Raw genomic sequence first — 63160 nt, forward strand, 5'->3', positions numbered from 1 at the left:
TCCTTCACATCAAATTTTGCTTAAAGAAACTGTGAAATATCGGTGCAGAATAGCACTGAAAATAAAACAGAAACATAAGCTTTCAATTATTATTTAAGAATAGGTATGACTGTCGTCATAGGTATGACCACAATCATACCTATTCTTAGACTGGAAAACTCAGAAACATCAGGAATTGGCCTCGTTTAGGGAGTCCTAAAAAAAAAAAAAATTTGGAATAACTTCTGCACATCAACCTTGAGATTTTTTAAAATGAGTTAAATTACTCTTGTCTCGTCCTGTGAACATTTTCAGAGCAATTCTGCTTGGATATAATTTGGTGACTCCCTCTACGGCAGTGGCGTGGAATAACAAACAGCAGGTGGGCAAGGGCACGGAGGGAGAGCAAGAAGTGCAGAGTGAAATTATAATGGGTAAAACTTTTTCAGAAAAAAGTAGAGGTGAAGAATTTGAAACCATAAGAGCAAAGAATCCAATTGTGTGTGTGTATGTGCATACATATAAAATAATTTTGTATCTTAAAAAATAAAACTGGAATGTTATTTCACTTAAAATGTACAGAATGCAAAATGATCTGTAATGGTAAAAAAATGTACCACCATGTAAATTTTCACAGTTTTCCAGTAAATGACATTTCTGGATCAAAAAACCCTTGAATCAAATATTTTTTGTTTCCAGCATTACAATTTGCTGTAATTCATAAACTTTAAGCAAGCTTTAGACACTCACCTCATACACAGTTAGGTCCTTATATCAAGCACTCACTTATCCAGCAAAGAGGTCACTCAGCCACCACTCTTGCGTGGACAGTGCTCAGTGCTACCTAAACAATTTAAAGTGCATATGATTGTTTTGATGAATGGAGACGGAGTGGTAGTTTTGCACTAAATTTTCAATTACTGAATTGTGTTTTTTTTTTTACCTTGATACATTATGATCATTAGAAATCTACTTACATAATATTATAGCCCTATATTATGCTAAATGCCCGTTTGTAATTGCAAAAAACTCACGTTACAGACATACTACTATGATGTTACACAAAATCACGACCACAAGTTTCTGCATAAGAGATTTACTTTTTTCTTTTTCTCTTAAAGCAAGAAATATCCCACAGTTCAGATTTACAGAAGTAGTGCCTCTTTTTAAATAAATTAAAAATAAAATGCTGTCCTCTCTACAAAATTATAAATATTTCTAGTCCATTTTACAGAATGTCAAAATACTTATAAATGCATTATGTCCTATTAAATACACACAATGGCACTGAAGCCTGTTAAAAAAACAAAAACAAAAAAACCAGTCATTACACTGGCCCACAGAAAACCTAGGGTTATTTTACACTTTTTACCATTGGAAAAATTAAACCAAATAAGACAAAAAAGCAAGTGAAAGAGAAGAAATGGTACAAAATGGCAACCACTATGACCTCAAAGAGTATATTGAAATGCTTTCATTTGATTCCGCAACCAAGCCAATTCTGGAATGAACATTTATGGATAACCAGGTCAGGAGATTGTTCCTCTTAGTGCTCAGGGCAAAATTACAACATATGTAGAAATAATTTCCACATTCTATAAAGAAAGACAGACTGAAACGGAGTGACTATTTAAAAACCACAAACCAAGATTCAGCCAGCATGTTCAAGATTTGCAGGTTTTGATGGAGTGAAATCTTCAGTGGAAACAAAATTTAAAAATCATAATTCTCTGAATGCTGCTTATTTTTACCAATGTGAAGAAAGGAAGCATGATTACAAGGTACAATATACCTGATGGGCCAAAATGAGAAATTATAATCAATTTAAGTTAATGAAAATGTTTTCTACTGAACCATAAAAACATGTCCAAACTGATTCAATGTGTAATGTGTCTCTTCGAAGTAAGAAGTAGTTTTAGTTCTGTGTATTGTTGAGTTGACCTTTACATAAACTATTTCCTTCATCTTAAAAAAAAAAAAAAAAGGCTTCTGAATGGCGCTGACTCCTTCAGTGTGGGAGAGTAGGCTCAACAAACTTGTTTCCAAGGCTTCTTCCGAAGTGATTCATTCCATCAAATCTATAATATCTCCAAATCAACATGTCGAACTTCAGGATTTCGTTTCTGGAAGGCAAAATCACGACATTATTCAGGGCAAAACACAATCTTCTGTTTCCTTTTGATCACTATGGCCACTGAAACCACCTGGTCAAACTGTGAGGAAAAGGTAAAATCAATAGATGAATAAATCAAACACCATAAATGATATAGTGAGGAGTCTCACCAACCTCAGTTTGCTCATATGTTTCTTAATACAGCGATGGATTAAGAATCTATTATGTGCCAAGCATTGCAAAGCACTGAAAATATGTTCATTTGTGGTGAAAGGAAAATCACTGCAACAATAACCAAAAAAATACATTGATATTCATTTATTTTAGTACCAATCTATATAATCTTAGGCCAGGCATTTGCCAGAAAGTGGAGCAATGATTATTAAGAAAGACTCTGTTCCTGACCCTGAGGAACTCCATTTAGCCAGGGAGATAACTGTAGCAATAACCATATGAGCTTACGCACTATAGTTAATAATATGTAATAACAGTTAACATTTAATGAGCACTTACTCTTGTGTCAAGTACTGTGTTAAGGGCCTCACGTGCATGTACTTTAAAAATCTTTCATAATAACCCAATTATTTCCATTTTACTCATGGGAAAACTTAAGTGTGAAGAAATAATCTAATCTGTCCAGAGTCATACAGCTAGTAAATGATGGAACCAGGGTAGATTCCAGCCCTGATCCAGACCTCAAGCTCCTATTGCAACATACTAAATAACTCTAGGAACAAAAGTGTGAGATATATTACTTATGCTCACGAGATCCAGAAAGACTTCAGTGAGGATATAATATCTAAGTAAGGTTTGAATGTGGTATTTTCCAGAAAGATGATAAAGAGGGTCTAGATAGAAGAAACAGCACGAGTAAAGTCAGAGAACCTGGAAAGGCAGGCAGAAGCCGGGCTGTGAAAAATCTTCAGTGCTGGCGTAGAAACACCAATTCAGTAACAACAAAAATATCTGTATTAGATGCTGACCCTGTGCCAGGCACTGAAGTATACAACAATTAACAGGAAACAAATAACACTTGTCTTTGATGAATTTACATCTAGCGAGGAAATACAGGTAAGCAAGCATGCAATTACGACAGTCTGCTATTACAGAGCAAAGTACAGCTTTTGGCTTTTTCCCCATGGGTACATAAAGAAAGGAACCTAACTCAATTTTGTGGGAATTAGAGGTGCAATAAAATGGAATGGAATGATATTGTAAGAATGGAGGACAGAAGAGAGTGTATAAATAACTAAATCTACATCTATCAAAGACAAAACAATGTTTAACCCTGCGGAGGTTGCAGTCAAAAGAATTACAGCAAAGGTTGCCTGTGTCCGAGGGATACATTCATTACTAGTATGTGTTGAAATGCAAAAAAAAAAAAAAAAAAAAATTTTAAGCACTGCAAATTTGCATTTATATTTATATAATAAAATACATGATTTTATTATCTTATTTTCAGTTATAATCTAGAAGTTATTAAACAAAGAAATATAAAAACATAAAAAACAATAATTTTTCTTTTCACACAATGAAAACATGGATATTGCTAAAAAAATACAACCAAAAAAATGTCTTTAACATTGAGTTTAAAAGTCCATTATTTTCCTTAATAGGCAAATAGAAACAGATAGAATGTAAAAGCAAAGTTTATTTATTCTCATGTCATCCTGCACAAAAATAATCATCTCACATTTTCTTTAGGACAGTGATTCTCAGAGTGTGCTCCAAGGATCACTGGAGTTCTGAGACCTTTTCAGGGGAACTCCAAGATTAAAACCATGTTCATAATAACACTAAGATGTTATCTGCCTTTTTTTTCACTATGCTGGGATTTCCTCTGATGATGTAACAGCAATGGTAGATAAAACTGCTGACACTTTTGCAAAATTCAAGGCAAATGGCACCAAACTACATTGGTAGTCAATTAGTTTCTTTAGTGCCTGACACTCACAGTTAAAAAAAAAAAAGGTAATTTCACTTTAAAATGTCCTCCATGAAGTATTAAAAAGTACTGATTTTATTAAACCTGAATTCCTGAGTACACTTTTAAAAATATTATGTGACAAAATGGGATGTACAGTATAAAGCCCTTGTGGCTCATACTAAAGTCTGATGTCACAAAGAAAAGCAGTTCTGTGATGCTTGAGTTATGAGCTGAATCAGATGTTTTTTTTTAAATCTAAACACCATTTTTACTTAAAAGAATAACTAACAAATTATGGTTATTCAAATTTGGGTATCTGGCAGGCAGCTGCTAAAAAAATAAAATGAGTCTGTTACTTCAAAAAGAACTAAAAGTACTTGTTGCTAATGAAAAAATGCAAGCTTCCAATGTTGGAAAACCCATATCCACTGTCAGCCTGACAGCTTCTACTTTAAAATTTAACATTTGGAAGGTGTGCATAGATTCAGTCAACCAATTATTTGCCTAATGACCAATTCATAATACTACAGAATCATGCATGGGTGAGACATCCATTCAGAGACAAAGACAGGCCAACAGATCGTAATATAGTAGTATATAGTAGAGCATTAATCATACCCAAAGAGAGGTCTGGCCTTTGCCCTTGGCTTCTGGGAGGTGATCGCTAAGCCCTTGGACTGTCCTGCCTAATAATTATATCATTGTTTATCTTCAGCCACAGAGGATCTGCTCTACCTCCAGAAGGAGCTGAAGATGTAAGGTCAGCTGCTTAGACAGGTAACCATGAAGCCCCAATAAAATCTCTTGACACCAAGGCTTTGTTGAGCTTTCCTGGTCGGTAATATTCCCTTCAAACTGTCAAGCATTGTTGCCAGAAAGAAATACTGTCCATGACTCTATGAGGAGAAGAAAACTGAAGATCCGTGCTGGAACTTGGACCTACGTACCTCTTCCCTTGGCTAGTTTTAATCTCTCTCTTTTTATTGTAATAAACCGTAACTGTGAGCTTAATAGCATTTAGTGAGTTATGAAATTCCTAATTAATTATCTAATCTGAGAGTGCTCTTAGGCACCCCCCGAACTTCGTGACTGTGTTAGAAACAAGGGTGGTCTTGTGGACTGTGCCCCCTAACTTCAGAAACATATAGAAGTTCATTGATATGGTTTCAGATTCCACATTGCAACTGAGCTTTAGTGTCATATCAAAAGAGACTATCACAATCATCTGAAAAGGCAGGCATTAAGAATACTTACAAAGGCTCTTCCCTTTCTGAATATTCTTCAACCAAAATAATATATGGCAACAGATTGCAGAAAAAGATATGGGAATCTAGCTGTCTTATATTTTTGCAAAAATATAAAATAATACCAATGTTCTTACTATTTTTCCATTTTGGAAAAGTTTTTTTGTTAAAATGTTATATTAACATGTAATAGATTTATTATGTTTTTAAATAAATATTTTTAATTTCTCAGCTTTAATTTATGATTTGATAAATATCAATTACTCCAAATCAAATAAAAGCTCTTCGGATCCTTAGCAATTTTTAAGAATGTCAAGTGTCCTAACACCAAAATATTTGAGAACTGCTTATGTACAAACTTTGAAATTAATGCCTGACATAGCTTATGAGCTATAATAATAATAACATTAACAAAATGATCTTATTTGAAGTACTTCTATTAATCTGATCAGCTATCTATTTTCTAAAAGAAAAGATAAAGATGTTTCACCTCAATTTTTTGTTTTTGTTTCCCTTCAATTTTTTACAGAACTAAAGAATAGTCAAGATCAACTAAAGCAAATGCATTGCCTTCAACAAACTATGTATGTTAAAGATCACTTACAAGTTCTATTAACTGCAAAAACATAGAACCCCACTGTCAATAAATGATCATTTGAGGGCACTGATAGCTTTTTAAAAAGCCTGATCAAGTGATAGTTCAGTAAAATAACCAATAGGTTGTAATGATCAACTAAACAAAACAAAAAGAAAATATAAAATAACATCAGATGGACTAAAAAGCAATATGTATGTGTATGTTTACGGTCACATGCTATTTTTTGTCCTCACTTTTCAAAAGTTTAAAATTTCCCTTTTACCTTTCTCTAGAAACTTTCTAATTCTTATTTAAAAACAAACAAAAACATCTGACTGTTTTAGATAGTAAGCAAACAGCATAGCACAGTGATAAAAGTACAGAAGTTGGAACTGAGCTATGTAGTTCAAATCTCAATTCCCCCATTATCTAACTTTCCTAACCCATCATTTTCTCACCCAGAGCAACCAATACATCATGGGGTACTGAGAGAATATGAAAGTGATGTAATTAGCATAATGTTTGACATAAAGTACTTAAAAATAGATATTATATTATAATGAATATGTCTTACTTTTAGTTCTTTCTCAAGTCTATCTACTTCAGCTCCTAAAGTATCAATAATATTTTCTCCATGTTTAAGCATAAACGTCTCTAGTTCTTCAGGAGTTTTCACTTCTTGAATTTCCTATAAAGAAAGTGATAGTAGAAAAACAAATAAAATTTTTTAAGAAATCACAGTAGTACATTTGATGATTTCCTTTAAAAATCATAACACGATTAAGTTTAATGAAAAATAGAAAAACTTTCAAGCTATAGGTAATACACTAGCTATTTCTGAAAAACTTCAATTTAAAAGAAAAGTGAGTAAAATGCTACATTAAGGTAGCATAGAAATTAGTGGTAAAAAAATAGACTATTCAATAATAGTGTCAGGGCAATTATTTTTCTATAAGAGAACAATATTAAACCCCCTACCTGAGACTATTAAACAAAACAAACAATTCTAAGTGAATTAATAACTTAAGGGTAAAAATTACACCATAAAATTTTTAGAAAAAAAAATGTACACTTACAATAATGGGATAAGGAAGGATTACTCAGGCACAATTATAAAACATATAGAGAAAAACATTACAAATTTGACAATAATATTAAAAACCATATTAAATCTTCTGTACAACAAACTAAAATAATAAATCACCAACTAGAAAAAGACATTTGCATATACACAACTGAGGAAGGATTAGTATCATCAAGCATATTAAAAAATAAAATATTTACAAATTTGTTAGAATATTAGAAATTAAAAGAAACAAGTAGAGGAAATCCCAATGGTCAATGAATTTCAATGTATATTAACTCACTACTACCAGAGAAATATAAATTCAAACAAGATAACATTTCATGCCTACTTATAATGACAAGCATTTCAAAACTCTGTCAATATAATCTAGTAAGAATGTGAAGCACTAGAAATTTGATACACTAATGGTGGGCATTAAATGGACCCACTTTGGAGAAAAATTTGCCAGTATCTAGAGAAACTGAAGATATGTTCACCCAAAGACCAACCTATTTTAAATCCAGCTATATATTACCCGGAAGAAATTCTTGCACATGTGAACAAGGAAACATGTATGAAAATGTCACTGTGGCATTGTTTCTAATAGCTTAACATTGGAAACATGATAAATGTCCACTAACTAGAGACTGCATAAACTGCAGATATTCATAAAATAAAATATTATTTAGCAATTAAAGTAAATTAAGATATATATAATTAATTAATTAATTAATTTTTTAACATGGAAGAATCTCAGAAACATGCCATTAGGGAAATTATAGAGGCAATCATATAGAATGATACCATTTATATCAATTTTTAAATATTCAAAATGTTATATATTATGCTAAGGAAAATAATACTGAGAAGTATAAAAACCTAAAAAGAAATGATTAAGTACTAAATCCTGGATAATTGTTAGTTCTAGGGATACAGGAGGGAGGATGGGACCTACAATGTGAGAATAAGCACTACAACTGTTTTTGCAGCTATTTCTTTCTTTCTTTTTTTTAAAGATCTTAAGCAAATGCAGTGTGGTAACATGTTAAGATTTGACAAAGGCAAGTGGCAACCTCTGCACTGTTCATTATATTATCCTCTGTAAATTCTTTTAAAAACTATTCTTAATAAAAAGGCATGGGTTCTGGAGACAGAGATCTAAATTCACTGTGACTCCACATTATGGTTCTGCAATTTTAGGCAAGTTACTTAATCTGTCTGTCTCTACTCACCAATATATAAACATGAAAATATTATTTTCTTACCTCACAGGGTTGTTGAAAGTAAATCAGACAACATATATAAAATGTTTGGCAAGCACGTTAATAATAAGTTTGCACTTCTATCTCCTCTAACCCACTATACAGTAAATAAAAGGGTCTCTGTCAAATTTTGAAACCCTAAGAAGTTGAAAGCTGAAGTGACTTTATGAGTTGTAAAAGAAAAGTTTTATTTTATTTACTTAAAAAGTAAATTTTCTAACCATTGGCTTTATAAGAAAACAACAAATACATAAACTTACCTGTAGCATTTGGTCAAAATCTTGTTTTTCCAAATATGATCTTGTAACAACTCGTCCATCAAAATCTACTTCTGCCTTAAATCTTACTTTACCTAGTCCCAAATCTGTGGCTTTAACATCATGAATTGCCCTGCAATCAATAACAATGGTTACAAATTTATATACATATACATACATTTTAATGGCACAAAGTCTAGATTTATTTTTTCCACCAGTGATGAACATGGACTAGGATGACTTTCAGAGTGTTCACCATTAAGTGCTACCTACCATTTGCCAAAAAAATGTCCATTTAGCTATTCTTACATAATGCCAAAGCTATAAACTTAATACATATTATTTTATGGTAATCTGTATACATATGAATTATAAAGTTGATAGATTTAGAAAAACTAACTCTAGCCCTTGCCAGTGTGGCTCAGTTGGTTGGAGCATCATCCCATACACCAGAATGTTGTGAACTCAATTCCCGGTCAGGGCACATACCTAGGTTGTGGGATCAATCCCTGGTTGGGGTGCATATAGAAAGCAACCAATTGATGTTTCTCTCACATTAATGGTTTTTTCCCTTGCTCTCTAAAATCAATAAACATTTTTTAAAAATCAAGTCTAAGTTACTTTTCTACAATCCAGGGTCATTTTATTTCATAATCCCTTTTTCCTTTTTTTATAAATAGCTTCTTTAAAATTTTCAAAAAACTTTGTAAAGAAGTCTATTAGAATAACTTAGTAATAACTACATAATGAGATTGATGTGGGAAATAATGAGCCAACACATACATAAAATGCCTAATATATTACCAATTACATGGCAGGCATTTATTGAATGGCTTTTACAAAGAATTGTAGGTAAGACAGCATCTTTACAGATGATAAAATAGTCCCACAAGGGCATCAGTGACTTGCCCAAGGTAATTCAACGGGTCAACAGCAGAACGAGGACTCACCTCTAGACCTGCAGATAGTCAAACCCAGTGGTCTTTCCACTATACCATTTTGCCACCCAGAAAGGGAAGCTCAAGCATAAATACTTTTCATCCTTCCTGCCCTAATCCTCTGGAATCAATCTTCCCTAAAAGACCATTATGAAATTATTTTCTTTCTATGATAATCACTATATATCTTTTCTTTTTGGGATATGTAAGAGAATAAAAAAACACTGTGAATCCTAGGGACACAGGGAGCTACTGGGAAAATAAGCCTAAATGAGACTCGAGTACTCTTAAAACATTTGACTCTAATTTCTGAGTGATCTTGAGCAAGCTACTAAATACTGAGTCTGAAATTCCTTATCCATATAAATAAAGAAGCATATTTATTAACTATCTAGGGTGAAAATAAGAATAATTTAATATTTATACTGTATGCAAGTTGAAATAAAACTTGTCCAGATTGGCAGGAGGCTATATAACTTATTCATTAAATAAAAAAGCATATCTACCTTAGTCCTCACAAAATATTAATAAATTTGATTATTTGGCTAATATCTAAATAGCAGCTAATGAAAATATTCTTACATATAACTAAATGCAAATAGAAAACTGTGATAGACAACTTCTGTCACAGCTCCGTATGATCCCTGCCTCCTGTTTTTAAGCCCTTGCACAATCCTCTTTCCCTGAATGTGAGCTAGGCCTCGAAACTTGATCCTAACAGAACATGGCCAACCAATGAGATGTTGTTTCCAAGATGACTAATCTATGACTTTTATCTTGTTTATCCTCAAGCCCTATTGCCTCCTCAGCTTGTATATTCTGATTAAACAAGTTGTCCCTGTCAGAGAGAAACATGTGGCAAAAAAAAAAAGACAAAAGACAAAAAACAAAAACTGCCCTGACTGGTGTGGCTCAGTGGGTTGGGCACAGTCCCACAAACTACAAGGTTGCCAGTTTGATTCCCAGTCAGGGCACATGCCTAGGTTGCGGGGCAGATCCCTGGTGGGGGGCATGAAAGAGGCAACCAATCGATGTTTCTCTCCTTCTCTCCCCTTTCCCTCTTTCTCAAAATAAACAAATATATTTTTTTTAAATGTTTTAAATCATGTCAATAATAGAGCAAGCTTAGAAGCAGATCATCCCCAGAATATGGCTCTAGTCCCAGCTAACACCTTGATGACAGTCTGAGAAATGTGGAAGTAAAGGGCCCATGTACACCATGGCTGATTCCCGACCCACAGAAACTGGGGTACTAAACGTTGTTTTAAGTCACTGAGTTTTGGGGTAATTTGTCACACAGCAAAGATAATTAATATACTATCTAGAAAATTGTATAAACTTCCTGGATTACAACATTTATTTTTTCCAACAACTTAATCTATAGATCTTCTTCACTCTTACAGAAAATGCCAATTTTCCAGAGTCAGTCTTTCCACTTACAGCTCATTTTTGAGACGTTAATTATAAACAATATATGCAGAATTATAAAAATACATGTACCTAACAACATGGTACCAAAATACACGAAGCAAAAACTGAGAGAAATAAAAGGAGAAATAGGTAATTCAAAAATAATAGCTGGAGACTTCCAATATACTACTTTCAATAACAGACAGAAAACTAGGCAAGACTATCAAGAGGAAAACAGAAGACTTAAATACTGTAAACTAACTAAACCTAACAGACATCTATGTAAAATCAGCAGACTATACATTCTTCTCAGGTGCACAAGGAACATTATCCAAGATAGATCATATACTAAGTCATAAAACAAACCAGTACATTTTAAAGGACAGAAGTAATACAAAGTATGTTCTCTGACCACAATGGAATAAAGTAAGAAATCAATAACAAAAAGACATATGGGAAACTCATAAATACATGGGAATTAACACACTCTTAAAGAAGAAATAAAAAGTGAGATTACAGTTATTTGACATGAATAAGAATGACACAATATACCAAAACTTATAGGATGCAGAAAAGTATAGCTTAGAGGAAATTTCTAACTGTGAAAGTCCGTATTAAGAAGAAAAATATCAAGACACCATCAGGGACTTCTGACCAAGATGGAGGCCTAGACTGACACGCTCTGTCTTCCTCCACAACGAAAAAGAAATACAACTACCACAAAACCAGAAAAAACCAGAAGTTCCAGAAAACAAAGCTACATGGAAGTCCAACATATGAAGTTATAAACAAGTGGTGCTCGTCCGGATGGGCAGGAGGGGTGAAGCTGGGGCGGAGAGATCAAGCTGTGCTGGCGGTGGCAGCTACAGCGAAGGCAGTAGGACAGCGATAAGCACAGACACCCGTATTTAAGGGGAGGCAAGAAGCACCTGGGGAGCACCACTGGCTGCAGACCAAACCCCTCAGCTCGTGATTCCAACACCGGGGAAGGCAGACCCCCATTGCCTCGGACTGTGACGGCCAGAGGGTGTGGGGACAGAGGAGGAGGCTCCCGGTCTCTCAGTGGAGAGTGAACGACAGGAATCCATCTTGGACCCCCCACCCCTGCAGAAAACTCCACAGCGTGGTGAGAGGGGTTGCCGGGTAGTGACTAGTGCACGGGGCTCCACCCCCTATAGCGTAGGAGGTGTGACAGCCCTGCCCAGGAAGCAAAGGTAAACACAAAACTGTCAGGATGGCAGGGATCATGATAGAGATCCCAATCACGTAGCTGAACAGACAGCAAATATATGATCTATCGGAGCAGCAGATAGGAAATTTTTCTGAGGCCCAGTTCAGAGCTCTGATTGTAAGAAAGCTTACAGATCTAAAAGTAGATCTTAAGATGGGGAAGGAATGAAGGCTAGTCCTGCTGAAATTAACAAAAATACATAAGAAACAAGTGGTAAGGGAAGGAAAACCAAGAATCAAATCCACAAATTGGAACACAGGAAAGGAACAAACAGTCAACCAGTGCAGAGAGAGGAAACGAGAAGTGAGGAAAATGAGGAGAGGCTCAGAAACCTATGGGACAGCCATAAGCGGGCCAACATCTGAATCATAGGGTTTCTAGAAGGTGAAGAAGAACTAGAAATTGAAAAATTATGTGAAAAATAATGAAGCAGAACTTCCTGAACTTAGGAAAAGAAACAGAATTACAGGTCCAGGAAGCACAGAGAGTTCCAAAAAAAACCAGACCCAGGGAGAACCACACCAAGACACATTACAATCAAAATGTCAAAAATTGAGGATAGAGAGAATCTTAAAAGCAGCAAGAGAGAAGAGAACTATGTACAAAGGGGTCCCAATAAGACTATCAGCTGATTTCTCAAAAGAAACTCTGCAGGCAAGAAGGGACTGGCAAGAAATATTCAAAGTAATGAAAAGCAAAAACCTAGAACCACGATTACTCTATCCAGCGAAGCTGTCTTTCAGAATAGAAGGGCAGAGAAAGTGCTTCCAGGTCAAAGTAAAACTGAAGGAGTTCATCAGATCCAAACCACTGTTATATGAAATGTTAAAGGGACTGGTTTAGGAGAAAGAGGATCAAAACTATGAACATTAAATGAAAACTGTATCACAACAACCAACAAGAGAAGCCAGGGAACCAAAACAAAGGCAACTAAGTAGGCAACGAGAGTGGAAAAAGAATTATAGGTATGGTGAACATATTGGGGGGCGGGGGTCAATGGGGAGGGGGAAGGGGGAAAGGGAGAGAGATGGTACAGGAATTAAGAAGCATAGTAGGAGGGAGTGGAGTAGACAGGAAGATGTTGAGAAGAAGTGTAGGCACAACCAATGAGCACAGACTAAGTGCGGGGGGGGGGGGGGACAACTGGAGGGGGGGGGTCACTGGATGGAGGGGAACAAGGGAAAAGAAACTGGGAAAACTGTAACAGCATAATCAATAAAGCATTTAAAAAAAAAGAAGGAAAATATCAACTAAACACTTAACCCGCCATCTTAAGACACTGGAAAAAAAGCAAACTAAACCTGAAGCAAGCAGAAAAGATAAAATAATATGGATTAGAGCAGAAATTCACAAAACAAAGACTAGAAAAACAACAGAAAATAAATTCAACCAAAAAACGGGTCTCTGAAAAGACCAACAAAATTAACAAATGTTTAGTTAGACTGACCAAGAAAAACAAGAAAATACTCAAATTACTAGCATCAAAGTTGAAAGAAGAGACATTACAACGAAACCTAAAGAAGTAAAAAAGACTACAAATACTATGAACTGTTACATGCCAACCAATTAGATAATTTAGAAGTAACAGACAAGTTGTTAGGCAGACACAAAGTACCAAACTGACTCAAGAAGAAAAAGACAACCTGACCAGATCAATAAGCAGAGATAAAATTAGTAATAAAAAACTAATCATACAGAAAAGCCCATGCCCAGATGGCATCACTGATGAATGCTACCAAACATTTAAAGGAGAACTACGTCCAATTCTTTTCAAACTTTTCCAAAAAATACAAGAGAAGGAACATTTCCCAACTTATTTTATAAGGTATTACCATGATACCAAAATAAGACAAAGATATCACAAGGAAGATATTAATATGGATAACTTTACATTAAGTTACTAAGCCTAATACTTATTTTAAAAATGCTGAACTTGTAATCTTGATTTAGCTAGGTGTTTTCAAGGTTAAACATACAGGGCTTAATCCCTTAATCATCTGTTTTACTGATTCAGACATACAGGCCATCCTTAAAAGATTTAACTTAAAGATTTTAATTATAACACAGAAAAATAATTCTTATTTTAAAGTTTAAAATATATTCATATACGTGGCTAGTGGGAAATAGGGATTTTAAAGAACTGTTCTTTCCACTTCACTCTGAAACCACACTGCTGCTGAATCTCACTGAAAAATATTATTAGAATTCTATATCTCTTCTGAGTCTCTCCTAAGTCTTCAGTTCTTCATTCTTATATAATTTAAAACATAAAGATTATAAGGAAAAACTTAAAATAAGAAAACCAGAGATGATAAATTAATTTTAATTTGGTAATCACTTCCCCATGAATAAAAATCTTAAATTTAATATATTCGATTTGTAATTGTAATACAAATATAAGGCAAACATAAATATGAAAATTCCACATAAATGGTTCCCCATTAAAGAAGCAACTAGTTTGCAAACTTCTCCCATTATATAATCTAATTGTTCCTTATTCTAAAAATTAAAGATACACAATATTTAAAAGGAAATTTAAGTAGTTTCCTAAATGCTTTCACTTGTTTTCTTGCCAGATTGCAATTCTGAAAAGTAATAGATTAAAAGGTTCTGAAGGCTAGGGATTCAAAACCTCTTCTGGAAGTATTTACAAACCAAGCATACCTATTTCTTAATGATTATGTAAACCTGAACAGCATCACTGGAATAAGCTGACCTTACTGACGGGTCATTCTCCAGGAGTTCAGTAAGCCGCTGTACTTGGTCTGGCTGGATGGATCGGCCTAACAGTGCTTCTGTGTTGGTGTAGATGAGGAATGCTGAGACCACACCTAATAAGGTGCCCACACCCAGAGAACCGAGGCTGTCATACAGTGGATTGCCTAAATAAAACACAGAAGAAGTCAGTAAATTAACATTTTTTATGATTTCAATGAGCTTTATTGAGCAAAGAACCAGAATCACTAAATCAAGGGATTTAAAAATTCATTCTGATTTCTTAACTTTCTCCTAATAGTTTTACCACATACTACAAATGGGAATGATACACTTGCTTCATAGTACATAGCAGTATTATGGCATTTATTTAAGATGTGTTTCTTGCATCTGGTCATTATATGGGTGAGGGTTCAGAGCATTCTGAGATTAAAGAATTCATATACATATTAATAATAAAGTAATGAGCCCATTTCTGTTAGTGATATATCAGTAGCACTTTTCCTATCCTGACTGACAAAATAACTGCGAGATCAAAAGCTGAAAGATATAACGATTTTTGTGTCTTATTCTTACCAAGGTTCTATGAGAATATTAAGCCATACAAAATATTATATAGGTCACTCCTTTATTATTCATCCAAGGGTGATACGTACGAGGATAGACCCCCCCCAAAATCTGAATTTATTTATAAAAAGTTGTGTATTTATTCTTACAGGCTTAAACTTCAGTCACCTTTAAAGTACTCTCCATGTGATGTAATACCCCTATTGAAATATTTTTTCCACTGCTCAAAATAGTTTTTGAACTTGTCAATTTTGATGTCTTTTAGTGCTTCTGACATTGTTTCACCTCTTCCAAGTCAGCAAAATGTTTCCCTTTGAGGACTTTTTCATCCAGGAAATAAAAAAAGTTGCTGGGGTGAGACTGGGTAAATAGGGAGTGTGGGGCATGAGGGTCATATCAATTTTGGTCAAAAGTTGTGGGCAGGTGAGCTTGTAAATCACCCATCATGAAATGAGCAAACCATCAAAAGTCTTGAGAAAAATTTACTAAAGCTGAACGCAGCCTCTCACAACAATGCCAGCTGGCACACTGATAGAGATGGGTTCATAGAACACTCACCTAAAAGGGGAAGCTTATACTACAATGGCCCTGCCATCCAGAAGATAATTCTGGTTTTTTGGGGGGGATTCCCCTCATAGCTAATACTTTTCTAGATAAAAAAGGAAGTTCATTCATTGCATGTTATGGGTCCTTTAGAGCAGTGGTTCTCTCAGTGTGGTCCCCTGACCAGCAGCATCAGCATCCCCTGAGAACTCAGCAGAAATGCAAATACCAGGCCTCACCCTAGGTCTTCTGAATCAAAAACTTTGGAGGTGGGGTCTAGAATTCTGTGCCTTCTCAACCTCCAGGTGATTCTGATTCTAAAATTGTCTTCAATTTTTAGGGCTTAATTCTATAAATATTTATATAACTAACATCAATAAGTATTACATTTTAAATCTTTATAGTAAATTTTGCTTATAGATCTAAATTTTTATAATAAATTTTATTTATAGATTTATTATCTAAATATTTACATAACTACATCAATAAATATATTTTAAATCTTTTAATAAATTTTACACACAAGGTTTTTATGATTAAAGTCTTTTTACTATAGATAAAATCTCAATATTAAATTTAAGTCTCTTAATACTTGATAAAACATTTTGCTAAAAAAAAATCTCAATTTACATACTACTTTTACTAACATTTAATAAAAAATATAACACTAAAAATTAAACTGACTTATCTGTGCTAAAGTCTTAAAAGTGATCCACTTCTAAGTAAAATATAATTTACTAGGTAATACAGAGTTCAAAATCAAATATATTTCTCTTTAGAAATCCAAATTTAATTATTTTTAGTTAAAGAAATATATGTATAAATAATTCTACAGAAATCACAGGAATATTCGCTGGAAAATATGTTATTTATTTCTTGGCATGTTATTTAACTTAAATGAATTCATTTAATTAAATAAGATTTATTTATGAAATGCTCTTAAAAATTTTATGACTTTGATTTGACTGATTAACACTATTATATAAAATAATCTATTAAAAGTTTACTTATTCATCAAGACACACTTTTCTTAAGCCTAAAATTTTGCTAAGTAATAATTTATGTCCCAATAGTCTAAAATGATAAAGTCAACCAGAAAAACAATAAAAACTTTTAGAAATATTCTGGATTGCAGTGAGCATCAGAGAATGCTGGTTTAGTCTTGAAATGTATACTCAAAATAAGAAAAACCTATTCATATTTTAGAGTATTTTAAGAAACCCTACAGAACTATGAGAGCTCATCACCTCAAATTATTTGAAATATACAAGAACAAATGGGTAAAAATGGAAGAAGTTCTATTCCAAGAGAATTCCAACTTCAGGAATTTGAGTCTTTACATACTAAATGTTCCTTTGTTTTAGAAAAGAAAAATGAAGTGATTTTTCTGTCTTCTGATTCATCTGTATTGTACTGGCCTTCAAAACACTAGCTACCAAAATGAGGATAAAACCAGCTTGAAAGTCAAGGAAACAGGAAAGCAATAGCACTTATTATTGGTATTAACAGTGAAAAAGACAAATTAACAAAAGCCACTATATAGAGAGAGCGAGCTCTACAGTTTACTGAAGTTCTCTCTCATATTTATCTTAATAAACCTGTGAGGTCACTAAGACAAATACCAATACTTCTAGAGGTAAAGAATAATTGTGTAATTTATTTAGTCACAGTTTAGAAAGGTTTATAGCATTACAGGAATGGACATGCTCTATTAACAGTTTTCTTTCTTTCTTAGAGAAATTCCTAACTCAGAGAAATTTTACATTTTTACTGACCAAATGTTTTACACAAATTATGTTAAATAGGTTATTATGAAATTAGCATCTAATAAACTATTAGTTTAAAATTATTAATTGACATAAAACTTCCACATATTAGAGAATTATTTAAGTAGTACAAACAAATCACTGGTAATATAAGAACTACTTGCCTGTTATAGAAGTAAGGCCCATACAAGTGGCTGCTATCATCACTCCCAAGACCGCTGCAGTGTCCTCCAATAATATAACATTTGTACTAGGATCACGGCTTTCCATGACTTCATCATCGGTGGAGACAAGAAAGAAACTTTCTGAAATCTTAACTTGATCCTCTAAGGTAATACTTAAATAATTACCCATTTAAAATTAACATATAAAGTAAGATAAAAATATGAGATCTTGGTTTTAAAAACACTGCTCAATGCAGAAATAATTCTTGGTTTACATGTTCAAATTGCTTTCTCAAGTTTTATAAGCATATACAGAAGTACTGTAGTTTTAAGTTAAATCCAAACATAAAGTGTTCATGTTCAAATTACATTTCTCTTTTTAAAACATGAGTCACACATAGGAAAGGCACTGAGATATATATTTTGTACGTATCTATGAAAAAACAAACGAATAGTACTAGGCAATTTTAAGCAAATAAAGAAGATGAAATAATACATCTGGTTTCTAAAATACATACCATACTTGTAAAATGACATTCCTTTGGCCTGAGCGCTCCTACGAAGTTCATTTACAGCAACAAGAAGTGTTGCTGAAAGAAAAGCATTCATATCAATCAACAAGGAAGAAACTTCTGGCCTCTAAACTTTAAAGATGGCATCTCAAAAGATAAATAAATATGCATAACACTTTAATACCAGGGTTGAAAATAAGAAAAAGTTCTGTATTAACTAGTTCAGAAACTTTGAAATATTTGTATTGTAAAAAAAGACAGCCTTTTCTGATTAACATACTAAAACCTAAAGTTTTAGAATTCAGTATATAGTTATATTTTTTTACTCCATTTCAAATGTTCTAAGCTTTATGATACTCAAGAAAAAAATAGCTTTTCCCTTGCCCTCTTCAATTACAGGAATAACCACAGCACACTATACAAGGAATTTACTACCTAAAAGTAGACAAAGCTTAGATTCCTACTCCCACATTTTTTTTTAAATGAACTGCTGGATATATATTACTAAATTAAGAATAAAGCGATACTATGACAGGACATACCTCCTTCAGATACCAATGATCCTGCTAAAATACAATATGCCTAGAAAATAAATATTAAAATAAAGCATAAATTAATATTTCACTAAAAAATCACAATTGTTCATGCATAAAATTTGTAGTGTTTAAAACAGAAACATGAATGTGAATCTAAGCCAGATAAGGATCTTGATGGGAAATAGTTCAAATGTGAAAAAGGAGATAGATGGTATCTTTATATGGGGAAACAGCTAAAAGCTTAAAAACCTGAAGGTCATCTCATTTTTAATACTCGAAAGAGCAATATATACTTTTTATATGTATACAGGGGTGGGCAAAATTAGGCTTACAGTTGTGAGTACATGAAACGGAATTGATTCTTGTATTGTTAATTATTGTATTATTTTCTGTCCAAACTAATATGAACCTACTTTGCCCACTCCTGTATAAAATATATTATAGTAATAGCTTACAAAGTACCCCACATTCCAAACTGAGGCATATATCACTCTATAATATACCATTATATTACAGAATGTCATACTATGACCTAAGTTAAATTCATGATATAAAAGACGAAAGAATTATTTAATTAGTATAAACAAGTTCCAACTTCAAAATTAACATAAATATTTGAAATCTGGGGTTGTGAATGCCAGATGTAGTAAGATCCACTCCCAGAGTCAGGTAACTTCTGAATTTGTCCTGATACCCAGTACAAAGAGAATCCTTTCTGAATCCTGACTCAAAAACATAACTATAAAGAGTAATCAATATTTTTTTCATGACACTATTTTCCTTGTAGTCCCAAGACACTCTTGAATTACAATAAAGATACTGAGTAACTTTAATCCAGGGTATATAAAAAGACTTAACCTAGCAACACACACTTTCAAAAATTTTAAATGAAATTGAAACCAATCATATAGAATTTTTAACATTACCTTTTTGGACCCATAAGTTTCCCTAAAGTGGGTTTGAAAATTTCAAACCCTGCCCAAACGTCCATAATTCTGATAAGGAAGCAGACTTCCAAAGGTCATATGGTATGCGTGAGAACACAGATGACACACGATGAGAACTAGCAGACAGGCTCTCCAGCTGTAGTGCTAGGCTCCTTCCACGCAATCCTGCTGTTAATCTGACACACAGTAACTGAACTTCCTAGTCTTTCTTTTTAATCCTTCTATCTCCTTACAGAAAGGACTTAAGACACACTCATCAACCAATAAAGGGAGACGGCCTATATCCACCAAGACTCCAAGATAATACCTAATAAATAGAAATTGGGGACTTCCGGCCAAGATGGAGGCTTAGATGGACTCGCTCGGTCTCCCTCTACAACTAGAGAGGAATACAACTACTTCAAAACAAAAGATAACTAGAAATTCCAGAAAATAAAACTACACGGAAGCCCAACGTACGAAGTTATAAACCAGCGGCGCTCTTTGGGCAGGTAAGAGCGAAAGGGGGCGGAGCTGTTTGCGGTAGCACCAGGGACAGTGGCAGGGAGAGCAATCCCGGCTGCAGTCAAACCCCGGCAGCTCACGACCCCAACGCTGGGTAAAGCAACCACCACATCGCCAAACCGTGAGGCCCAGAGGGCGGGAGGGCGGATACCAGTCTCCTAGTGGAATAACTGTGTGAATCCATCTTGGACCTCTGCCCCCACACAAAGGGCTACAGTGCGGCGAAAAAGGTTGCGGATTGCCTCCGGTCGCTGGGTTGTGACTAGTACACAGGCACTGCCCCCTACAGCCGGCCCCAAAAAACAAAACGCATCTGTCAAAGTGAGGCAGACAACTATAGAAATCCCGGTGGCACAGCTCACCAGGCAACAGATGAAAAACCTGACAGATGAACAAATAAGAAACCTGTCAGAGGCTCAGTTCAGGGCCATTGTTATCAGGTGGCTTACAGAATTAACAAAAGATCTGGAAAAAGATGAGAAAGAATCGAAAAACACTCATACTGAAAGGAACAAAACCACATACGAGACAGATGGTGAGGAAATAAAATCCAGAGTTCAAATCAACAAACCAGAACATAGAGAAGGAACAAACAGTCAACCAGTGCAGAGAGAAAAAACGGGAAGCAAGGAAAATGATGAGAGGATCAGAAACCTCTGGGACAGCTATAAAAGGCCCAACATAAGAATAACTGGTTTGCCAGAGGGCGAAGAAGATGAACTAGACATTGAAAAATTAAGTGAAAATATAATAAAGCAGAACTTCCCAAACTTGGGGAAGGAAATAAACTTACAGGTCCAGGAAGTACAGAGAGTTCCAAAAAGACTGGACCCAGGGAGAACCACTCCAAGACACATTATAATCAAAATGTCAAGAGTTAAAGAGAGAATCTTAAAAGCAGCAAGAGAGAAGAGAAGAAAAGAATCACGTACAAAGGGGTCCCAATTAGACTATCAGCTGATTTCTCAAGGGAGACCCTGCAGGCAAGAAGGGACTGGCAAGAAATATTCAAAGTAATGAAAATCCAAAACCTACAACCACGAATACTTTATCCAGCGAAGCTGTCATTCAGAATAGAAGGGCAGAGAAAGTGTTTCCAGGACAAAATAAAACTGAAAGAGTTCATTAGATCCAAACCACTGTTATATGAGATGTTAAAAGGACTGGTTTAGAAAAAAGAGGATCAAAGCTATGAACACTAAAATGAAAACTGCATCACAAAAAACAACAACAGAAGCTAGGGAATTGAAACAAAGGCAAACTAAATAGGCAATGAGAGTGGAAAAGAACTATAGGTATGGGGAGCATATTGGGGGGAGGTCAGCAGGGAAGGGGAAGGGGGAGAGGGAGGGAGATGGTATAGGAATTAAGAAACATCATAGGAAGGAATGGAATAGACAGAGAGAGGTTGAGAAGAACTATATGCACAACCAATGGACATGGACTAAAAGGGGGGGACAAGGGGAGGGAGGGGTGCCACCGGGTGGAGGGGAGCAGAGGGAAGGGAAATTGGAAAAAATGTAACACTGTAATCAATAAAACACATTTAAAAAAATAAAGCCAACTGATTAAAAACTTCAAAAAAATAAATAAATAAAAGAAATTGGCCTATGGTATGCTGAATCTATTATTTATTAACAAAGAGTCACAGTCTCATGAAACCTCATTTAGTTACTAAAAGAAAAGCTTCTAGAAGTTTTAAAACTTATACAACATTTAAAATTTAATCAGTCCCTTATTTCAGGGACATCAACTTCTCTGTCTCTATAAAGTAATATTGTACAAATTAGATGAATACTAAGACAATGAGATACTATAATGTGGCAAACCTTTGCAGAATGGAGAAAATACCCTTCTTTGTTTCAACTATATGAAATGTGTTATGGTAAAACTAGTCCATAAAAACCGTAGAAAAAGCCTAGTTTAATAGGCTTGTTATTATTACGTAGGTGTGCAGGTATAATACGATGTTAAAAGGAGATTCACTCCAGTTGAGAACAAAGTATGTTACAAGTACCCCACGTACCCAGAAGAGGCGCTATACCATCTATTCAGGCCTTCCGCAGAAGGTGGCCAAGCCTGGTTTTACAACTCCTAGCTCCACACCCACGAGCCCACATAAGCTGAATTGAGGTTAAGGAGGCCAAAGTGAAGATTTCTTTGGAGAAAGCTGTTGAGCCATTGAGAATGCTCAGAAAGCCAGATGTGTGTCCCTAAAGGTTAGAGATCACAGTGAACTGTGTCTATAGCACACTTGAAAAATAAATTTATAGGCAAATCTACTGACCAATATTGGCTGAGTCAGCAGAGTAATGTCTGGGTTTGGGGAAAAAACTGCGCTCTCACAAAGAAGGTGTTAAAGATGTATGTTTTAACACATTGAATTGAGTAGGGGTCTTGACACCAACTGTCCAAAGGCTTCATGCCAAATGCAAAGCAACCTCAGCAGAAATAGTCTGGAAATACACCAGGAGATACAGAAGCTGAGAGGGTGTGCTACATGACCTTGTGTCTGTCAAGGGAGCTGTAGTATAGTCAGAGTGGCCAAACAGGGCAACCTCCGTGAAGTGCCCATAACAGAAAAAACACAGCATCTCTACAAAGGCCAGAGGAAACCAGTGCTAAATGACATCGATGCCAGTAAAGTAGTCATTTCTTGTCCCCTATCCTTACCTTCAATGCTGCCAGAGGCAACCTAGGAAGTAGGAGAGAAGGGTAGGAGCCTGAGTGGTACATAAGGTAACTACGCTCCTGTCCTCCCATCCCTCCAGTGTAGGCTTCTTACCAGAATGAGGGAAATGAGAAGCTTTAACTTTACACATAACTTCAACATGTGACTATTACATAGGACTGGATATTTTAATTACTGATAGTAGATTATTCTTGGTATTAAGAGTGAATAGGAGCCTTCCTGTTCTTTAACAGAAACTAAAAGTATTAAGGGAACTGCCCAATATTTTAGCCAAGGAGACAGTGCTTAATAATTTTACCTAATTGCATGAATTTAGAGATCATGTTCATTCATGTTCTAAAAACACAACTACAGGTATATAACCCTATATAATATAGTCAATATATGTTGACTATATGTTCTTTAACATCAATATGACAAAGGCATTCTACTATAAACATTACTTCATATTACTTCAAAAGTGAGTAGGGGGAACTTCCAATCAAGATGGAAATGTAGGTATACATACTTCACCTCCTCATGCAACCACAAAAAGAATTACAACTAGACCTCAAAAGAAATAACACCCAAAACCATCAGAAAATCAAGCTGTATGGAAGTCTGACAACAAAGGATTTAAAGAAGCCGGATAGGTGCCTTTCTACAACAGGTCCACACTACTAAGACAAAGAGTCAAAAAAGCTCCACCTAATACACAGAAACACAGGGAGGCTGCCAAATTGAGGAGACAAAGAAATATAGCTGAAGTGAAAGAAAAGAACAAAACTCCAGAAAAACAACTGAACGAAATGGAGATAACCAACTTATCAGATGAAGAGTTCAAAACACTGGTGATAAGGAAGTTCAGAGAACTTACCGAGTATGGCAACAACATAAAAAAGACCCAGTAAGAAATGAAGGTTACACTAAGTGAAATAAAAAAAAAATCTACAGGGAACCAACAGCAGAGGGGAGGAAGCTGGGATTCAAAAAATGATTTGAAACATTAGGAAGAAATAAGCATTCAACCAGAACAGAAAGAAGAAAAAAGAATTTTAAAGAAACGAGGATCATATAAGAAGACTCTGGGACATCTCCAAACGTGCCAGTATCCAAATTACAGGGATGCCAGAAGGAGAAGAGGAAGAGCAAGAAATTGAAAACTTACTTAAAAAAATAATGAAAGAAAACTTTCCTACTCTGTCGAAGGAAACAGACATACAAGTCCAGGAAGCACAGAGAGTCCCAAATAAGTTGGACCCAAAGAGTACCACACCAAGACACATCATAATTAAAATGGCAAAGGTTAAGATAAAGAGAAAATCTTAAAAGCAGCAAGAGAAAAGCAGAGGGTTATCTACAAAGAATTCCCATAAGACTATCAGTTGATTTCTCAAAAAAAAACAAAACAAAAAAAACAAAACAAAAAACTTTACAGGGGAGAAGGCATTGACAAGAGTATTCAAAGTGATGAAAAGCAAGGACCTACAACAAAGATTACTCTATCCAGAAAAGCTATCATTTAGAATGGGCAGGGGAGAACAATGGGGGAAAATGGGACAACTGTAATAGAACAACAATAAAAAATAAAATACATTTTTAAAAATTGGAGGGGCAGATAAAGTGCTTCCCAGACAAGGTAAAGCTAGAGTTCATCATCACTGAGCCCTTATTATATGAAATGTTAAAGTGACTTATTTAAGAAAAAGAAGATCAAAACTATGAACATTAAAATGGCAACAAATGCACAACTATCAACAACTGAATCTAAAAAATTAAACTAAGCAAACAAGCAGAACAGGAAAATAATCACAGATATGGAGATCATATGGAGGGCTATCAGCTGGGAGGTGGAAGGAGGAGAATGGGTAAAAGGTACAGAGATTAAGAAGCATAATTGGTAGGTACAAAATAGACAGAGGGATGTTAAGAATAGTATAGGAATGGAGAAGCCAAAGAACTTACATGCATGACCCATGGAGAATTGCTGGAGGGAATGGGAGAACTTGGCAGAGGTGGGCAAAGGGGGAAAAAATTGGGACAACTGTAACAGTATAATCAATAAAATATATATTTTTTAAAAACTGAGCAGTGGAAGATTACCCAGAGAAGGGATTCCATTGGTTGAGGATTAAGCAATCCCATAATTCCATGGTACCAAGACAGTCCTGCACCCATCATGAAAATACCAACGCCACTAATTAGTGAAGCAATATAGCGCATATTTGAAAATCCATACCTGAAAAACAAAAATGGTAATAGTTTACAAGATATACAAATGGTTTCCTTTCAAGATATGTTTACTAAGTCAATGAAAAGGAAAACAGAGACTTCTCACAATATTAAGATGTTATTGTTTTATATTTAAGTAAAGTTTAAATGCCAAACACAAATCTAATCAGAAAATCAACAGAGTGGAAAAACCTGCAAGATCTTTGAAAACGAATAAATACAATGAATATGACTTAATACAGGTATTTTTTAATTCCTTTTCCATATAGTCCGTTTTGATTTAGTAGAACTACTTTACTTTTGTGTACCACACATGTTGGTAAAATTAATCTTTTTTAAAAATGCATTCAGATGTTTAATGAACAGAATAACACTTAATTTTCCTTGTAATGAAGTTTCTAATTGAATTATTTTGATGATTTATACTACCTATAATTTGATGCTGGATATTTGTTGCTGGTTCTATATATAATAGTTTGGCACACAGCAACTACTATTATTAGGACTAAGAGCTTCGGTTTTCTGGGTGTTTTTATGGCAATTTTAAAAATCTCAATTATTTTTCAAGCATCTTTGTTCTTTATGTGCATTCATTTGTATTTCTGTATGTACCAATCAAATACTGAGCATTAAGGTAAAAAAATATAACATACTATAAAAAGAATCATTCATTGATAAAAATATTTCCTACGAAATTTATTCCCAAACCTTTCTGGCAGATAAAAATTGAACAAGAATTCTTATTAAAACCAGATTTTTAAATTCTTTTTGTAAATATATAATTTTGACATAGGGAATTCTACCGATGTGATGTTCTACAAATGTGATTTAGAAAAATTAATTTTCTTATAAAAGTGTCCCCCACCAATGTAATATAGGAGATGGAGATATATATATATATGCCTATACAAGGTCTGTCCAGAAAACGTCCAGTCATTGTTAATATATCAAGAATAGTTTGTGCAACATCAATGTAACCTGGCAGCCAAGGAGAGTGGACAGGAATGCACATGTGTGAACAATGATGATTTTACTGTACTAGTCAGTGCAGGTGGTAGAAGCCCTTGAGGGAGCATGTGTACTGTGTGGCCTTCACATTCAAAATGACTGAGTGAGTAGAGCAACAAATCTGCATCAAATTTTGCGTTAAGCTTGAACCTTCCTCTGCAGAAACTATTCAGATGATTCAGAAGGCTGCAGCTCTGGGCAACTGGCGATTGGCAGCTTCATCATGACAACACACCCGCTCATGCATCACGTCTTGTGCTGAGTTTTTCGGCAAAACATCAAATCATCCAGGCGACTCAGCCCTGTACAGCCCAGATTTGGTGCCCTGTGACTCCTGGCTTTCCCCAAACTAAAATCACCTTTGAAAGGGAAGAGATTTCAGACCACCAGTGAGATTCAGGAAAATAAAACAGGGCAGCTGATGGCAATTGGGAGAACTGTGTGAGGTCCTAAGGTGCCTCCTTTGAAGAGGACTGAGGCATCATTGTCCTAAGTACAAGGTTTCTTTTATCTTGCATCTTCTTCAATAAATGTCTCTGTTTTTCAAATTACATGGCTGGATAACTACTGGACAGACCTCGTATACTCATATACTTATATATATTAAAGTAAATGAAGATATAAGTTAAACAGCATAACTTTCATTATGTATTTCCAATAAATTTGTAGATTCTTATTTAAATTTTTAATTCAGTAGATCTGTACTGTCCAAAATACATCACTAGCCACCTAAGGCTACTTAAATTTAAATTAAGTAAAACTAAGTACAATTTTCAATGTAATTCTTCAGTTGCACTAGCCATATTTCAAGTGCTCAACAGCCACTTGTAGCTAGTGGCTATTATATTGAACAGATTTTTGTAAAAAATTCTACTGAGCAGCAGTAAAGTAGGTTATTGAAAATACCTTGAGAAGAAATCTTTACAACCTAAAAGTTTAAATTTTTACTATTTTTTAAATTTTGGTGTATAAAACTGCTCAGGAAATATAATATTAAAAACGTTATTATTTATAAGTAAACAGCAGTGTCTTGCCTTCAAGTAAAGAAAGGCATTTATATAAAGCATAGAGGCAGATTCTTTTACAGAAATAAAAGTATACTTTTTGGTTTAAGACTGATCAAATTCTACTACTGAAGCAAGGTTTTAAAAATAAGATATGGAATTCAAAAGTTTTAACTGGTTATGTAAGAAGGAACAAAAACAAAAACAATTTCTTTATCAAATAACTGGTAGGATTCAAAACAATATATTTAAAAAATACACTCTTTACAAATAAATAATCTGAAATATTAACAGAATGCTATTTCCAAACCAGAGCAGGAGAATTAAACAGATTAAGTATAGATTTACTAGAACTTACCGCCAAGATTTTAGATTGAGTGGCCTATTAGTCTAAGTATCAAATGTACATTTCCTTTGACCTAATAAAACAGCACTTTAAGATCAAAATATGTGCTTTGTTTTTAATTAACGAATATGAAAAGAACAAGATCTCTAAGCCATGATACAAAGCATACAAATAATTTAAACTCCTTTTCAAATTATATCTTAAATTTACTCAGAACAGTGAGTCCTGCATTTTAAATGCTTTAGTGGAAGAAATAACAAAATCTTTAATATGAACTGTAGGTACATAAACAGCAGGTTTCCAAAATTCAGTTGCTTTTATTTCAATGACTTGCCACCCAAACAAACAAACAAAAAAATAAAGGGAATTTCCTTACGGATGAGTAGGATCTGGTGTTTGAACAGACTTACTGATGCCCAATGCTAGTAAACCCTATGGGGAAGAAGGACAAAGGTAAATAATCATTAGCAAGATGGGGAGTATAATGTGGTAAAGCCAATCTGGAGGATGCAATCTGAAAACAACAGAGAAACACAGCATACACACGTCCAACAGCAGTCATTCTGATTTCTACGACTTAATGCTCCCCCTTCTGTGGTCATCTTTCCCTTTTATGGTTTTCTTCACACTATCATGCAACTGCTAAACGTCTCAGAATATCTTTCTAGTTTTGTGTGTGCATGACCTGCTTACGGAAGACAGGGCAAGGACTGTGTCTTCTTCTAAACACTTAATACATGTCAAAATCAAGTGTGCAATAAATTCATATAAATTATTACTTAATAAATTTATTTAACTATATTGCTGTTCAATCTGTTACAAAATTTTTTTTCTAGTCATAAAGCTAACATATGCTTATTGTAAAGAAATTCAAACAGAAGAGGAGAAGGAACCATTTAAGAGTTTGGCATATGTTTCACAATGTCTTTATATACAACTGTATATGACTTTTAATGTTGTTTTCTATATAAAGAGTATCAGATTTCAGAGAGGGGTGTGTCTATGTATTTTTTAAAAATATGATCACAATCTATATAATTTTTTTTCACTTTATTTTATGGACATTTTCTAATGTACAGATGGATGGCTAAAACAAAAACCAATAGAACATTTCAATAAACCCAATCCATCTATCACTCAGCTCTGACAATTACAAACATATGAGCACATCTATTTTATCTAATCGGTACCTACTTCCCTGTGAATACTATAAAGTAAATTCCAAGCATCATACCATTTAATTTTTAGTTTGAATGAATGTCTAAAAACAAGTAAGTCTTTTAGAAAATATAGTCACAAGACCATTATCATACTTTCAAGAATCAGTACTAATTCCTCAATATTTACAAATAACTATATATTGTAGTAATCACATTTCCAGGTATGAAAATTTCAAATGTTGAGCTAAAATTCACATACAATGAGATGCACAAATCCTGAATGTACAGTTGAGTTTGAAAAACTCACACTTGAAATATGTATTCCTATAAAGGCAAAGAACCTTTTCATCACCTCAAAAATGTTCTCTTGTGCCTCTCTTCAGCGAGTCCACCCCCATACCAGATGTAACCATTTTCTGTAACATGGTATTGTTTGCCTTCTTTTACTCAGCATATTGTTGGAGATACATATATGCTTCTTACTGGATAAGTATTTTATTTTTTATTGCTACATAATAATCCACTGCTTCGGTATACTGTACCACAATTTGTTTGTCTCTTCCACTTTGATGGACATTTGGGTTAATTTGTATTTTTGTTCATTATAAGTAAAGGTGCTATAAACATTCTTATACAAGTCTTTGTACACATTCATTCCCATGTTTCTTGGGAAAATACTTAGAAGTGGAATTGCTGAATTATATAATAGGCATATGCTTACAGGAAACTGACAAACGTTTTCAAGGGTGGTTTTGAAACTTTATACCCCACCAGCAATGTCTGGTTGCTCCACGTCTTCACCAACATTTCCTTATCCGGATTTTTAAATTTAGCCACTATACTAGATATGTAGAGATGTCTTCTTGGGGGTTTAATACACATTTCCTTATGACTAATGGTGCTAAGCACTTTTTCACATGTCCATTGGCCACCATGCATGCATCTTCATTTGTGAAGGACCTGTTCAAATACAGAGCCTCTTAAAGAAATTGAGTTGTCTTTTTAATACTGAGTTGTAGAAGTTCTTCCTGGATACCAGAGTCTTTTGTCAGATTACTATATGCTTTGTAAATATTTCCTCTCAATGTGTGGTTTGCCTATTTATTTTCTTAAGAATGTCTTTTAATAAGTAAAAGTTTTTAATTTTCATGGTTTAATTTGTAACATCCTTTTTTTTCTTTCTTTTACTGTTTTATTTCTGTGTCCTGTTTTAGAAATCTGTTTACCCAAAGATCTAGGAGATATTCTCCAAAGGTTTTCTCTAGAATCCTTATAGTTTTTACTGTTATGTCTGAGCCTATGAACTACCTCAAATTTGTATATGGTCTAAGGAGGGGGTCAAGGTACTCTGATTTTTCCATAAAGCTATCTAACTTTTCCAGCACCATTTGTTGAAGAGAATTTCCTTTCTTCATTGAATTCCTTTGATGCCTTTCTCAAAAGTCAATTGACCGTGTAACTGTGATTCTGTTGCTGGATCCTCTATTCAGTTACATTGGCCTCTCAATATCTCAGTGTCTCAATTACTATAGTTTGACAGTTGGTTTTGAAGTCCTCTAATTTTTTTTTCAAGATTGCTTTGAATATTCTGAGTTCTTTGCATTTCCATTTAAATTTTAGAATTTACTCAGTTTTTCAATTTCTATCACAAAAAGTCTCCTGGGAAAACTGGAGTTGTATTAAATCTATAGGTCAGTTTATGGAAATTTGCCATATTAACATCATGTCATCCAATTCATGAACATGGTACATCTCTCCATTTCTTTAGGTCTTCTTTAACTTCTCCCAGACACATTTTAAGTTTTCAGTATAAAAGTCTTACACATCTTTTGTTAAATTTACTCCTAAGTATTTAATATTATTTGATGTTATAGTAAACAGAATTTAAAATTTCATTCTCCATTTGTCTGCTGACAGTAGAAATGCAAATGATTTTTGCACATTAGCCTTCTATACCTAGAGATTCTGAGTGTTAAACTCACCTTACATTCCTAGAATACTCACTCAATTTGAAAATTAAAATTTTTATATAATGCAAGATTAAATTTGATTATATTTTAAGAATTATTTTACATCTATGTCCTTGAGGAATATGGGTCTGTATTCTTCTTTCTTGTAATGTCTTTGTAAGGTTTTGGTATCAGGGTATTGCTGGCCTTATTAGAGGAACTAGAAAGCATTTCCTTCCTCTCTCTGTTTCAAAGTCTGTATAACTGGTATTATTCCTTGCTTAAATGTTGACAGTTATTCTCTTGATATTGTCTCACAGGTCACTGAGGTCCCTTCATTTTTTTCAGTCTTTTTCCCTTAGTATGCATATTTTCTACTGCTATATATTTAAGTGCACTGATCATTTTTTCCACAGTGTCTAATCTGCTATTAACTCTATATAGTGAATTTTTCATATATATTTTCAGCTCTAAAAACTCCATTTAGTTTTTATATCTTCAATTTCTCTTATGAATATAGTCATGTTTTCCCCTCAATACATAATCATAATTGTAATAGCCATTTAACATCTTTGTCCACTAATTCTCTCATATATTAACTGAGTCTGTTTCTATTGACTAAATTTTTTTCCTGGTTATAAATAAAATTTTCTGCTTCTTGCCTAATTATTATTATTATTTTTTAATTAAACGCAGAACACTGTGAATGCGATATGGAGTGTCTGGATTTTGTTGTCTTCCTCCCAGAATGTGGGGCTTTGTTCTGGCAGATAATTTCAGTTACAGCTGATCCTTTAGGGCTGTGATCCTTGATCCTCTGTGGAACTCTGCCTTGTAATTTTCAGCCTCCTCACACTCCAAACTCTTTCTGCCTTCTCATCTTAATGAGACTCTTATCTCCCACTTTGCTCTACTATTCCACATGTGCCTCCAAGCAAAAAGCCAGAGAGATCATACAGTTCAATTCATTTGTTTCCCTTCTCTCAGGGATCATGGTCTTGTTTTGCTACAGTCCGAAGTTTGAAAACACTGTTTCATATATCTTTTCCAGTTTCTTATTTATAGCAAAAGACTAAGTTCAGTCCCCATTAGTCCACCATGGCTAAAAGCATAAGTTCTTTACATAATGTTTTACAATTTGATTTATTTTTACTCAAATTATCATGTTATTATTTCAGGTCAGTATATAGCTATTTCTACTACATTCTTTTAAACCCCTGAACAGTATTTCAGAGTATGGATACTGAAAAACCATCTTCAATGTTTTAAAAACAACTAATAATGAAACTAGTAATCTAGACATAGCTCTTTATCCGTGTGTACAAATATTTTTGCATTTCAATTTTCTTAAGTTCAAATAAGCTTTCAACAAAATAGATATTGTATGTCATGTCTCTTTTCCCATCCCCTCTCCCCTCCCTCCACTCCACAACCAACTGGGAAAATAGTATATTGATAGTAGTTATTCTGTATTTACTGTACAAAAATTTAATTCAAAGAAATGTGTTAGTACTAACAGCAAATGTTTGACCTCTTTCCTTACTTTTACAAACCATCTGAGAGTTTATTAGGTGAGTTCTTGGGTTTAATTTTTAGTTAAGATTGTTCTCCCTACTCTTTATAATTTTATTATTTTTAACTTTGTCTTAAATATTCTTACTGAACCTGTCCGTTGTCTTTTACATAAGTTCTCCCAAATTCATTCTTACATTAACAGAAGTATAAATAAATACTGAAAATTCTATTAATACACCACATTCTTTAAAATGTGAAATAATAACACAAGCAGAAATTCTTATTGTGTTCTTTATAAAGGCTTAGGTTTGTAGTATTCAAAATCTGAATCAAAGAAGGTATTTTAATTTTATAAAAATCTTTCTTCATTTGCAAATTCAGGAGAGGAATTCAAAATACTAATGTGAAATTTTAACTCATCAGTCACATAGGACTAATTTATATCATTATTCAAAAAACTGAATTTCATTGGCACTTACAGTAAACTCACATTCAGAAATCAAATTTCCACCTATTATAAGAACCTCCTCTACAAAAACTTCTGCCCAAATACTTAGTGACTGATAATCTCATACCTCATATTCTACTATTGGAAGTTCTTAAAGCCTTCTTTAAAATACCAAGATCATATTTCTATGTACTTCATCATTCAAACAATATTCTTTTTCTTCTATATTCTAAAAATAGGAATGATTCAGTTTTAAACAGGCCAACTTTTATATTAAAGCAGTAAAAACTTACTTTAAAATTAATAAGAAAAAAGCTTTTACCCCTCACCTGATTACAAGTATCAGATAAAGAGTGTATAGCTTCAGAGAACATACTTGCTGAACCCGTATAAATCCATGCAAGAAATTTAAAGAAGCAATTTAATCCATTGCTAGGAGAGAAAGAGAAAACAATTTATCATTGGTTTAGACAAAAATTTTCACCAAAAGCTTATTTAATTGACCCTATACACCTCTATACTAGATTGTGTTCAAAGTAAATTAAAAAGAATCTATAGCCTTTAAGAACTTATCGTTTAGGTAACATGAGTACAAATTTGAAAATTATAGATTATGGTATCGTTAAGTACTCAAATGAAGAAGCCTGATATGTTTAAGCAAATTAAGTGCATTTTGAGAACTGATGAGAAAAGAGGATGTTCTACTTTTGAACAAAATAGAATTAGCAAGAAAATTATGTCTTAGGTAGGTAAAAGACAATCTACACTCAATATTGTCCAGTAGACCACTGTCAAAGGCAAAACGTTGGCGAAGGGCTATTTACTTAAGTAGGTGAAGATAAATCTAGACCAAGCAGTCTCTGGATCATACTAAATCTTAGATGGTAAAATAAATATGATTAGCTCTGAGCAAGCCAGCTGCTTAGAGTCCATGGTAATGACTAGCATGATTGATCTGAGGCACTACACTAACCACTTACCGTGTTTTATTATAACTCTATTATACAAATACTAATGTTACAGAAACAGGGGAGTCCAAAAACAAACCCCAGAGTTTGCGGCTGGGAGATAGGGAGCAGGATGCAGCTTTCAGGATGCCCTTGCACGCCTGGAGCTAGTGGCTGGATACATTGTTGCAATGATCCGCTTTACTTCCAAGACTCAGGAAGATGGGAGGGATCTTGGACTGTGGGCTGGTAGGAAGCAGCAGACAGAGCCTACGTAGGGTTCTGTGAATGGTCAGAACTGTTTGCAACACCCACTGCGGGAGAGGACGCAGTGAGGGAGAGGAGGCAGGAAGGAGGAAGGAAGCAGCTGTGGGCATTTTGGGCTGGCTCTGGCTCTAGGAGGCTCTCTCTCTCAGGCTCTCTCTGGCCCTCATGCCCTCACTCTCTGGCTCTTGTGGGCTCCCTCCATCTGGCTTGGAGAAGGGATCTCCAGGCTGCTTTAAGAAGAGGCTCTTGCCAGACTCCTTTGAGAAGGAGAGGAGATCCATGCGGTTTGCAGGAAGAAGACGGTTTACAAGGAGGCTGAGAATCCAGGCGGTCCTGCATTGAGAGCTGGAGGGCACCACAGCACAGAAGGGACCTCCCCAATCAGAACTGATGCTTGGCAGCTACTGGTAAAGCTGAACTGTGCCTAGGAAGTAGGGAACCAGTGTTTCTGACTTTCCTAAGACTGGCCAGGTCTGGGAGGGGGAGGCAGGACTATGAGTAAATAAACAATTCTTTTTCTTTTCACCAAACTCTGATATTAAGTTATAATTCTGGGCGGGCAATCGGGCCCCTAACTAAACAGCCCATGGGTTCTGTTTCAATCGGAGCAGCCCAAGGGTTCTGTTACACTAACATCTCAGTTTATAAATGAGGAAACTACATATCTCCTCCCTCCACTTATTCCCTGTCCTCCACTTCAAATATTGTCTTGGAGGAATATCTGCTCCTGCTTCTCAGTTTCCCTCACTTTGTACAGTCTTCAATGAACTAAATAATGGTTTCCATCTCCAATACCACCAACTATTTCTTGCTATAAAGTTCCTAGAAACATTTTCGTATTTTTTTTTAATCTCAAAGAAGCATTTGCCACTATTTTCTTAAATCACTGTCTTCCTTGGCTTCCATGAAGATCCTGGTTTTCTTCCTACCTTGCTCCTTATTCTTCCTCAGTAGACTCTTTTTCTTCCACTCATTTCTTAAATGTTAGCATTCATCAAAGTTTTTTTCCTGAGGGCTTCTCTTCCTCACACTATACACATTCCCCTGTGGCTTTAAGTATCATCTATATACGGATAACACTCAACTCTAAATCTCTAATCCAAATCTCCTTCCTGAGCTTCAGATCTATATATATTAACAATAATTATGAAGTACATTATTATGTACCAGGTACTATGCTGAACAGTTAAAAGTATACTACATACATTCCTCTGATGAAGAAAACTTTTAAAATTGCTAACTCCTTCTTACTGACAAAAAAAATATTAATCCCGTTGACCAACTCCACTTGGGTGTCCCATAAAAACTTAAACCCAAAACTGACCTCAGTATTTCCTTTGCTCCCACCCTGCCCCTCCTTCTTTCAGTGATGGTGCGATATCCACCAAATTGTCTAGAAATGTGGGTGATATCCTTTTCAATGCGTCCTAAATACTTTCTGAAGCTCACCAAGTCTCTTTATCCCTACTACCACTAACTGAGTTTGGTGCATCATCTCTTATCTGTATTATTGTAAATGACTTTTTCTAGTTTAGTGCCCCTCTAATTCTTGAAGATAAGAACATTGTATTTCCTGACCATATCACAATTCCTTACACATGTAATACATATTTTTTTCAAAATAAAAGAACTAATGAATTATGGAATTAATGTTTTTAAACATTTTACAACAGATTATTCAACACAATGAACAAAAGATAAACAAAACAATAGGAATCAAGAAGAGAGAGGACAAAAGATGGCAAAAATATCAATTATGTTTTACACCAAGGTAAGTGAGAGAAAAATAAGAGTGCAGATACTCTTTAGCAACTATAATCCAGGTTGGTTTAACTACTCTAAAAATAACCTTGGCTATCTCTACTTTAAAAAACAAAAAACTTCTACGAACTTCAGTGAAAATGAGAGAATTTTTAGACAGCAACTATTCTTAGATCTTACTTAACCACATCAAAAATATATACAGCACAACTTGGGGTGGTGAACACACAAATACAGTATACAGATGATCTATTATAGAATTGTATACCTGAATTGTACACAATTTTATTAACCAAAGTCGCCCCAATAAATCCAATAAAAAAGAAAAAATATATGCACAGCACAAACATGGGTATCCATGTGGACTCCTCCCCTATCAATTTACTGACAAAATCAACTTCCTCCTAAAAAAATATAAACTTCTAACTCTTTATTAGATACTAACGAATTTAGACATTCAAGAATATATACATAAAATAATATATTTCTATTTTAAAGTGCTTCTTTTTCAGTACTTACATGCAAATGGCAACCATGACCACTTTTCCTGGACCCTTAAGAAAAACCGATGACAGTCTGGAACGTGGCTATAAAAGAAAAATAATTTAAAAATCTCTAAAATGGCAAGTCTATAAGGGACTCTGGCACACCAGAAAATATCTCCTCTATCAATACCTCTAAACATCTAGGTTTACTTATTTAATTCTGTTTCTCCAGAATTTCCTCTCTAAAAAGTGGGAAGATGGAAATTCAAAGTAATCTGGGTCCTCTTCCAGAACATTAATTGTTTATTGTTTCCTTATAATTAATTTCCTGCCTACTTCCAGAAAGGATCTGTGTTTCCTTATAATTAATTTCCTGCCTACTTCCAGAAAGGATCTGAGTAGGTTACATAAAAAATAGGGGTGAAGTGATACAAGTGTATAGAACAAAAATCGACTCTAAAATTTTTCCATTTCTTAAACATTTTAACTTTTAAACACTGGAATAGACAATACTGGCTGCTCTAATCTAACTCCTGACTGTTGACTAAAAAGCAAAAACCTCAAGTGATGATAATGTGTTTAATTCCAAACAGACCAAAACAAAGGGAAATAAAGTAAGTAGAGAAACATATTCAGGGAAAATATTTTTGAGTTAAATGTTCTTCCTCCTGTTCTTTCCTTTCCCTGGATGTGATCACTGTCCACTGCAATCTATCCAAGTCTTACTCATCCTCTTCCATGTCTGGCCAAGTGTCACCTTTGTATATAAAGCCTTCCTTGGTCCCCCCTGTCCCTCAAGAATAAATACTCCCTCTGCTACACATTTATGTTGCACTTCACATTTCTATGAAAGCACTTCATATATTCTGCCTTATGTCATTTATTCAAGAAGTATTTACTGCCCAACTACATGCCTGGCCCAGTTCTAGATGCTCCGACATGACAGTGAACAAAAGAGTCCCTGCCGTCAAGATCTCAGTCTAGTATGAAAATATAAAGAATAAATTCATAAAGAAATACACAGTACCAGACAGTGATAAATATAATAAGAAAATAAAACAGAGAACTGAGAGAATAACATGGGGAAGCGGGGTGTATTATGGTGGGAAGGGTTATTTTACCTAGAGCAGCCAGGGAAAGAAGTTCAGTGATAAGAAGGCAATCATGAAAAAAAACCAGAACAATGTTTCAGGCAGAGTATACAGAACATGCAAAAACTCTGAAACAGAAATAAGACTGGGGTGTAAAAAGAACCCACCCCCCACCAAAAAAAAAAAAAGGTTGGTGTGGCTAAAGCACAGACAGCAAAGAAAATGGTAGGAGTTGAGGTCACAGAAGGAGACAGAGGTCGTATCTCACAGGACTTTGTAGACTACGGTAAGGAGTATAAATCTTATTCTAACGGCAAAAAGGAAGCACAGAAAATGATTTTAAGCAGATCCTGGACATAGTCTGATTTATGTTCGAAAATGATATAGTTTATGATGTAGAGAACAAATTACGGGGGCAAAAGCAAAGGCAGAGAGATCAGTTAGGAGGGCCGTCCAGGTGAGAGATGGTGATGACTAGGGTTCCAATAAGGTACATGGTGAGAGGCAGTCCTACTTGGTATCTATTGTGGAGAAAATGCCAATGGAACTTGCTAATGGATTTATTTTTATTATTATTATTTTTTATCCTCACCCAAGGACAGTTTTTCTTTTTCACTGCTTTCAGAAGGAGAGGAAGAGAGAGAAGGGAACATTAACGTGACACAAAAGGATTGGTTGGTTGCCTCCCGCACATGCTCAGACTGGGGACTGTATGCAACCGGACCAGGGACTGAACCCACAGCCGAGGTATGTATCTTGACAGAGAATCAAACCCGCAACCTTTTGGTTATGGGACAACACTCCAACCAAGCCATACCAAGCAGGGCAAGACTCGCTAAGGGATTTAAACATAAAAGAGCCTATAATGAACATTTAGAGGGTGAGTTTAAAAAACAGGATCTTGCAAAGCAACAGGGGAGGAGAAAGAATTAATGACGAGGAAAACCAGGAGAAAGACTGTCCTAGGCTTCTAGAGATCACGGTGTTCCAGGAAAAGAAATACTTGCTATCGGTGGTGGGCACCTAAACACTTCTTATTTTTTTGATTCCCCGGTCTCGCCCCCGATAATGTTGGCCTCTTGCACATAACCACCCTCTCCTCACCACTCGCCTCTGGAGTTGACTAAGTTTGGTGCGGTAGGTAAACTGGTAAGTCTGGGAGAGAATGCTGGGCACACTTAGCTCCTTCCTTTATTGGGGGATTTGGTACACATTTTCTGTTCTTCCATGGCTCTGTATTTGGGCAAGAGGGACAGTGTTGGCTACAAATTACTAGGAAAGTCTAAATAAGAAGTCTGTAAGATCTAACGCACTGCTTGGAACTTTGAGAAACAGCGGAGGAAAACAAATAAGGAGTGAAATTTTAGGTTATTGGCGGGGCCGTGCCAAACTCGGACCAAGAGTTTATTCTCAGTAAGGCACCACAGCTTAGGCAGTTCTGTTTCCTGGCAAGCAAGCAGGCTACAATGGCCTTGCGTAAGCAGAACTAGCCCTCGCTGAAGGCGCTGGCTCCCAGGAGGCTCTGCCACTGGAGAGCCCACGCCTTCAGCGCAGCACTGGGGTGCCATAACACAGGGCTCAACAGGCAAATGGAAATTAATAAGTTTTGGATATAATGAATGGGGGGAAGCATTTCATCACTGACAATTTCTAAATTTTGCAATGTCTTGCGTATAATAACTCAGGAGACAGAAAACAATTTGCCATTAGCCTTTCTCCAGATATGACATTCACTTCTTGAAAGGAGATACATACTTCCCAGCTAAGTTTAGATGGAAAGTTGACTCCGCCCGTGACTACGTGGCATCTTGGTGGTGTTGGCGACTTCGGAAAGAGCCATTTCAGTGTAGTGGTAGGGATGAAAGTCCAAGTAAAAGGATTCAGGGGAGAATAAGAGGTGGGGTACTAAAGGCAAATTTCTATACTGGTCCAAGTATTAATTTCCTCCAGTTGGAAGGAAAATAAGAGTATTCTGTCACACATGTAGAGAAATTAATAAATTTGGTGACAGAAAGTGAGGTACTTTTATCAGATTACATCTATTTTATTTTTATGTTGGTTTCATTTTATTTTTATTATTATGGCTCTTTTTTATTTTTTAATTAATTAATTTTATTTATTTATTTATTTAAATTCTTTAATTTAATTTATTTATTTTATTATTTTTAGAGGGGGGAAAGGAGAGAGAGAGGGAGAGAAACATCACTGTGTGGTTGCCTCTCACTTGCGCCTCCAACTGGGGGGCGGCGGGGGGGGGGGGACACGACACTGACGTACAACCTAGTCATGTGCCCTGACTGGGAATTGAACCAGTGACACTTGGCTCGCAGGCTGACGCTCAATCCACTGAGCCACAGCAGTCAAGGTCTTACATCTATTTTTTTAATGAAATATAAAGAAAAGAGCAAAGAGCAAGGGCCTGGCCGGGTAGCTCAGTTGGTTGGAGTGTCATCCCAAATATACCAAGGTTGTGGGTTCAATCCCCAGTCAGGGCACATACAAGAGTCAACCAATGAATGCATAAGTGGAACAACAAATTAATGCCCCCCCCCCCAAAAAAAACCCTATTTAAAAAAGAGTAAAGAACAAGGCTATAAGAAGTTTGAAAAGAGAGGAAGTAGATTCAATAGCTATCTCAGAGTGGGAAAGTGAATATACTATACGAGTTTAAAAAGACTGTCAAATAATATTGAGTGTCCACTGATTGTGTATACTCATATAATAAAGAAAGAACAATCAAAATAGCTGTGCAATTTTCTCCTCCAGGGGCTAAACTTCTAGAGTATAAGCAGAGAACTGGCAGTTTAAATGTTTAACCAGGGTTATGAGTAGGAAATAGGATAAGGAAAATCAAAGGTGAACATGAGAGCTAAATCTTGCTAAAAACCTGAGAAAATACAGTCTTCTCCATCACCTCTATCTACATACTCATGGTTTACTATACAGCCCTAAATTTAAAGAGAACATAAGTCTCAATGTCTAAAAATTTCAATAAATCAGACAAAAGCAAATAGACTGTAATTCAGTAAATTACAATGTGATCAAGAAAATCTTGAATTAGGATCACAGGCATGCTGCTATTTCCCAATGGACTGACACTAGACTTTCACTCTGTAACACATGCATACCATTGTCAGAAAGATATCCTTACCTTGGTGTTTCCCAGGAAGTCTCTATATTCTTTCAATATTTTTTGGTTTCTAAATAGCCCTATAAGAAAAGAATTATAAAACACATTTAGCTCACACATATTCTTACCAATCATATTTTAGAATAACACAATTATTCTCTTTAAGACTATGTTACATATGCTGCATTCACCACCAGCAAAAATATCAGGTTATAAGAAATCTGGATTTGCAACCCGATTAAAAAATGGGCAAAGGGGAGGGGGTGCGGAAAGAGGGGACAAAAGGGGAGGCGTTTGGTCAAGGAACTAGTGTGGATGACCCATGGACATGGACAACTAAATGGAAAATGACTGTGGGTGGTGGGGTGGGTGGGGGAGAGCAGTGGGGGGAAAAGTGGGACATCTGTAATGGAAAAACAATAAAAATAAATAAATAGAAAAAATAAGGCCAAGTCTGGCAAAAAAAAGGGGGGGGGGGCAAAGGACTCAAATAGACCTTTTACCAAAATATACAAATAGTCAACAAGCACATGAAAAGATGCTCATATAACTAATCATTAGAGAAACACAAATTGAAACCACAATGAAGTATCATCTCACACCCATTAGAACGGCTACTATACAAAAGGAGGGAAGGAAGAAAGGAAGGAAAGGAGAGAGGGACAGAGGGAGGGAAGGAAGGGAGATAGAAAAAGAGAGAGCAAGAAAAAAAGAAAAAAAAAGGATACAAAAATATAAAGAATAAAAAGTCACTTATTTCCTCTAATACTGTCTCATTTTTCTTCTTAGCAATAATTGTTGAAGTTTCTCTTTGTGTGAATGAACCATTAAATATTGATAGATATAAAACATCTACATGATTCCAAAGTCACATTTTACAAGACAAAATAGTTCAGAGAAATTTAGTTTCCATGCCTGTCTCTTCCACCCTTTTTCCTTTGCCTTTCATACATGCCCAATAGAGGATAAACCTGCAACCCAGACATGTACCTCCACCAGGAATCAAACTGGCAACCTTTCATTTTGTGGATGCCACCCAACCAATAAGCCATACTAGTCAGGGATGTATTTCATATTATATTAATCCTAATTCTATAAAGGTGGCTTTGTCACCTCAACATTGAGTTGTTAAATTCCCTGAAGTCTTACATGTATCTAAACTGCAAGCACCAATGCCCTGGCTGGTGTGGCTCAGTGGACTGAGTGCTGACCTGTGAACCAAAAGGTCGCCATTTCGATTCCCAGTCAGGGCACATGCCTGGGTTGTAGGCCTGGTCCCCAGCTGGGGGTATGGGAGAGGCAACCACATTGATGTCTCTTTCTCCCTCTTTTCCCCCACCTCTGAAAAATAAATAAAATCTTAAAAAAAAACAACAAAAACATCAATGGCTAACAAAGCAATAAAAAAAAATTTTAAAAAAAGATACTGTTTTTATAAAATAATTGAATCCCAAAATGGATATTGCTATATGCTACAACCAAAAGAGCCAAAGCCAAAGGTATGCCACCACCAGGGAGTGCATAATTATAAGCAGTATTCTGACCTATGAGTTACAGGCACACCTTGTTTTATTGAGCTTCTCTTTACTATACACTTCACAAAGGTACTTTTTCAGAAATGGAAGGCAACCACCCTCCCCCAACCCAGCAAAAAGATTATGGTTTGCTTCATTGCGATACTCACTCTACTGTGGTGGTCTGGAACTAACCCCACAGTGTCTCTGAAGTATGCCTGTACTTCCCAATTAACTTAGCTTAAAACTGAATATACTTACTTTCCCTGTATTCTATTTCTGCTTCCTTACGCAATTTTTTCTCTCTGGCAAGAGCTTCACGGCTTCCCCAAACTTCCAAAGATCTGTGCATGAATACATGACCCACAACAATGAACAATTTTAATGACTTTACTGTGTCATATTTAAATCTAGAGACAGCATATAACTACATGAGAATCTTACAACAAAGCATAAGGTACTTCAGAAAAAAACATAAAGCACTTAAAAAACTTTTCTAAACTAATTCTAAATAAAACAGTATTCAACAGCAAATTTTCTTATAAATTAGGATATTTTTAGTTAAATAGTACATATTAGTAACTCCCAGATAAATCTGCCAATATGAAAATATTCTACTTCAAAAAATAAAATAAAATATGTCATTTAAAAAATTCTGGGTCTGTCTAAAATGTGTTTTTATTAATCTCAAATTTGACTTGTATATTTATTCTAAAAGAACTATGTCCTTACTTTGCTTCCACATCTGATCTCAAGTATACAGTAAAGGACTCAGTATCTTCATGGGGACTACGTTGTCTGATTTTTCGAAGTTGTTCCAGATCACTGAGGAAAGAAACATGTTGAATTTATTCAGACAGTGTTCATATACTTTATATACTTAAAGGATTATTAAGAACAGATAAAAGCCACTACATTGACCCTCGTCTTAAAAGATCATAGATCTGTATAAAGCTTAAAGACCAGTTTATAAAGGTCGCATTTTGTACACAAAAACTGATCTAGAGACAGTGAAAAAAAATTATTCTTGATGTTCAATACAGATACCATACATGATATGTAGAGATTAAGTTCCTTCATAAGTGCTTACATTTCTTCCACTATGAACACATCACTGCAATGTCTTATGTATTGTATTTTTAAAAATGTGAAAACTAGAAAAAACATGGATTAGAACATCATTCCTCTACTTGAGAATTTAAATTTAAAATTTACAACTCTGTCTGTTTACATCCAGATTAATATTAAGTGTTAATATCTATCAAAGTTATAAAGATAATATGTCAAGTCCATACTAATTAATCATTTTCCCTTCTCTTAAATTCAGAACTTTATACATTCATCAAGTCACAACTAAACAATAATGCTATATTTTATTGGTGTTTCTAAGAAAATCCTGTAATGGCAGTGAAAAAAAGCCTATAAATTAAAATGTGGTGACTCTGGAATATTATTAAGTTCTAGAAATTAAACTTGGAGTTTAAGAAAATCAACAATCAACTACCCCATGTAGGTAAAACAGGCTGGACCAGCTATTAAAAAGATTATTCTAGCTTCCTCTCCGTCACTGACTCACTAAATGAGCTGGTTAATAACTAATATCTTTATTATTTTTCCTGGCCTATATTGTGGAGACAGCAATACCTGAACTACTTAATTCACAAAATTTTTGTGAGAACTAAATGAAATACTCTATGTGCAACAGAATATATTTCCCATCAATATTATAATTATTGTTTTACTAGTTATATAAGTTATAAAACTGATTGTCTAAGATTACTTATTTCTTGATACTATACCATAGAGAATGACCATGAGGGAGAGGGAAAAATAGGGTCGGTCAAATCTGATATCTCTAAAAAGCCAAGAAATCTTCCACATAAATATGACTTTTCTAGGTAAACACATAAAGGGAAATTTTAAAAATATATGACAAATACCATCTGAATAAATCTATGATTACAAGAAAATTAGTAACAAAAGATACCAGAAAGAAGTAAAAATAATTTACGAGGAGGGACCCAGAAAAAAACCTGGTATTTATTTATAAAAAGTTGTGTATTTATTCTTACATGTTTAAATTTCCGTCACCTTCAAAGTACTCTCCATTTGATGCACTACACATATTGAGACATTTTCCCCACTGCTCAACACAGTTTTTTTGAACTCCTCAATTTTGATGCCTTTTAGGGCTTCTGCCATTTTTTGTTTCACCTCTTCCACATCAGCAAAACATTTCACTTTGAGGATTTTTTTTCATCCCAGCAAACAAAAGAAGTTGCTCAGGGGTGAGACTGAGTGAATAGGTAGGGTGGGGCAGAAAGTGGGGGTGTAGTGCTGTGTTTCAGGTCAAAAACTGCTGAACACTCCCCACAGAATGGGCAGGTACACTTGTATAACCCATCATGAAATGGGCAAACCCTTAAAAGAGTCTTCAAAAAAAATTCACTGACGCTGAATGTAGCCTCTCAAAACAACTGCCAGCTAGTACACTGATACAGATGTATTCCTAGAACACGCACCTAATACAGGAAGCCTGTTCTACAAGGTGCTTGCCCTCTAGAAGATTATTCTGTGGATTTTTTGGAGTCCCTTCCCTCATATATTCAACAGAAACAACACATAGAATATAAATATAAATGTACTAACTAAATTAAAAACTACTCAATTCTGCTAGCCAAAAAAACCCAAAACTTGAAAAAGTCAAACATAAAAATATGCAAATAATCTTATTGATAATTCTGACACATGTGAACATAACAATAAAACCCTTAAGATCTTGTGTCATACACAGGTTTTGAAAACTTGCCTTTCTGAATTTAAGAAGTCCAGAAAAACAGAAACTGCTGCTGCTGGAGCAGAATTCAATCTGCTAAGCAAATGATTTTAACGTTTTTTTGAGGCTGAGCTGCCTCCAATGCCCGGGCTTGGTTGGAAACTCGCGGTCCAGCAGCAGTTTTGTGACCAAGGCAGAAAAACAAATTTATCCAGGACACTGTATTCTGTCTGGAGGAATGGGAGGGGACTAATTTCTCTAGAGGAGAAGAGCACCGAACTTTCATCTCCCATGCCTTTTATTGAGGAGGGGATTCAGGAGATACAAGGTCAAGACTTATGAATTATCAATAAGCTTTCAGATGCTTGGGTTACAGTTGACAATTACAGATTACAAGTATCAATATAGAGAACACAGTGACCAGTCTGTATCAGGGTCTATTAAACATTTTGATGCCATGCTGACATCAGGTGCAAGGCTTTATACGTTTTTAACTACAGATTGTTTACAGTTAGAACTAAGAGATAAGAAGAGTGGAGCAAGCTCTAAAGCATAATATGCATTCTTTAAATCCAGTTCCCATGGGAACCCTCTGAGTGGCCTTTGGTCCTGTCTGCCACACAACCTTTCGGTTTTCTGCTGAGACTTAAAAAGGCCTTCCTGGGGGCAGGGTGGGATTGGGTGTGGGGCCTGGCTCACAGCTTGGGCCATTACTGAAACCACAAGGAGAGGTTCCCCACATTTTTTAACTGAATAAAAATATTTAATTTAGGAAGAAGCCATAGGAAAGTTTCCACATGGATGGTAGCAGGTAACACATTCTAAGAAATAGTTATTTAAAGTTAGAAATCAAACTACCACTTTAAAAAAAAATATGCCCTGACCAGTGTGGCTCAGTTGGTTGGGTGGTGTTCTGCAAAGCAAGGGGTCACCGGTTCGATTCCCAGGCAGGGCACATGAAAGAAAGAGATAACCAATTGATGTTTCTCTCTCACATCAATGTTTCACTCTCTTTCCCTCTCTCTAAAAAATAAATAAAATCTTTAAAAAAATAACTATACCTGGCTTTAAGGCAGAACTCATTTATTGCTCTGACTCCAGTGATGAAATTATTCTGAGTGTACTTTGGTCCATACTCCCTCTTCTTAAGGACTGCTTTGACTAAAACCAAAAAATATAGGAAAACAAAAAATATGCATAACAAAAGTCATATTTAAAGACGAACACATGCTGAGGCTTCACTAATGAATTCCATAAAATATCAATCTATTTCCTAATCCAATGAATGGCATCACTAAAAAGTTCTCCAAGTGCAGAACAGAATGGAATTACATTTGTAGCCATTCAGCTCTTATCCCCATAGTTCATCTGTAAGTGATGCCAAAATGCCAACCCTTTGTCTCCTGGACACCTTCTACAGATTATCACTGGTTGGTTTAAAAAAAATCATTTAGGATCTAAGTGAAAATGAATTTATGTTTCGGTTAAAAATTACAGGCTAGTTCAGTATTTTTAGTAAAAGGCAAAATATTTATACAATCTGAAGAAAAACCAGAAATTTGGTTCAGTGTTTTTAAAACTATGGAGTAAAAAACAGCATTTTATTGTATAAAAAATCAAAATAAAAGGTAATCAAGGAGTACTGCATGAAATTAAGAATAAGTACTCTTTTTGTGAAAGCTTTTGTTTCAGTTACATATAATAATCTATAAATAAACTAAGTTATTAAACAGTATCTCTTAGTGGGTTGCAATCAAAAAAGTTTGAAAGCCACTGGACTGCTTCACATAATGCAACAAAGCTGAAGTAAACAAAAGAAATATTTTTATCAGTTAAAAATTACAGGAAGTTAATTGCAGAGTATAGATAAAATACTACCTTCTGTTAAATTATTTGCCTATTTTCAAGTATCAAACTGTTCATAAAAAAGCCAGAGACATCTCTAACAAAATACCAATTTGGCATCGTTTACAATTTGTGAGTTAAAAATTACATTCAATGTTGGTCTGTTTATAAATCATATTATTAAGTAAGACTGTGGTCACATGATATAGATAAATAACATAAGCAAACATCTGAAGAGCAAGAGAAAACAACAGAATAAACTCATGTTCTGTTACAAATTGACACCCAGTCACTTCACATTCTATTCTCATATCTATTCATTATAAGTTTTCTGTTCTACTATCAAGTTCCAAGAGCAAATTAAGACTAAAATGATCTATAACTGCAGCAAGTAAAAAAAGACTTAAAGTAACACACAAACTTTTAATCAACTGCACAAATAATACTTAAGAAAAACATTTCAAAAATCAAGTTCAACATAAAAATCAAAACCCTGCCCTGGCTGGTATGGGTCAGTGGATTGAGCACCAACCTGTGAACTGAGAGGCTGCTTGTTCAATTCCTGGTCAAAGCAAATACCTGGGTTGCAGGCCAGGTCCCCAGATGGGGGCATGCAAGAGGAACCAATTGATGTTTCTCTCATACACTGATATTTCTCTCCCTCTTTCTCCCTCCCTTCCACTCTCTCTAAAAAAATAAAATAAAAATAAAACCTGAAAAAAAAATCAAAACCTTATCTGAGCCCTGACTGGGTGGCTCAGTTGGTTGGAGCATTGTCCCATGCACCAAAAAGGTTGTGGGTTCAATTCTTGGCCTGGGTACATATCTAGGTTGCGGGTTCGATCCCCAGTTGGAGTGCATACAGAAGGCAACCAATTGATGTCTCTCTCTCACATCAATGTTTCTCTCTCTCTCTCCCCCTTCCTTTCTCTCTAAGAATCAATAAAAACACACCCTCAGGATGAGGATTTAAAGAAAAATAAAACAACCTTATTTGAAAAAAGTTCAGGTTTCTTTTTACATGAGTTGAGGTCTCCAAACTGCCTACTCCAATAATCCTAAAACCCAAAATCCGGACAAGCTCCTCTGGAGCAGAGAAGGAAATTACATCTCTCTTTTAAAGATTAGGGTGTTTTTTTTTTAATTACTTTTTAAAGAATTTCTTCAAAGTAGCTAGAAATCCCTGTTGGCCATGCCTGGCCCAGATTATTAATGATAATGTCTGCTATCACATTAATTACTCTATATGTGACTTCACACCAAGTATCATCTTCAAGATTATCCTACAAAAGAAGTTCCCATTTTTAGCACCATATTATAGAGGAGAAAACAATGGCTCAGAGAGGTCAAGTAAACCGCCCAAAGCCATAGAGTTGGTACATCAGGGGCCACAGATAAAATGCAGTTTTGTCTGACTCCAAAGCCTCAGTGCTCCTAATCACCTAGTACCCCTCCGGAATCATGTTTCTGTGGATGGGGGTCATAGGTTTTGGGAGCCATAGCTCGTTATAAAGAACAGAGCTGCAAACAAGGATTCCTTAATCCAGTGGTTCTCAACCTTTCTAATGCCGTGACCCTTTAATACAGTTCCTCATGTTGTGGTGACCCAACCATAAAATTATTTTCGTTGCAACTTCATAACTGTAATTTTGCTACTGTTATGAATCATAATGTAAATATCTGATATGCAGGATGTATTTTCATTGTTATGAATTGAACATAATTAAAGCATAGTGACTAATCACAAAACAAATATGTAATTATATATGTGTTTTCCGATGGTCTTAGGTGACCTCTGTGAAAGGGTCGTTCAACCCCCAAAGGGGTTGTGACCCACAGGTTGAGAACCACTGCCTTAATCACACAGTTATTCCTAGAAAAGAAAGTCAGACGAGAATGTCCAAACTCTATCTGGATTTGAAAAAGTTGTAGCTGAAAAGTGTTGACCTCTGGTTCTTTAATCACATTATTTTTGTAAAATGATAAAGTAAGTAATGGGTTTTTTTTGCCATTACTCCTTTCCTTGGGGTTTTGAAAAAAAAAAAAATCCACTAAATTAGTGATCAAAATGCAAAGTTAACTTCAGTAGAAAATTAGCTTATAACCCTAACCATCATAATAACATAACTATAGAAGTGCAATATAAACTAATTTTATATATTTAATTCAAAACACCATTATAATAAAAAATAGAATAAAATATATTTACCTCTTACTTGGAGAGGTTCTTGCTTAATAAGTGGAGCTTTTGCTGTAAAGTTTATTAAAAAAATGTATATTAATCAATGGCTTTCATACAAACCTATAAACTTAATTATTAGCTAACAATCTGGCAATGTTTAAAAACGGTAATAGATCACAGACAAGTTGGATTTATCCTAGGAACGTTAAGAGTAGTTCAATATTAGAAAAGCTATTGATTCCCTTCATTAACAGATTAAAGGAGAAAAAATATAGAATTATTTCAGCTAAAGAAAAAGCATTTAATAAAGTTCAACACCCGTGCAAATTTCAAACACTTTCAGAAAATTAGGACAAAAAAAGAATTTCTTTAAAGGGTAAAAGAAACCTAAACATTGTATTCACTGGTGAAACTTGAGATACATTCCTTTAAAATAAGGACCAAAACAAGACAGACACACTGCTGGTTCTTCTTCGTAACATTGTTCTATAGATGCTATTCAACAAAGAATGACTATTAAGAGTCACTGAAACTACTGTACAACCCTTCCCCCACTCCCCCAAGAAAAAGTAAAAGGAAGTAGGAAACTGCCTTACATCATCAACAACCAATTCTGGGTATATAATGACTTTAATGTTACAACATTTACATGCCTAACAGACAAAAATATTGCCTATTTTTACGGTAGAGTCAGATTTCTTAAAGAGATATAAACAACACAAGGAAAAATGAACTTCTGCTAAATTAAAATTTAGAACATCTGTTCATCAAAAGATCCCATTAAAAAAAAAAGAAAGAAAAAGAAAAGCCTCAAACTATAAGAATATATTTCCAACAACTAGAATCAACTAATGGCAAATATTGAGAATATTTAAGAATTCTGAAGGAATTCTTAAAAGAACTGAGGACAAGAACAAAAGGACTGAGGGAAAAATAAAAAAAAGGGCTGAGGACAAGAACAAACTTGCATAGAAAAGGAAATACAAATAGCTAGTAAACCATATGAAGAAGACGTGACTGCCTCATTATTAATAAAATCCAAATGAAACCACAAGATACCATTTTACAATCTTCAGATTAGGAAAATGAAAAAGTTATGACAATACCTAATGGTGGCAAGGGTGTGGAGCAATGGGAACTCATATACTGCTGATGGAAAGATGAACAGGCACAAGGTAAAAAAAAAATTACCTTGGTAAACAAGTTGGCATTATCTAACATAGTTGAACATAAGCATAATTTATGACCTAGCAATTCTATTTCTAGGTCAATATATTGGGTTGGCCAAAAAGTTTGTCTGTTTTGTTCCATAAGGTGGCTCTAGTAGCATTTAGTTGTCTTTAACTTCATTTGAAACAATTTTGTTAGAGTATATTGTGACGGCTGTCATATCAGAGTGCATTAAAAAAGAAAACATCAAAATTGGTGAATTTTTGTGTAGCCACTTGAATATTGAAGATGGAAAAAAATACACAACATTATTGGCATATTATGCTTTATTATTTCAAGATAGGTAAAAACGCAACTGAAATAAAGAAAAAGATTTGTGCAGTGTATGAAGAAGGTGCAGTGACTGATCGAATGTGTCAAAGTAGTTTGCAAAGTTTCATGCTGGGGATTTCTCACTGCACGATGTTCCATGGTTGGGTAGACCAGTTGATGTTGATAGCCGACAGTTACCTACAAAGGAGTTCCCATATGACACTCAGCTGATTTCTCAAAAGAAACTCAATAGGCAAGAAGGGACTGGCAAGAAGTATTCAAAGTGATGAAAAGCAAGGACCTACAACCAAGATTACTCTGTCCAGCAAAGCTACCATTTAGAATGGAAAGGCAGATAAAGTGCTTCCCAGACAAGGTAAAGCTAAAGGAGTTAATCATCACCAAGCCCTTATTATATGAAATGTTAAAGGGACTTAATTAGAAAAAGAAGAATAAAGGGGTGGTAGAATAAGCTTCCAACATTCACCTAGTGTCTGAACAACTGAAATCTACTGTCAAAAATTTCAGACAGCCCTCCTTTTCACACTGATGGAAGTCATTCAACCACACAGAGAAAATGAGATACTCTAAGACTGATGTATCTGGATATTCTCACTACAAACTGTCTAGATGGTACTCATTATACAGTGTTAAGAATCACAAACAAGAAATGTTAGCAAATGGCTCAAACATATGTATGAATACGTATTTTGCACACTGCCATCTTAATAAACTTACATGTTTCACTGGAGTAGAATTTTTATGATTTCAATAAGTAACCAGACATTTTATCCAAGAATATCTCTAGATATTTTGTTTTAAGTTCAAGTCGTGGCTGTTTGCCACACATCTGCTGTCATTAGCGAAATTAAAACTAATTTTACTAAAATTTAAAACATCTGAATGCTCCTTAAAAACTTAAGGATTCCTTAGCAAATCTCTGCCTCTTAATGAGCTGTTCCTGACTTTATAATGCGACTTGAATTATTCAAAAGTCATCTCAAATCCTCAAATGTACAAATTATCATTCAATCAAGCAATTACTTGCTGTCTATCTGATGGCTAACAAGGCCTAATCTGGCCTAAATTAATTCTGAAAAACTGAGCCCAAAATAAAACCATCATAAACAATGTATATCTAATATAAGAAAATAAACTAACATTTTAATTCCAGTCACAGTAGAAAAAAGAAAACTAGTTATGGATTTCAATTTCAAGCATTTTGTAGAGAGAACCAACTTTAAGTATTTTTGCCTGAGTCTATGCTCAACTCAGAAAAGCATTATAACATAATCTACCCTTAATTATATTATTTCATCATTTGTTTCTTCTCCCATTTTGGTGATCTAATAGACATACCTATTTCTAGAGCTTAGAGACTCACTACACTCTCCATTCTTTAAAATCATCCTTTAAAATCAAAACTCTCAACCAATACCCCAGCAGTTCTCCATCACCAAAATAAAAAGGAAAGGAACTGGCTAAAATGGCACACTGAGCCCAAGGGGAAGATGAGACTTGGGGGAAAGGAAGAAAAACAGGCATGATAAACATGAACACAGGTTTCTCAATGGATCTGTAAACTCTTCCCCTGTGAAAGACATCCAGCTAAAGAAAAGACAGCCTTGAAATGTTTATTATTCTTCAAACAATCTCTTCTCCTGACACTGTGCTCTCCTTGGATTTTCTCCTACCTCTCTAGGCTACTGCTCCTAACGTATTCTTTGCAGGCTCCTCTTCTTCCATCCGCCCTTACTCTTTGGGGGGTTTGTAGGAGAAGATTTTATCTCCTCACTCCGAACACTCTCCCTGCACTGTCTCAAGCACACCCATGACTTCAGTTACCACCTGGATATAGCTAACACCTCCTAAATCTATAGCTCCAGGTTAGAATTCTACACATTCATTCCTTCACAAGTATTGATTAAACTCCTACTATGTGCAAACCTCTGCTCCACGCACCAAGGTTCCTGCTGTCATTGGGCCTTCAAACAAGTGGAAGATAAAGAAGTAAATATTGAAAATACCAGTCAGTAATAAGTACAATCTACACAAGAATTAAAATTAGGATGATATTTATGACTGACTGGGTGGCTACTTTATATTGAGTGATTGTAAGAATGACTGTGCAGAGCTGACATTTCAACTTAGTGTAATGATCAGTGTGAAGAAGCACACCTTGCAAGGAGAAAGCAACTAGAGCAAAGGCCCTATAAGTGAGAACGAACTTGGTATTTTCTAAGAACCAAAAGCAGATTGGTTTGGTTGAAACATAATGAGCAAGTAAGAGAGTGAAAGCCGGGAGCTCAGTGAGAAGGTTATTGCAGTAACCCAGCCAAGAGATGATGATGTCCCACAGTGGGACGGTACAGGTACAGGCTGTTTTACTGCGCCTTGCTTTACTGCCCTTCACAGAACATGTGTTTCCATCAACATCAAGGCAAGACCCTCCACTAACAAAAAAGACTATAACCCGCTGAAGGATCAGATGATGCCTAATATTTTTTAGTGATAAAGTATTTTTAAATTCAGATACATACATTTTTATAGACATAATACCACTGCACACTAAATAGACTACATATACTGTACCCACATTTTTACATGCACTGGAAAACCAAAAAATTTAGGTGACTCGCATTATTGCGATATTTGCTTCATTGTGGTGAACCCACAATATCTCTGAGGTTTGTATGTAATATATCCAACTGCCTGCTAGTCATCTTTTAAGATGTCCCAGAGGCACCTACAATTTAGATACACAAAACTGAATCATCTTCTCAAAGTACTCTATCTAGCTTTGGTATTCCTAATTTTAGAAACCAATGAAAGCACTCCACAATTGCCCAGTCCAGTAACCAGACATTAACCTTTACTTGACTAGCTCCTTCATTCCCCCAAATTCAATCACCAATCCCCAATTATTCATCTCCTAAATCTCTTGAGTTCATCTATTCTTTTAAAAAATTCATTGCCATTAGCCTGGCCTAGACCCTCATTTGTATTACTGCTTCCAAAAGAAGATAATAGAGAAATGGAAAGAGATTATATTTGAAGGGATGGTGAGAGAGAATTTTAGAATTCCAAAAGTGTGGAAAAATATCAATAAAACAGTTTTACAGGTAAGTTCTATCAAATATTAAAGGAAGAAATATTCTTACATAAACTATTTCAGCATACAGAAAAATTGATTTTAAAAGATTTATACATACCTGCTTCATCAAATGATGGTACTTTTTCCACCCTGATAGTTTCTGATCCCTGCCCTTCTTTCTGAACATTTGTAGAGTACAGCTTTACTTGACTCAGCATACAAAAGTATGAGTGATCACAGGGAACCACGTTTGAAAAGCTTCCAAATGTCACTAAATTCTGCCATTCTAAAAGAAAAAAAAAAAAACTTTTAATTTCAAATTCACCAGGATTTTTATACCCAATAAAATGTGCCTACTATGATTAGAGAGAATGGTTTTCAGAGTAACAGTAGAACTTTCACAGTGCAAGCTACCCAAATGCACTATGTCAAATCACCCTCTCCCTGGAGGTGTTTTACTGACCCCCAGGTATGCAGGGATTACATTTTGTAAAGAAAAAAAATAAAAGATAATAACTCCGACTTTCTCTCATTTGTAGACTTGGTCACAGGGAAACTTTTAAAATATATTTTAAAATTTCATATTATTCGGCTATTCTGAAAGGTGTCCGGCATATAACAGATACTGTTTATTTTGTATGCTGGTTACATGCCAAGGAAAATATTGGCATCATGTACTTCTTTTGAGGTGGAATGAACTACTCAAATTTATGCTGTGTTCTCTTTCTGCTAGCTGGAGATTCCTTCCTTTCATTTCACAATCAATGACTGAATTATATTAATCATTCATTCATACAGTCACTGACTTTAAAAAATCAGATAATAAGATCAAAATTTGTGAAATGTTGGTAAAATTCTCAGTGTATGGGAATTTTAATTGAGGAAAGAATAGACTATTAATTATGAAGCACTTCAGCTGCTACATCTGGGTTGGCTATGGACTTTAAAGGGCTGAAATACAAAAAAAAAAAAAAAAAACCTTCCATACTTACCACGAAGTGGTAGAAAAGCAAATCTGCCTCTTTACTTTCATGTGACCCCCCCTTTCTTTTATTTTTATATGAGTACTTAAAATTCTTTATAAAAGAACTCAAAACCTGTCTAGATATAATTTATATTTTTCTTAAGTTTTAGGTATATTAATGAAATATATCATTAGATAGTTGTTTTTCCAAGAGTGGTGGGTTAAACATTTAAGAGTTAAAAACTTCTAAATGCTTAATAATGATCTTACAAAAACGCCAGTTCATGTATGTGCATGTTCAGGTATATGCCTTCTGAAACAGAAAAATTAATCTTTTCTTAATGGCTCAGCAAATTCATCAGGAACCTAAGTTACTGTAAATGTTGAAGATAATTTGAAATAAGTAAGTATTCACTCAAGTTTCAGGCTTGGAACTTACTTGCTTTAAAAACTTCCTGATATCAACTTACTCTTTCATTTATTAAAATATGTAGGCTACTAGCAAAATTAATTTGTGAAGCAAAAGCTAAAGCAAATTCTCCCAAGAAATCACTCCCAGGAAAGCATCTTCACAACAGGCCACTGGTGTTGACCTGTCAGCCCTATTCAAATATCTTTTGTGATTATTACATAACAAAGACAATCTGCCACAACATCTTTTTCACTCATCCATGAAATGTTTTCATCGAGATTGCACTAAGGTGTTTAAAGAGGGATTACTCCTCAGTCTAAAAAATCCTTCCTCAAGAGATGACAATGTTTCCATGCCTTGATCCTAGACTTTTTTTCCTTATATTTTTAAAACATTTCATTGAAGAAAATTTCAAACCTATGTAAAAGCAGAAAAAACATTACAATAAACGTCCACAAGTCTGTTGCCCACCTTCAACAAATGTTAACACATACTCAACCTTGTCTCATCTCTACCTACAGCAATATTTCATTTCCATATTAATTTGATGCAAATCAAATACACACATACAAGAATCAACCAATGAATATGTAAATAAGTGCAACAACAAATTGATGTTTCTCTCAAATCAATAAAATTTTTTAATTTCTAAAGAAATTTACTGTTAATATCACAGTATACTTACTAAAATTTTTCTAGTTTTACCTAATATGGTACATCAAGAGCATCTTCCCATGTCATTAAATATTCTAAATTATTATTTTAACAAAGAGTTGCATATATTATTTAATAGTTGCGTTAAATGTACCATAATATATGGGTAAATCCCTTTAAGTAGAATTGCTGGGTCAGAAGGCATAAACCTTTAAAGTTCTTTTTATACAAATAATAACTGATCTCTAAAACACTATTCAACTATATGTCCCAATCAGCAGTAAGAGTTTCTGCAACATCACCATGAGGTATCAATATAGTCAACAAGCAGCAAATCCTTAAACTTACATTCTATATTTATTAGTGAGTATAAAACATTTTTGCATTTGTATAGGCCACCTGAATTCCTTTATGAATTCCTTATTCATTTCTTTTGCTCACTTTCCTACTGGAATATACCTTGACTTGCAAAAATTATTTATAAATGAGGGATACTAACTATGTAACTGCACTGTCCAATAGAGCAGCCACTGTTAACTGAGCGCTTGCAATGTTGCTGCTCTGAACTAAGATGTGCTTTAAGTGTATAAAACACACTGGACTTCAAAAATGTAGTACAAAAAATAATGTAAAATATCTCAATAAATTTAATATTGATTACATGTTGAAATGTTTTAAATATACTAAATAAAATATATTATTAAAATTAATTTCATGATTTTTAAAAATATGACTATCAGATAATTGAAAATTACATACATGGCTCAGATATTTCTTTGGACAATGCTGCTCTAGATTATTATTTTCCTTTTCACCTTTAAATATTTTCAGTGTTGGTTTGACAAATAGGCGTTTATTTTAAGTATGCAAATGAAGGAATTGCTTCCCTCAAGGTTTCTTCTTCTTATTCTTCATAAGACTTTCCCAATCCCATATTTTCCCACAGAGGAATTTTAGACACATAAACTAAACTGTATTTCTTGACAAAGAAAATATGTTTTTAGAAATTTTTTCCAAAAGTTCTTCAAATATTTTCTTCTTACACGCATCCAACTTAAATAGTACTTTTTCTCAATGATTTTTAAATTTTACCATAATTATGATAGCCCTTTTAAAGAGTTTTAGTTTTACTGAAACGAAATTTTCACAAACAAGGTTATTTCTAAAACCTACTGTTTTTAAGTGTGAAAACGTATTTTAATTTTTTGGTAATAAATATTCCAAAGAACACTGCAAAGTCATTCTGACTGGTGAGATAGGTAATTATTATCTATGGTTCACAGATGGAGCAGACAAAGAGCTTATAATTTTTGACATGACAACTACAGAGAATAGGGATTACAGATTACACTCTTTCAGCTCCTTTTAACTGACACTTAAAAGGCAGTGTAGTCTAAATTCAACATCCCCTAGACCTAATGTAAGTGTAAAATACAGAAACTGCTTCATCAATAGGAGCATTTACCTGGGTATTTGGGAATGAGTATAACCAAATGATTCATTTTGTTCATAAGAGAACCAGGTATACTGCCAACTTAAAAAACTCAACAATTATACTTTTCCATCACCACAAGAACATTCCTAAAAATTTAAGAGCCAGTTTTTATATTTATTGCAAATAAAAAAATACAAATATATTTTTATTTGCACAGTGTAGGCATTATCATAGCTTTTGTCATAAACTTGGACGACTTGACTACAACTTCCAACCTCTATTGCGAAATCACAAAAATGCTACAAGCTTTTCAAACATGAATTTTTGAGAAATGTTTCTGAAAATACTCCGCATCTGCATGAACCAGAGGGATTAGATTAGGGGTAGGTTTGGTTCAAACTTCTCCCTCATTGTTCCTTTCATTGTTCTTAAGTGTCAAGCTATGGCATCCCAATCGATGGCAGAAACGGAGGTCAGGCTGATTAAAATTTACAAGGTCAGTGCTATTTTGGAAACTATGGGGCAATCTGAGTCAGAAAAAAACAATGCGTAAGTAGAGGGATAAAAAAAATTCTCATCAATCACCCTTTTCTGGGTTACAGCTCCGGTAGACACTTTTTCACCAAAAAGACTGTTCAACAAAACTGAAGAGTTCTTTTGTTTTTCAGCCCCAAACTGGACTCATTCGATGACCGTGGGATGGTCAAACCCTGAAATGACTCGTAAATGCTGAAAAGCAACCCCCGCGCCTTCCTCCCGTTAGAAAACTTAAGAAGAGCAAGGTGGGACTACGAGAAAGGAGCAGGGCAAGAAAATCTGCTTGGCTACAAGTACTCAATGAAGGTGAGTCGGTGAGCTCAAAAGACCCCAGAACGTTGTGGAGCCAGTTATTTCTCACTGCCTAGGGTGTGTGTGTGTCGCGGGGGTGGGGGTGTCACCGCTGGGCACCGCCATGCACACGTTTGCTTTATTTGGTACAAAGTGGTCGGCTCCACGGTTGTAATCCGGCCGCGGGCTGCCCCCAAGTTTCTGCGGAACCTGTACTAGGATCGTAGGCGAGACCAGGGGCAGGAAGGCCTGTCAGGAGCCCCCCAGGCTTCGGTGGTGCCAAAACGCAAAGGCGGAGACCCGAAGCGGGTAGGGGCTGGGGTTGGGGAAGGGCCAGCAGGCGTACTGCCTGCCCGAGGCGAGGCGCAGAGCGCCAGCTCCTCCTGCTCCTCCAGGCCGGCTTCCGCGGAGTCAGCGGCTGGCGCAGGACACTCACCCTGGCGCTCGCTGGAGCCGCGGGCCGCCGCCCTGCAGCGCAGACGGAGCCGGCACACGGAGGACCAGCTCCATCTGTGGGCCGCAGCGGCGGCGGCCAAGCCCGGTAACATCCTGGCGGGGCGAGGGCCCCTACTCCTTCACTGCCTCCTGCCTTCGCGCCGCCGCCGGTATCAACTGACTCCATAGACCGGGAACCAGGGAGCAGCGCCGCCTGCGCCGCCGCTGGCGGCCCCAGTAACCCGGAAATGGGCAACGCGACGTCATTTACCGATGCCCGCCGCGGGGGCAGCGGAAGTGACGTAGCTAATCGCCTGGCTCTGCGTCCGCGCACCCGGACTGGGCGGCGTGGGTGCAGTTGAATGTCGGAGCGTGTTCTTTGTCTTCCTTCGCGCCTGCAACTTTCACGCCTTCCCTTGAGAATATTGCGCACATTGTTTGCAACTTAACAGCGAAGAGAGAGCCTTGAGAGAATCGACAGCCTTTCGGGCTTTTGCTTGCTCTTTTTTTTTTTCCGGGCTCGAAACCTGGGCCATGTGTTGGAAGTGGAAGCAAAGTTGGGAAGGAAGGACGCTTGTCTTCTGATTCTCTCTCCGGAGCCGTCCCGTAGAATCCTAAACGGAGGCCGACGTGTCTTCGATACTTTCCGAACCTTTACCAAAGTACATCGTTCTTCGCCTCTCATATACCGTTGTGTATCTAGTACCATAAAGAGAGGTACCCACTGCGGAATCAGCTCTTTGCCCTACTAACCTCTGAACCTCGGATTCTCGTAAATACAATAGAGTAAGACTTTTATGAATTAAGGATTTGTCTGCATAATCGGAGATGTTCAGACATCGAAACAAATCAGTCTAGTCCAAGAGAGAAAGAGACCAGAACAATATTCGCCCCAGCTTTAACCGTATCTCAGACATGCCCATTCAGGTCTTCGCTCAAACTCAAGAGGCTTTTCTTGACTACCCGTGCTGAAGTAGGTCTGGTTATGTTCTGTCTTGTTGCCCCATACACATTTCTTCAAGATGCTTATCACTATGTGAAATTATTTTGTCTCTCAAAATATAAAAGCATCATGATGCTGGCGTTTCGTACATTGCTGTTTCTCAGGGGCCAAAACAATGTTTGGCACAAATAAATTGAATGGAGTGCACGGTAGTTTGTTTCAATCTGAGTCACTTAACTATATTACTATACAGTAACTATTTCAAGGGGAAATAAATTAGCATCTTCCTCATTTTAAGAGATCAACAGTCTTTCATACAAAGTCGTCGTCGGCAGCCGTCCGCCTCGAGAGACGATGGTGTAGCTTCTTAAGTGTCTATCTGCACCGCCGAGAATGGCTGTGCAGTCCGACTCAGGAGTGACACGGCATCTGTCTCCTCCCGTGTTGAATTGACATCTTGCGATGACGCTGGAGTGTCCTCTCCAGTGGAGCTGAAGCTACAGAGCCTGGGCAGGGTGATATGGAGGGTCTGCTGTTGCCCATGCAGCAGACCCCCCCTCTCTTCGCAGCTGAAGGGTCCAAGGGAAAGACGGAGTCGATACAGCTTGGCTTCAGGTGCGCCGCAGGAGTTGCCGGTGTTGACTACAACGTCAAACCGCCTTAGGGACTCCGGCTCCGGATTTTCTGTCGGGGTTTACTCCCTTAGCCTTTCCCCAGAAGAGGTATGCCGCAAGGCAGCGGAGGTTTTTTGGAATCAGAGTTTTCCTTCTCTGATGTACCCTGACTGGAAGATCGAACCAGCGACACTTAGCTCGCAGGCCGACGCTCAATCCACTGAGCTAAACCAGCCAGGGCTTTCATACAAAGTACAACCAGATTAATGAACTAATGGCGATTAAATTGTCACAAAATTGGTAAGCAGATTTAACTTCTTGAGACAGTTGAAACATTAAGTGGTTAAACATTTTTTTAAATGCTCTTCCACCACCATCTGCTCTTCCCCTTTAGTATCTCCTATACTCACTTCCTCACTCTACTCATGGAGCTGACTTCACCCACACCTGCCAGGCTGGGGTCAGGCAAACCCAGCCACAGACTGTAAAACTAAATGCACTGTACTTGGCACCATGGCCAGGTCCAATTGAATGGGCTGCCTGGCCAACCACAGCATGGCACACTGCTCCCCCAGATATGCTTGGGTCCCTCTTTTGTTTCTGGAGAGGGCCTTTTCTGTCTGACCCTCCAGGGATCTAACCTGCAGCCCAAGCATGTGTCCTGTCCAGGAGTTGAACCAACCTTTCGCTTTGCAGAATGACATCCAACCAACTGAGCCACACCAGCAGAGCCAAAATATCCATTTGTTTCATTAACAGCTTTTGTGTGTGTCTGTGTGGGTTATTTTTGTTGTTGTTTGTTTTTTTGTTTGGTTTGTTTTTTTAAGGAAATTTGTGCCTAATCCATGGTACTTGTGAAGTTTTGGGGGTGTCTTCAGGAAGAGGAGACTGATACCTCCATCCCGATCTGTATGTTTGCTTAGCCACCAAGCTTGCTGACCTGTCTCAATGCTATGAATTTAGAGGAGATTTTGAGCATTCCTTGAGAGATGGTACAGGGACCAGAGAGAATTCCTGTGGTGTATACTTTGAATCCTGTCTGATCCTACAGACCTCAGAGTTGGAATCATAAAGTAAATGAGATTGAGGGCTGTAGACTTGTCATGCGTGCAACAAAATGTATGTATGTATCAAATAAATGTAATTCACCACTGCCAGATGGGAGTCAACCGACAGATACAGCAAGTCTTGCAAGAAGCTACATGAAGGGCTCCTTGGGATTGAGTTTCTCAATGGGGCCTGTTGAGATCCCCATACATCCTCACGGAGAATGAGCTAGATAAGGCACAATGACCTCCAGAAAGGGGAACCTTAGCACAGCCAAGCACTTGAAAGTATTGCCTGTTTTCTTTCCTTGACCTTCTGACCCAATCATCAGAAGAGCAAAAGTAGACTTTCCCCTTAAATGTTAAATGACTTTGGACCTACATTCCTAAAAGGCTATCTCTGCCTTTTGGATCCTTTCCCTCTCTTTTAGGCATCCACAGGCTGTGTCCCCAGCATTGTACTCAATTTCCTCATCTACCATCTCCTCCCATTTTCCATAGGTACCCTCATAATTCTGCTTCTCCACCCCTTCACCTGCCTGCCCAGCTCAAGGTGCCATGTTCCCCAGCATAAGCACATCACGATGCTTTTGCAGCAGTGGTTCTCAACCAGTGGTGACTTTTGGCAATGTCTGGAGACATTTGTTCTCACAAATGGATACTACTGGCATCTACTAGGCAGAGGCCAAAGATGCTGCCAAACATCCAACAATGCCCAGGGTAGCCTGTTACAAAGAATTAAACCCTCAAAATCTCAGAAAAGAAACCCTATTTCTCTTAGAGTCACAATTCAGAACTATATATTAAAGGCAATGTCCACCAGCTTCTACCAAATGTGTGTGTTGTGTATTACGTATTTTTTAAATTCCTAAATCCTTAACACCTGCATCTTAATACTGACTGTTTTTTCCATCCACCAGTTCTGTCCCTGTCTTCCCCACTTGAGCATCACTGCAGGGAATCAGGGAGAGAGAAACGGAGTAATATTCCTCCTCTTCTTGCCTCAAATACCTATACAAGTGGGATAGGAAGGTAAAAAGATATACAGACCTAGCTTCATGCTTTATTTCTCAGCCTTTTGCAAACCTATCTTCCAAATATTTCAACAGCATGGACATCATTAGCACTTCACTGTTCCCACCAACTTTACTGCCCTTTCTCTTGACACCTCCAATACTCCTTTTCTTGTCATTGGGTAGCTTGCTGGAAATATTTTGGTCTGACATAAATATGTATCATATTTCTGTAAAATTTTACACCAATTATTTTCTCTTTAAAACATCCAGGCCTTTGCTTTACAACCTGTTTTTTTCTTAAATATATATGTATATAAATAGGTTGAATTGAGTCACTTCTGGAATTAATTTTGGCTATGCTATATTTACCTCTGGATACAAACAGCTATAGAGAAATCAAAACAGGAGGAAAAAAATCCTGCCCCTGCCCCATTTCCTGGTTAGGAAGGAGCCAGTTTGGAGAAGGGAGGCCAAAGCATGGTTAGTAACAGGCTGAAATATGCCCGAACAGTGCTCATGAAATAGTAAACAAGCTTGACTGTGGCTTTGGCTTATTCACGATAACGAATAAATCAACTGAAGAATTTCACATTTCTCTCTGTACTTAAACAGAAGTAGACCATGAAGAGCCATTGGACTGAGAGCGGTGGGGGAAAGATGGGACAACTGTAATAGAATAACAATTTAAAAAATGGGAAAAGAAAAAGAAAAGTAAGCTGAGGCACCACCAAAAACACCTTTATACTGAAAGGAAAGGTAATTGTCGAAACTGTAGAGATCCAAAGTCTTTCCAAACATAACAGGAGAATTGTCAAAATCTGACTGTTTCTTCATAATTATGTTCGTTAACCTTAGAAATGGAGATGGCTTAGATTTCCCAAGATTGAAATTGTCTGTGGGAAAAAAAAAAGCATTGATATGGTACATCCCTACTGCTGAGCAATAAGATACAAACAGCTACATACAACAACCTAGATAATTTTTTTTTAAAGCCATTGGACTTTCCAAAGAATTGGGGTAATTACTAAACCCACATGGCTATGGCAAATGAATTGCAATCCAAGGCCAGAGTACAAAAAATAATTATTCATTAACTTGCACTGTAGCATCTGCTACATGCTATTTCAGCACCTGAATTATGCAGTAATGACAGTGAATTCTAAACTTAAATATCTAATAATTTAGCAGTCATTCCTGTTTCATACTTGAAAAAAAAAACAAAAAATAAAAGTTATTGAAAAAAGTCAAGACTAGTTATAGAATCTAATACACCATTTGAACTAGGCAGCAGGCTGCTCAATACCTCGCTGTTGAATACAGTGGATTTTATGGTCATAGGTGAGAAGCTCTGAGACGGGCCCAATATTTTATGCCCTTGCTGTTTTTTTGTTTGTTTTTCTGATAATGGGCTCATACTCTTATTCCTTTTACATAAGTAAGGAAAGCATATGTTTAGTCTCTGCACCCCCCAATCAAGAAGTACAAGTCCATGATGGAAACCATAATCTAGGCAATAGGTTTTGGCTATTTATAAGATATCAAAAGAGAAAATATGCAAAGGTTAGAATCAAGGTCAGGGATGAAGAGATAATAATTTGAAAGCAGACAGATTGTTTAACAGTTGCTATTGAAAACAAATTCTGAATTA

At 35.8% G+C, this 63160-nt stretch overlaps 1 protein-coding gene across 2 annotated transcripts; it reads right to left on the bottom strand.

The window, feature by feature from the left end:
- Window positions 1-1945: 1945 nt before the first annotated feature.
- SLC30A9 (solute carrier family 30 member 9) lies at window positions 1946-58145 on the bottom strand. 2 transcript variants are annotated; one of them, XM_090266935.1, is made up of 18 exons: window positions 57895-58145; window positions 53284-53451; window positions 48617-48658; window positions 45624-45723; window positions 42519-42611; window positions 42048-42130; window positions 40294-40352; window positions 36086-36153; window positions 32921-33023; window positions 27896-27951; window positions 25033-25168; window positions 18814-18853; window positions 18278-18349; window positions 17760-17867; window positions 14721-14886; window positions 8429-8558; window positions 6415-6528; window positions 1946-2102 (listed from the first exon to the last, which is right to left on the bottom strand). In XM_090266935.1, the coding sequence occupies exons 1-18, from the start codon at window positions 58004-58006 to the stop codon at window positions 2058-2060; spliced, it is 1695 nt and encodes a 564-aa protein (XP_090123061.1). In that variant the 5' UTR covers window positions 58007-58145; the 3' UTR covers window positions 1946-2057. The 2 variants fall into 2 exon arrangements, with proteins under 2 accessions (XP_090123061.1, XP_090123062.1); XM_090266936.1 differs by lacking the exon at window positions 48617-48658.
- Between the last annotated feature and the right edge of the window lie 5015 nt (window positions 58146-63160).

The sequence above is a fragment of the Furipterus horrens genome, unplaced genomic scaffold (assembly GCF_987537825.1).
Source record: "Furipterus horrens unplaced genomic scaffold, mFurHor1.1.pri manual_scaffold_2, whole genome shotgun sequence".
Taxonomy (NCBI): domain Eukaryota; kingdom Metazoa; phylum Chordata; class Mammalia; order Chiroptera; family Furipteridae; genus Furipterus; species Furipterus horrens.

Coding starts and splice junctions, on each gene's coding strand:
- SLC30A9 (XM_090266935.1), bottom strand. CDS start 58,006: ATGTTACCGGGCTTGGCCGCCGCCGCTGCGGCCCACAGATGGAGCTGG. Junction 18,350..18,813: donor ATCATTGGTATCTGAAGGAG/GTATGTCCTGTC, acceptor CTTTTCTTTCAG/CAACACTTCTTGTTGCTGTA. Junction 8,559..14,720: donor GAGAATGACCCGTCAGTAAG/GTCAGCTTATTC, acceptor TATTGATTGCAG/GGCAATTCATGATGTTAAAG.